Below are 72,089 nucleotides of genomic sequence, written 5' to 3' on the forward strand. Positions count from 1 at the left end.
TGATCTACCGATTCGGTACTTTTGTATGGATATCCAGCTGACTAATTCCAATTATTAGGACCACCTTAATATTTGGAACTTGAAACTAACTAATTAAGAAAGTCTACTATTAACATGAAATATTTTTTTAAAACTGATTACGGTAAAATAAAATTACTGTAGCATTACAATGTTGTTGCTTAACGAAGACATTGAATTGATTTAAATGAAGGAACTCTTCCAAATAGATCAAATTTTTCTGACTACAAACTAGAGCATGACTTACATCATGGATTTTGTGTTGAAAATGTATTGTATTTCAATTAATATGTACATAATATAGACATAAGGCAGTCTAAGACACTTTGTATTTTTAAGAAAGCTGTCAAAAACCACTATAATTTGCATTGAAGACAACTTGTAATAGTATTTACTGTTGTTAATGTATTTATGATATGTTATAGTATATATTAGTTTATTATTAGTATGTCTTTTTTTTTAATATGCACAACCTGCAGTATGTTATCCTTTTGTTTTCCTTATCCTAAGGTTGCCTGGAAGAGATCGCTACAAAGCAATAAGGCCGCCTTTTGTATACTTCTTCTGTCTGTGTTTTCTTTTATTCTTTTTTTGTATTTTTATTTGTGTGCAAATAAAGAGTATAAATAAATAAATAAATGTACTCGTACGTTGAATTAGCATTTGTTTAATGAATGCATAGTGAGACAACTCGGCCGCCCGACAGGGCAACGGGTGGATGTGGGTGCCTACCTGAACGGCTACCATAAGACATTTTTCTTTGCGGGAAAAGAATACAATTTTATCTTCCTAAGTTAGCCTGTAAGTAGGGTATACAATGTATAAGTCACAATAATTATACAAGATTTAAGGCATTATTTACTGCACTGCCTTCTTATTAAATAAATAAAACAAATTAATCTTTTTCCACAGCTTTATCAACTCTTCTAGCATTGGCGCATAAGTGGAAATAATATCCAAATAAAATGCGCGTAATAATAAACGGGGTTAAACTTCACCAATTCAGTGTTTTCGTTCTTTGGCAGGACGTGTACACGTTTATTTTATCCCTTGTCAGATTCAGGGGATATAATGCGGGGATGTTATATTTGTTTCCAGCATGCAGCATGCATAGGCAGAAAAATTATACCCCCCGATCATTAGCCAATTATTAGCCGTACGAGAAGCCTGCAGTAGAACGGCACGGTTTTTCTTGCGCGCCAGTATTCTCAATGAGTATACAAACAAGATGACTCCGTATATTATACTCAGTACTCATATATTAACCGTGATGTAGCATTTTGGTATTCATCATTAGCCTGTTAACGTCCCTCAGTTGAGACTATTCTTCCTTTCGTAGGAGACTTACGACATAGACCCACTACAGAGTTCCAATGCGACTAGGTGGTTAAACATTTATTATCATATGTTGGCTAAAATAGCCAGCATCAATAGCTGTGCTAATGTGCTTTTCAAGACATAAGTGCTCACTCCAGGCTGTTCCTGAGATGTAATAAAAGAATAAAATCATTGCATTATAATTCTTGGCTGGACCCGCGTATCGAACCTCTTGGTGCCAACGAAAAATGAGGTAACGTGTTGTTGAATTAATCTTATTATTCAAATAAATAACGTAATTAATGTAAAATAAAATACCATATCGCTTAAAAATATCATTGTACAGAATCTTCAAAAAAATAAAAATAAATAAACTAATTAACTTATCTTTAATTTTTATGTTTATTAAAATTGGAGGTTATATAAATTATAGGGTTTCGTGCCTCAATAGTACAATAATGAAGAAGCCATATATTATGCGTGTACCTACTAGTATAACGTATTAAAACGGGCATAAATAATACGGAGATGTAAGCTTTTTACACTGGCTCCCAAGAAAGTGGATGCAAATATATTACCTCCAAAACTATAAAATTAATATTTTGCTAAATATTTCGTAGGAGAAGGCCTTACGACATAGACCCACTACAGAGTTCCAATGCGACTAGGTGGTTAAACATTTATTATCATATGTTGGCTAAAATAGCCAGCATCAATAGCTGTGCTAATGTGCTTTTCAAGACATAAGTGCTCAATACAAATATTGATAGTGAAATAGATAAATATAGATACAAATATTATACAATATTTATATATCTAATTGCTGTTTGCTAGTCTCTCTAAAACTCGAGAACGGCTAAACCAATTTGGCTAATTTAGGTCCTGAAATATTCGTGGAAGTATAAGGAAAGGTTTAAACGGTGAGAAAACCATCAAAATTAGGTGTTAGGTGACAAGCAAATGTACAGAAACGTTTGTTTGTCACCTAACTCCTCCCTAATAGCTGGATAGTTTTTACTGAAATTTTGTGTGTACTACAATGAGTTTCTGGTTGGTTTGAAGCACGACTAGACCCGCCGCTTTATCGGGCAGGACAATGTCAGCCGGATCCTTAATTGTTCCGATATTGTCTTAATTTAACTACAGCAAACTTATAACGAAATTCCTTGCATTTTAAATTCGTATCATCATCATTATCATCATCAAACTATTTCCGGCCCACTACAGGGCACGGGTCTCCTTTCAGAATGAGTAGGGTTTAGGCTGTTATCAACCACGCTGGCCCAGTGCGGATTGTTAGACTTCACACGCCGTTGAGAACATTATAGAGAACTCTCAGGCATGCAGGTTCTGAGGTTTCCTAACGATGTTTTTCTTCACCGTTTAAAGCAAGTTATATTTAAATTGCTTAAATTAAATTCCGATAGAAAGGCTAAACTTAATATACTAAGTAGCTACAGAACCATTTCTGAACCAAGTCAGTTGAGCGTTTGTTTTTAAATCTGTCGTCATCACGACTGTCGCTTAGTATGTTAAAAGATTCATATCAAAATTTCAGCAGGAGGGCTTCAAGTCAGTTAGGAAATTACAGCAACCGCAATAACCGGAGAGATAAAGGTTCAAAACCGACGATTTTGTAATTTTATAAAAATTTAAAAATATTTTGCAAGTTAAGATAGGTATAATTAAAATGTTATCAGCGTATGAATCAACAAATTAACCCTCCGATAGTATTTACCAAGAAATTTGTTATTTCTCGCTCGACAATATTATTTAAATACATAGCCTGGTATGGAAGGTTTGTTCTAACGTTCAAAAGGCTTCATCATATAAACCCATTACCATCTCACTACAGGGGCACTGGTCTATGACAAGGGTTTAGGCTGTAGTCCCTCACGCTGGCCATTGGATTCCACACGCCTTGGATTACATGGAGAACTTTCAGGCATGCAGGTTTACTAACGATGTTTTCCTTCACCGTTGAAGCAAGTAATATTGCTTAGAACGCAAACAACTTTGAAAAGTTGGAGGTGCGTTCTGGGATTCGGAATTGGCCTCCCGAAGGTGAAGGTCCTAACCATTAGGCTATCATCGTTTCGATCTAAAGGCTTAGCGGGGTTTTAATATTTTACTGAAATAATTTCCCGTCACAATGTTAAGTGAACGTCAATTAATTGGGGCTACCCATATATTTCTACTCACTTATATGAAAAGTGTAATAAAGTGTCACTTTAAATTATAATAATTTCTCCAAATGAAGTACTAATTATACTTTTTATTGTTCGTGTCATAGTACCACTAAAAGAAGAATATTGTATCTAAAAAAAATATAAAAAGAGGACTTTGCGAGAAGTTTACTAATTCATAAAACGGGAAACCGGAAACCGGAACTTCTGGCCGAAGTTACGAGTAACAGCCAATGATACTCAAAATGTCTGCCAGTTTTGGTGATCGAGTGATATGAGCTATTCCCTTATTATGAGTCACAATACAGTTAAATGTTACATCACGACGCAGCAGTGGTCGAGCACGAGCATCCCAGACAGCGCCCTACTTCCCACGGCACGTCACTTTCGTTTTTAATTGGATTAGAGTTTGTGAACTGACGCACAAAAGCCGGGCGCGTGCCACATCGTAACTGGTATACAAACAATACCAATGCAAATATTTGCAGACGTTGTGTCCTAAATGAGATAATTAAATGGCAATTATTTTTGGCCTTTTTTATAGTCATAATTACAGTACCAGGCGATTACCATCAGTAAGTCTAAAACCATTGCCTGTAAACAGAGCCACGATTCACAGGGCATGCAATGAACAGTGAACACGTCCTACGAAACGTACAACGGAAGGTTCCGGCCGACCAAGTACGGAGACAAGCCTAGAGGAAGAAGAAGATGTCCTACGAAATTTCGCCCTGTGTCTATGAACCTAAGGCGAGCGTAATAAGTCTCATACGCCTGCAATTACTTACACTGGCAACCACGCCCTTCAGACCGGAACACGGCAATACTACTTTTTTTTTTTTTTTTTTAATCAATTTTTTTTTAAGGGACTTTTATAGGTTACCTATACAATACTACTTGGCGGCAGAGATAAGCAATGCAGCTATAACAATAGCTATCTTACTAATATGTTATATACTACTATAGTTTATTACCTAACGTGGTGTTCAAATGCCGCGCGCCTGAGAAATTGTAATTGCTATACGCACTACAAATGCGAATCAGTATTTGCGGCAGTGTGTTTCCGACGTCATTTACCATTTACTTTTTTTTTGCGTGGGTAAATCCTCTTGGATACCTTCGGGTCACGGGGAGGCACGGAGGTTACGTCAGACTCTTACTGATTAAAACCCCACACTGTTGCTTCTAAACGCCTGAAAGCAGAACCACGGTAACGCTTTAGCATATTCGCGATTCCGCCAGCGGATGTCCGCTTACTTACTACAAGTACCTACTTACTCTTAATTAAAATGTAAGTAATAAGGTCTTTATTCTTAAAGGTCTAATGTTTTCTTCCAAATTTAAATTAAAAACTATCGGTTGCCGGTTACCATTATCTATTATACCATGCTTTTGGGCGCTAGGTAGTGGTAAATATACTTATGTTTCGTGTCGATTTTCTCTGTCTTTTTAATCAATATGCAAATGAAAATTAAGGAACTCAGTGTTGTTGTCTTGCTTATTTATTGTCAATCATGAAAACCTAAAAAATTAAAAATCCTAAGTTGTTAGTTAAATTGTTGTCTAGTTTTTTCTCACAGAAACAGAAGTTTTACTACTCAAAACTATTTATATATATAAATATTTTTAGTAACATATAACGCAATTATTATTCAATTATTCTGTGTAAATATTTAGTCAACTACTACAACGTTTCCGTAGTGTAGCGGTTATCACGTGTGCTTCACACGCACAAGGTCCCCGGTTCGATCCCGGGCGGAAACATGGCTTTTTATTTTTCCTTTTTTTTGAATGCAACACGTAATAGCATTAGTATAAGGACGAAAAACGGTGAGTGATAAAATATTGTTCTGATCCATTTTGATTTAGCATCATCATCATCATCATCATGTCAACGAATCGACGTCCACTGCTGGACATAGGTCTTTTGTAGCGAGTTCCATACACGGTCCTGGGCCGCTTGCCTCCAGCGGCTCCCAGAGACTCGCCTGATGTCATCTGTCCACCTCGTTGGGGACCAACCTACGCTGAGCTTACCGGTGCGTGGTCGCCATTCCAGCACCTTAAGACCCCAACGTCCATCGGTTCTCCGAGCGATGTACCCTGCCCATTGCCACTTCAGCTTCGCGAGTCGCTGAGCTATGTCGGTAACTCTAGTTCTTCTACGGATTTCCTCATTTCTGAGTTGATCACGTATCGATACTCCTAGCATTTTGATTTATAGCTCCGATAAATACATCGCATGCGGTCGTGCTGTTATGTTAATGGTATGCTTGTTCTTAGCAGAGATTAATGTTTTTTTTTGTAGTTATAATTGACGGACCAACCATATGGCCCATAAAATAGAGCAACACTTCACATGGCATGCAAGGAGCACGTCCGATAGCATGCCGCCCTGTGTTTACCAATTGCCCGTAATTACATCGGCAACCACGCCCCTCGGACAGGTACACATCATTGCAAAAATGCTGTTTCGCGGCAAAAATAAGCATGGCAATAGTACTTCCCCAGAGAGCTCTGTCACAAAAAGCTTTACTACTACTTGTTCTAAATAAATAAGTTCTTGTTAATAATCCGTACGCCTTTCTTAATACAAATGTACATCAATGCTAGGTGATTTTGCAACTACTTTTTTGCAGGCGCTTAGAAACTCTGCGAAGACATTCGCTGTATGACGTAAAACAGATAATGTTCCGAGCGTTTAATTGATTTTAACTCTAAGACCGCGGTTTATCAACTTATAATGGGAGGACTGACTGTGAAAGATATTGCTATTATTTTATCGCTATACGATGAATGTTAGCTTAGTTTTCGTTTACGCTATATGATGATCGTTTTCGTTTTCATTTGATGATGACCACGCCATCCGTGGTCATCATCAAAGCACGTTTAAAAAAGTTCAAATTTATAAATTGTTATGTCAAGTGGGTAAGTACGCTGAACATTTTTCCTTCTATATACAGTTATGAACCTTCTTAGCACTTAGGTAATTTTTATTAATAAAATAACGGGGCCAAGAATGCCGTCTGTAAAAAAATGTTTCGTTGGAATTGATTGACTATTAATGCATGGGAGATCCTTTATTATGAGGAACTTCATACCATCCGTGACCGTGACCAGACCGTGGGGTGGGTATGTCCACTGCTGGACATAAAATTTTTACTGATGATTTATACGTAAAATGAATGAGTCTAATTAAGATTTTTAGTAAGCAGAAAAGAAGAATATTTTGCAGCCAAATCGCCGATCATCTTAATCTTCATGGCAGTAACTTCACTCTTTTTTTCTAATTTATACCCGTGCGATGCTAGGGGGGGACTCTAGTCTTTTAATATATTTCGAAAATAAACTTATTGTCCTTATTTTTCTACTTAGATAAAAGAGATCTTTTAGAATAATCAATGTCACCATAAACAATTATTTAACCTTGAATGTATGTAGTTATTCATTTATTATTATAATTTCAATAACCTAGCCTAGCTATAGGTATTAATGGCGGCAATTATTTTGTTTCAACCGAGATATTTTTTTTAATTTAGTCACGCAATTCTGTTGCTGTAGCAGTACGGCTAGCATATTATGCAGGTGGCAAACATTTTATTCTCAAATTATATCCACTGACAAGGGTTAAAATTTAACTTTTTGACGGCCTTCCCGTTGACGCAGCGGTAAGCGCTGTGGTCTTAAGTTGGAGGTCCTTGGTTTGATTCTCGAGAGGGACAATTTAAGAATAAATGAAATTTCGAATTATTCGCTGAAAAGCGATTTAACGTACGATGTCGCTTGGAAACCGATTAGAGGTATGGGTTAAATATAACTGCCTTATACCTTAACAGTTTAGCCCGCTGCTAACTTGAACTGGATCATCACTTACCACCAAAAGAGACAGAGCCAAGGGCTGAATTGTAGTGAGATAAAAAAATCTTTTCCATCTGGTAAATTTCAAATTAAGGTAACAGGGAAAATGAAAAAAATACCCCGTTTAATATCACACGTAAATATATTTTTAGATATTTTTTCCACCCTTGTGCTAACGGTTAAAGGTTAACATTTGTATCATAATATTATAAGCCAAGCGACTAGTCGTAATGCGAGTAAAAATATCAGTTGTGACATACGTATCAATTATGCAATTCTGAGAATGTAAACTCCAAAGAAACCCTGTCTTTAATTAATAAGTCTGTTCCGAACATTCGTGCCGATTATCAGTTCTATGCAAATTATTGTAACCTTGAATATCTTTTTAATCATATGGAGAACTTCGTCGCCGTTAAAGCAAAAAAAACGCACATAACAGCTATAACTTACAGAAGTCGAGGGATTTAACTTAGTTCCCCAGCAGGTCTAGGCAGGGGACAAAAATTATATCCCCCGATTATATCCCCTGACAGGGGGTATAGTTAACGTGTCCACCTGCTAAATCACGGAAACATGGAATAGAAGGAGTTTTCTTCCGTTTATTATTACACATATATTATTTGGATATTATTACCACTTTTGCGCCAGTGCTCTAAGAGTTGATAAAGCTGGGGGAGATGATATATTTTTATCCTTTCCCTATTTTTTTAAATCCTTCAAAAGTTTATCGTACCCCAACCTAATCGGTTATTTCAACCTTAACCTAACAGCGATAAAGATGTGCATAGACCTCTTTCGGTGTTATACAAAATGAAAACCGAAATAATACTACACAGGCTTTATAAGAACATTTTTTACCTACTGTCTCTGAGACTTATCTGTGTAACCGAAAACCGGATGGTTTTTGAGTAAACCACTGCCAGAGTTTTGACTGAAAGAAATCTGATAGATGCAGCCCTGACATCATATGCAAAATTAAAATCATGTGACTATAACTGTCACTTTTTAGTACGGGTCACGTAGCGTAGGTACTATGCGTCGGTCTTTTATCTTCAATAGGGTTGCTATAAGTAAACACTTACAATGTTTTGAATTTGTTTGTATGGAAAAATAAATATTCTTTGGATTCAATATTTTGCCAAGTTTATTCCTTATGAAATAAACTTATGCATCCTTGAACATTATTTTGTAATTCGGTTACACGAACGCACTACGAACTATTAATATTAAAAGTATATTAACAAAATTAAAAACCAGTCAAACGTAATTTTGATTCACGCTCCGAGAGTTGATTTTGAAAAAATAGCTAGGAAAAAAGGATTCTACTTAATTATTATAAAATTATTCAACCGCCTCAAATACATTGAAGCACCGGATTTTATTAAATGTACTTTTGCTAAATAAAAAGCAGTCTAACGAACGGATGGAATACATAATATACCTACCTACTTTATACTTACCTTCGGTTTTTTTCGGAACCCTTTAAATCTGAGTTTACGACGCAATTTACGAATAATTCACTCAATTTAAGTACTTTTTATAAATTAACTAAATTTATAAAATACCAGTTTTACTACGGAACTGCTACATTACATTATGAGCAAAAAATTCATTTAAAAAGATCCATATCTCGAGCAAATGCGATTTAATTCTAACGAGGTGTGACAAGTAAGTTCTTCAACGCGTGGGTAATTAATATATTTTAAAAGATTCATTTGATCAGATAATTATTATAGCGTACGTATTCACTAAGTTTGTTTGTAAAGGATTGTTGCTGATTTCTAACATATTGGGCTCGTTATTGAAAATTAAATTTAAATAAACCTTGATACATAAAACTCATTTATAAATTTCATTTATAAATTTTAATACTTTTTTTATAATGGAAATGTATATCATCGTCATCATCACTTCAACCGAAAGAATCAATAATGCTTATGTAGGGCGTTCCAAATTCCACGATTCTGGGCCGCTTGTTTCCAGCGGCTAAAGATTACAATTTGAGGATATTTGATTAGGTTAGGTTTTATCAGTTCTCTTTACGTCGTGTTCCTCATTGCTGAGGGCCGTGACCTCTTCCACTTTCAACCTTTCGGACGATTTTGTGCCATTTGACTCGGCTTTAAGCAACTTGTAAAGCAACATTGCACTTTGGTGTCGAGAGCAGTGCGGATGTTATAAGACCAACGAATCGGGCTACGTCCACGAGGTCTCTTTCCTTCCACTTTTCCAGTGACTACTATCTTTTCAAGATTGTCTCCATCTCTTCTGGCAATGTGACCGAAGTACTCGAGAATCCTCTGAAGACAAGTGGTTGATAGCCTTCTTGTAATTTTAAGTTGTCTCAATATCGATGCATTAGTCCTGTGTGACGTCCACGGGATTTGCAGCACTCTCCTCCAGCACCACATCTCAAAAGCGTCTCTATCAGCTGCTTTAATGGTCCATGTCTCAGCTGCATACGTAAATATAGGAAAATAAGACGCACTTTTGTCCTGGCTAAGATATTCCTGTCTTTCCAAGTACTATGAAGCTGTGACATAGCGCTTTTGGCCATTCCGATTCTCCTCGAATTTCAGTTTCACAAGAACCAGTGGCACTAATATTGGAACAGAGGTAAATAAAGTTCTCCACGTTTTCGAGATTTAGAGAGCCTGTGAGCTCCAACCATCCTGCACGATCTACCATCAGAACTTTAGTTTTGAATCTATTTATGAAAAGACCCATGGCATTGCTTATTTGCTCCATCCTGTCCAGTAGAGACGTCATCTCATCCTCAGATGCTGCTAGGAGAGTTGTGGCATCAGCGTAGTTTTATCAGTTACACCCTCGCAAATGACTATTCGGTTGTATTAAAATTATGGACCAAATTTTGGATATTTTATATTTATGGGTACATAATACTTATTATAAAAAAAAATATATCTACGAAGACAAGTAAGAAAAGATTGAGCGTTTTTTGCGCTACGCTTAACAGCTTAGATGGAAAACTGGCACTATCCTTGTAAGAATTGAAATAATTTGTACTAAACCAAAATGGAAAACAGTTGTCAGTGACACCGCGACTTTTTATCTAACCGCACGTATTTTTCGTAGAAATAAAATATATATATATATAATTTATATCAAATTAGGGCACTAGGAAATTAGGTTCAGGTTACAATTAAAAGTAAATTATAACTCCATTTTTCTATACCGTTTAAAACTTAATTATACAAAACAGATCGTTTAATTAACAACTGCAAGGGTTAACCTTTTGAAAAATATCTTTGTTTTCTTTTTTTCCGTTTGGTGTTTTGAAGTTCGCTTTCGTCGTTAGGGAGATTCTTGGATATCTTTTGATTGTGAGCGCTCATAAATCAAAGGTTGGTAAAAATTACGTAAATAACACCTTTTTAATTTACTGTTCATTAGGAAGAGGTCCCACCTTCGATTCCCGGTGCGTGACAATTTAGGACATTCATTTTTTATTTCGTTGGGTATAGTTAATGGGTCAGATTAGGTATGTGGGTTTAATAACCAGTGCCATTTATTTAGGGGTAGGGCTTACCCCTATCTATACGTTTCTGAAAGGCGGATGCTTTTGGAGACATAATTAGCGGATTGATGAATAAAGTGCAAATTCATCTAATAAGACGTCATATAAATTTGTGTGTAATTATCATGGACATGGACATGTCATATCAGCATTGCATGTCTGGTATAAATATGTAATTTTGTTAGCTGAGTACATGTTGTGATTGGTAAATTAACCTGAACGCGGTTATTAAATACTAGCGACTTCGTCCGCGTATAAGTGAACCTTAAAGGATAGACATACATTTGCTTTCGAGACCTTTTTTTAAGAACTTTTAAACGGAAAAAACATTTTCACATATGATTTATTAAAAAGTGCACGAAATGGAAACTCTCAAAAGGAATAAAAAGCCCGATTTTGAAACATTATTTTTGGTGTTATGCTGCTATTAATCTTAGCGTGATATTATAGCCTTCCTCGAAAAATAGGCTATCCAACATCCTCAGATCACCGCGTTCAAGTACCTAAACAAACAAACAAACAAATTCTTCAGCTTTTTATATTAGTATAACATAGGTAGCGGATAAAAGGATAGTCATCGTAACACGTTGGTTTAGTGGCCGTTAGAAAAGTATTTTTTGTTTACCACCGTGCTTCGAAGAGTACGTTAATATGCCCGTCCCTGTATCATGAATATCATCTGATATAAGACCCACTAACTGAAGTAGACTAGACTGGGTACAGGCCTTCTCTTTCACTGGGAGAGAGGTAGGCCACCTCTGCCGTAAGAGAGATAGAAAGAGATTCGATGAGTGGGTGACAGACTATGCCACAACAAGACATCCATTACATCGATGATGGTATTTTCATTTTTATTTCTTCAATATTTTCAGGTTAAACATGCATACAGGTGTTGTTCAACCTTTTCCAGTGGAGAAGGAGTACGAGAAAAATCCGGAAATATTGCGCGGAGACATCCAGAAGTTGAGAGAATGGGTGAAGATACAACCACATCTGCCTACAAAATATTTAACAGGTAGATCTTTTTTCTTATTTCATAGGACTACTAAACCGACAATAACATATAAAATCTATGTACTAGACACCAAACTGTAGGCCACCAAACTTACGAGTATGTTTTTAAATGGCGCGGAAACTGTTTCCGATTGCTTAAATATTAGCTTAGTGATGCAAGCTAAATATTATGTGCTAATTTTCATCATGATCGGTACGGTATAGTGATTAAGCTGAATATAGGGAACAAACAAACAAACACAATATTGAATTTATATTAGTAGCTGTGGATGCACGGATCCTGCAATATCATGTGGTTATCGTATAGTTTTTTTTAAATATGTATCTTCACATATTTAAATCCCAAGTTTATTAAAATGTCGGTAGTTAAGTACGCGAGTTAACCTCACATTATAAAATGCTACTTAATTAAAACAATGTTTAATAAGGAAAAAAATACAAACCATTTTTTGTCGTGTTTTGCCATTAGTACGGACAATGGAAAATGAGTTAAGTATACTTAGTTATATTCAGTGGCAAGCACTTCATACTTGCGCAAAAGCACTGCATATCTTACATTTTTTGTATAACTCATAAAGGGGAAGGATTTTTCAATGTTATGCTATCTTCCTTCTTTATGCATACCCTGGTCAAAAACCCTGTGCACGCAACTGGTTATATTGAACAAGCAGATGCCCTAGAACTTCGTCTGTGGTGAATTTCTGATATCCAGTGACACTAAGAATTTTTTCCGCGGGGTCTAGCGCTTATGCCCATCTCCAGAAAGCAGGCTAATTTTTAACGAAGCCTTAATGCAAAGTTTCATAAATATTACTTGAAAATGACAGATCACACTTTTATCCTTAGTTATTTAGTAAAAAAAACCTTTCATAATACATCTCAAAGAATATTCCGTCGAAATTTCAAATTTACACGTAGCTGTGTGTGTCCGTCAGTCAAGACTTGTCCTGACTTTGGCCTTTTATAGTTACAGATTTACAGAAAAAAATTGTTCTAGATAGGGTATCTCTTATTTTTACTGGTTCCTTGGTCTTGTATGTTCGACATCAGAACACGTGGTTCTGGGATACGAGACTGTCTAGCAGTGGGACACGAATAGGTTAATGGCGAGATGATGAGCGCTGGGATTTCATTTAATACACGAGAACCGAAATATATCTATTCGGAGAACAATTCCATCCAAACCAGGACAACCAAGTGCAACAACCCTATTTAAATGTCAATTAAGTCAAGCAAAAAAGATCCTCAAAAATACAGTTAAATTTTGAATGTAGAGATCGTAAAGGTCCAAAGACCAAGAGTGATACAATGTACCAAACTATATGGAAGACATAATATATTTTTGATCACACTTGCTTACGTAACTTGGATCTTATTGCATCGGTATAGGGCTCATAATCCAAGACATTTAAAATGCCTGTTTTATTTCACTTCTGCGGTGTTTTATATTTCGTGCCTCACTGCAAGTTATGTTTATGAAGACAAAGTATTCTTCGTTTATTCGGGTAATAATTTGTTTTCATTACCTGAACTGAGTTTTTATTATCTAATTGTAGTACATATTATTCTCATGAATAAATAATTAATTATTGTACCTTCTCAGTCCGCTATATTATCATATTTTTTAATGCAGGTTTTATGTTTATTTTGGTTGGTGCCTTGCTTACTTTTGGATAACAAAAAAAAAGGAATATTTAAGAAAATATTTATTTAGATTTTCACCTTGCTGTTAAACATTAAAAAAATAGATACGAAAAAACTCTTGCTCTTCGAAGCATGGAGGTGGGTCACTTCCATTTCCTAAATTATGAATTGCTTGATAGAAAAACCTGACGCGGAGATCGAATACAGGACCTCGAGATTCAAAATTCAAAATTCATTAATTTCAAGTAGGGCCAATGTAAGCACTTTTGAAACGTCAAGTCTGTCCGTTTGTATTGACTCTACTACCGGTTCGGAAGGCAGATTCTACCGAGAAGAAGCCGGCAAGACACTCAGCAGTTGCTCTTTTCCAACATCAACAATTTACATTTTACATTTTAACATTCATTTTTCTATCTTGTGAGAGCTGAAAGCGGAGCCGGAAGCTTCCAAGCAACCTTGTCATTAGGAAATTCATCAATTTTATAGTAACCTCGCTGTAATAAATGTGTTTTAACAGATTCCTTAAACTTATGCATTGGTAGGTCCAATCCCACAAATGACTTCTGTACCTTTCGCAGAGGATATGCAGATGACACTAATTTATGACCATTTCTTGTAAGTCGACGGTTTATGTCCACTTTTTGCTTATAAAGACTAATATGTTGTCTTACAAATACTATATTGTTATAAATATATTGTGAAGCTACAGTAAGTATGCCTATTTCTTTAAACTTCTCACGGAGGGATTCGCGTGATTTAAGTTTATATATTGACCGTACAGCTCTTTTCTGCAATATAAATATAGTTTCGATATCAGCTGCTTTACCCCATAACAAGATTCCATAGGACATAACACTATAAAAGTACCTACGCAAAATAAACAGGCCTAGCTATTTCAACGTCAGTAATCTGTCTAATTTTTCTGACTGCGTCGAACATGACCAAGTGGCAGTACGAGAGAGTTGTTAGGAGAGGTGTTAGAGTTTCGCCTTGTCATTATTCCGAACAATGAAAATTAGTCACATAATGATAGGTTAGTTTGCTAGCCGTATAGTGACTGCTAGATTAGATAGGGTCGTAGTGAAATGGCCTAATTCATTTGATTTTTGTCTCTGCCTGAGAAAAACGGCATCAAGTTGTGGCAAAACCTTCAAACCTATATACATCCGAAGACCATAGATACCTACCCATAGAGTTTTCCACTGACCTTCATGTTACGTAACAGAGGTCAGAGCAATTTTCTACCGTTGAAAAATATAGGGCATGTGGCTAGCATATATTATGTTGACATCATCGCATTTATTTTATTGCCTGTGTTATCTCGTAGATTTCATCATACCACGTTTATTTAACGTATAATTATACACATAACAAGCACTAAGGCATTCATTTTATTATTTTCCTACTGCTGTCGAGGAAGCGACTAGCTTTTTTTTCTATCAATAGACGTTTAATTGATTCATTATTCTTTGTCAATAAAATATAGTTTATCACTAGCAGTGCACACAGTGGATGAAAACTCTCTCTGCTCTGGTTTGAGACAGTGAAAAGTGACTATCAAAGAAAAAACTCGCTTAACGCAGTTCTTTTGGCAGTCAGATGGTTTGCTGAGAGACTCTTATTTCCAATTTGCAGTTGTAGTAACCACATAAGGTTTGGAGTGGGGACAGGCGTGAAGCACCAGGACTTGAGCCATAGGGCTCGACGACATCGGCAGGGTGATTATATATCTCACGACGGGCGTAAATTTTGTGATCTTTGCTGTCCAAAGGCACTTTTGTATTGTATGCAAAAGTTACATTTGTCAGCAAAGATCGCGAGATTTACGCCTGTCGCAAGCCGGTTGTGAGATACGTTATCATTCTGCGGGGGAGCAGGGAAGATGTCAACCTCAGGCCGCTGTGATCGAGGCTCAGACCTCATCTTATAGGGTGACGTTTAGACAGTTTGGTTTTTTCGGACTAGGGTTTAGTCCGTACGAATTGCGCATCCTTCCATATGTCCGTATGGCATTAAAAATCGGGGACCCGGTCTTTATTTATCGTTTAGTTAGTCAAGGATGTTTTTTAGGATCGGGAATGTAATCTGATACATTCTCGTTTAGAACATACGCTAACGTAGTGAGTAGTGCTACAGGTTTTTGGGACATGACTCGTCGGAAGAAGTACTATTGCCATACATGCTTGTTTTTGCCGCTAAGCGACATGTTGCTATGCTGTGTTCCATTCTAAAGGACGTGGTTGCCGGTGTTATTAAAGATACACGAGGCTCAAGTTGATAGACACAGGGCGGCACGTTGCAGGTCGTGGTCCTTGCATATTCTGTATCCATCAGAATGGCCACCTGCTTCTCCGTTGTCCGTCATTTAAATATTTTTATTAAATCATTTTCGTAATATAAATACATTATTATTATAAAATAATGAATCTGAATGCCTCGGATAATAGAAAATTTTGCTATGTACATAGAACAACCGCAGAGTTACGCCTGATTCTATCCAAGTCGATAACATTAGTCACTAATTTTGCTACTGTTAAACGATGTTCTTCTGCCCCGTCGGTATCGACGACCGTCACTACATTTTATAGTTTCGCTATCGATTTTCGATCAAGTGCGCTATCACAACTTTGTATCTCGTGACATGTATGATAAAATGTTTCCTGACCAGCTGCCTATATTAATAAACTCACATAGCGCTAAGAATACTTTCTCAAGGGTCGAAGAATCGATGCTTAAGACCAAACTTGATAATCTGTTTTAAGTAAGATATTATCGGTTCATTATAAAATCTCCTTTCACAATTTTCAGATTTAGACCTCATCATAACTTACCATTGTTGTGACAATAGTGCGGAGGTTACCAAGCAAGTACTTGATCTGCACTATACCCTCCGTACTCTGTTTACCGAGTTATTTAAGGACCGAAGTCCTGATCAGCGGATTATTAATACTATGAACACCACGTAAGTAATATGGCAGAAAAAAACTTTTTTAGGTGTCCATACAAAAATGGTAAGATTGAAACCTTATAGTGCAACGATGTCCGGCCGCCCGCACACACACTAAATAAATAAATAAATATACTGCGACAATACACATATCGCCATCTAGCCCCAAAGTAAGCGTAGCTTGTGTTAAGGGTACTGAGATAGCTGATGAATATTTTTTTATGAATATAATACACAAACATTCATGTTCATCACACAAACACTCTCTAGTAGTGGGAATCGAACCCACGGCCTTGAACTCGGAAAGCAGGGTCGCTGCCCACTGCGCCACTCGGCCGTCAAAATTATTTCACTAACTACTAATTCTATCGATATAAAATTGAAAATAGTATAAAACTGTGACCCAATAGTACTCGAATTAAAAACACAACGGAAATTATTTTTATTTAATTTAAAACATCCAACGGATAATTTTAGGATGACAAATGACGCAGTTTGGAGTAGATATTATTTGCTTCACAAGCTTTTGCCACTTCTACTTACATTCATGCAACCCCTTGCAAACAGTGGAGACATTTCTAAGTTCTTATTGCGATATAAAAAAAGCTTATTTATCAACAGGCTGTAAAATGTGCATTAAAAAGTCACAAGTAAAATTACATTACAATTTAACAGTTGATGTTTAGAAAATAATTCTATTTTTTTGTAAATTACTTATTATTTTTAAACAACAAGTTGAGAAAACAGAAAAAGAAAACAAAAACAGAAGCAGAATAAAAAAGGCGGCCTTATCGCTTAGGGCCGCCCATTTCGGATTTCACTTCAACCTTTCCATGCACGGCTGTCGGTTAGCATAGTCAGGACACATTTTTCTCGCCTGGGAAAGGATTAAAATATATCTTCAGGTGGACACGTAATTTTGATCCCTTCTATAATCGGGGATACCATTTTTGTCTCCTACCAACGCTAGCCTTGCTTGTACAACAAAGCACTCTTTTAAGTAGTTTTATCATAAGTTACAACACATTTTATACAAGCTTGTTTAGCTTATGAAGTAAGGGTCTCCTCTGAGAATAAGAAGGGTTTAGGTCGTAGTCTACAACGCTGGCCAAGTGCGGATTGGTAGATTCGGATTGGTTTGAAGGTTTCTTCACGATTCTTTCCTTCACCGTTTAGAGCAAGTGATATTTTATAATACCTATGGTTTTTCGATTAGCTTACATTTCATCAAAACGACTTTGTTTTTGTTATGTTACAGCCTTTTCGCGCCTCTGCCAACACCCACTGTAAATGGTTATCGAGCAATATACTGTTGCCTCCTGAAAGCTGATGCTCGATTATTCAACTTCAGCGACATCATTAGAACTATTATGATGGTGATAGACTTATGGCAACTTGCTGAAGGGACATGGCCCGGGTAACTTATTTCTCTACATTAATATTATAAAGAGATGAAATTTGTATGTTTAGATGTAGGAACAGTAGGATGTAATTTGAAACTATTTATCTAAAATTAATTCGTTCTTTGGAAAAAAAACAATTTTGCAAAGTAAGTTAAAACCCAAAACAATTGCCGAGCAATTGTTTTAAGAACGTTGTGCAAAAATAATTTATACTATCCATACTATTGTTATAAATACGAAAGTGTGTTTGTTTGTCCTTCAATCACACAGCAAATCATTTATTTATGAATAAATAAATAAAAGCTAGTAAATCTGTAAAAAGCTGTATTTAGATCTTATAAGGGCATGTAAAAATTTCCACGTGTAGGTTTATTCGCAAATTGATAAAATAAAACTTAACTTACTAAACTTCTTGTAATTGAGTCAGTCGACTTAATCTGGAGTACTGGTGAGCACTGTGGTCTTATCAGGATTGAACCCGGGATTCGATCGCCGCCAGGGGAACTTTCTCTGGTCTGGTCAGATAGGAGGCTTCGACCAGCTGCTGCTAGTTACCATTTCTATAAAATGTCTTTTTATATTACTAGTAAAAAATTAAGCGTGAATTCTTCAAAATTCATGCTTAGCACAAATTATGTTGGTGTCGTTACTAAGGTCTAGTAAGATGTAATTTTGATTTGAGGATATAATTAAAAATAAGTACTTCTTTTACCATTAAAATAATCTATACCTATGCCTATATGACTGATGAAATCGATGGAGTGAGTGCCCGTTTTTGCAATATTCGCGAAAATCTATGGACTAAAAAAAACATAAGAAAAAGATTAACATTATTAATATTAATAAGTTATTCGAATCTATAATTAAATTATTAAAACTTATTAGTTACATTATTAGTTAAGTGTTTGTATATTTCCGAGAGTTTAGTTTTTGTAAGTTTACCGTACTTCACCTTCATTGCTTTCAAGTTTTAACAGTATTGCGGTGTTATGTTTCAGGTTTGTAATTATAATCGATATGCATCTAGCAACCCTAGCACACATTTCTAAGTTGGACTTAATGACCCTGCGACACACACTATACTTTCTCCAGGTATGATATATTTTATCAGGCGATATTTTTTATCTGTTCGTTGATTGCGATTTTAGAAAAAAGTTAGTAAAATTAAAAACGAAATACTGTTTAAAATTTTAAAATTTTTTGCTGTTAAAAAAAACTGTCCTAAAATATTATAGATCATAGAATAGAAATCAACAAATTTGTGCATTTTTTGTATTTAATTTTTAAGAGGAAATATATAAAGTGCCAAAAACAAATAGCCTCCAGGGTTTGCGTGACTTACCACTTCAGCCCTTTAGGAGAGATCTCTGGCTGTGGTTATTGAATAGGAAATATTTAGTAAATTAAATGTTGGCTATAAATTAATAATACAAAGTAAAGCATTTTAAATAAAAATAAAAATAAATTACCGTATACATATACATTAATATGATTTTTTTAATATTTAACTATTTGTAAGCTCACTGCTCGATTAAAATTGCACGCCACAAATGTCAAACATTAAGCTCTTTTTTTAAAAGACCAGTATATGGACACTTTATGCAATAAATGAATTATCAATTATGAATTAAATACAATTTCAGGAATGTATGTTAGTGAAACTGAAAGAGGTACATTTTATCAACGCGCCATCTTTCATGGATAAATTAATGATGTTACTGAAGCCATTTATGAAAAAGGCTTTAATGGACATCATTCGCATACATGAGACGGACTCGCAAGCGCTATACAAATATATACCAAAGAAAGCTTTTCCCAAGGATTTAGGAGGAGAATATAAAACTAGGACGGAATTAAGAGGTAATCGATTTGTGAATATTTCTGATTGAAATTTTTGAAGATATAACTACTGGAGGCTAAACCTTATCTAGATTTCGCTGATGAATGTATGAAGTACTACCACCCTGCTTATTTCTACCGCAAAGCACCGTGTTTGCAAAGCTTTTTCGGTCTGAAGGGCGCGGTTGATACAGGTATATGAGGCTTAACGCCTACGCCTTAGGTTGATGTGCGGCGTTGTTGACACAGTGCGGCACGTTGCAGACTTGTTCCTTGCACACGCTGCGACGTTTTGCTCTGTTCAAAAAAATCAAGATCATGCGTTCGGGTCTTGGGTCAGACCCGAACGCATCGGGTCTGGAGTTTTGTGAAAAGTCTGTTTGAATGTAGATCATCAATTATTATTCTTGTTTAATTTTTTACTTTAACAACAAGGTTATTTCTTTTAAAAAATATATCTATTTAATATTTAATAAATGTAATGTTTTTTTTTTATGACGCGGCTAGTATTTTGGAAGCTGGGATTGGGTGTGGGGGAGTTTTCGAGTTTTTTTTTCCGTAGAGTTTGATGCCGTTATTTGTTCAACTCAGTTCTATCTTATATAATAAATACTTGCAACAATCTTTCCCGAGAAAATCAATTGATACCCTTAAAAATACACACGTTATTTTTAGCTTGATTTGTATTTAAAAGGACGGAAGTACCGGCTAATTAGTTACATTTGGACGGGGCTTCTTCCACGGAAGACAAAAAAATCATTTGCAATAGATTTAACTATAATAAATGGAAGTCAGTTTTATTTTGAACCATTTTATATTGTTCCGTTTTTCAAAAGTTACTCAACGGCACATATATTGCATTTATAGTAGAGGGTTTAACTAATCATTCTAATAAAATTTAAATTTGTAATTTATTTTCAGATGAATTGATTCGTTGGGTGGGAGAAAATAAACAGTACTACATCGAAGAAAACAAGCGTCGAGTGGACGAATCTTTACGACCAGGTGGCAAAAAATCTGTTGAAGACTTATTCGGTATACAGGGCAGCTTCAAGAAATTAGACATAGATTAAATTGTCAGGCGATAATCACAAATGTCGCAGTTTTCATAACACACCAAATAAAGTTATGTTTTAGGTATTGATGTAATATGACAAGCCTAAATTACAAAGTAAGTTTCGTAATGAAAAGGTGGTTATGAGCCCCGTGGAAAAAAAAACAAAACTTTATTTCCTGAAATATACATATTAAAATCCTCATTAAATAATATGAGAAATAGATTATACAATAACGATAAACATTATTTCGCGTTTGAAAAATCGGTCCTAAATTATTTATAATTTTTTTAATATTGTAAAAAAAATGATTAAATCAGTTCAGCTCGTTTAAAGGCTTCGGCCTACAAAACTTGAATAGTGGAAAAACAGCAAAAATGGTCCGTTATTTTCTGAGACGTACGTATTTAAAAGTTTAGCCTGTTTTTTCTCGCATGTGCGATGAAAATTTTCGTAAACAACGGGTATTATATATGCATTGCTTATTACAGTGTTGGCTTTTTCATGGCACTCGCTTCCAGCTTACGCGCTTAATGCTATATCCCGTACTTGTTGCGTATTGTACTATTATAAACCTTAAAGCAAAAAGTGAGGTACTACTGCTAAGGACTAACTACTATTAATTTACCGGTATGTTGGTATATGTTTGCAGTTTGTCTGTGACAAAGTAATAACTTCGTTAACTGAAGAATTTGTCAATAAAAAAAAATGAGTTCTTAGTTATAGTCTGTGAATAGACAGGACAGCTTTTTAAGGTGGCGTAAATAGTTCAATCTAAGATCATTTCAAGTACATATTTAAATTTCGTGTAGATAGGTTTTATTTAATTCAAGGATTGGTCAATCAAAAAAGGGTTCTTAGTTATAGTCTGGTAATAGACAGGATAGCTTTTTAGGTTATTTCAAGTACATATAGTACATATTTGTTTTTTTTATAAAAAAGGATCGTGTAGAACAATCCGGTGATCTTTAGAATATTTTTTGGGTTAGTAGAATAAAATTTATGTTAGAGTATTCGAGCATGATATGTCAATGAAAACTGACAGAGAGCTCAATATAATTGTAAATAATATAATATAAAATATTGCTCATTAGTTTTTCATTTATCCAAAAATACTTACGTAGATATCCTCAGAGACGTTGGGAGGGATGAAAATATCCAGTGCAGATTGTGGACTCCGCACGCCTTTGAAAATCGAGAACTTACAGGCATGCAGGTTTCCTAACGATGTATTCCTTCTCCGTTAAAGCAAGTTGTCTACTGTACAACAGAGCTAACAAATTATTAAACATAATCCCCCTCACAACTCACATTTGTAAAGAAAAAGTTCCAAATGGCTTCAGTCACTCTCTTACGAAGAGACTGAAAAACTGCTATTAGTAGTTAAATAATGTTATATTTTCATAAACTCTTTCGCCTTATACACATGCACACGCTCGCATTATCACTCCAACTCAAAACAATCATAAACACTCACACACACACATATACACATGCACACACACGCACACATACACACAACAATTATAATGTTTCTTGCATGCTGAACTAACTGTATACTTTATTTATACAACAACTTGGTTTAGAACATAATATAATCATAGCTTTAGTTTCGGAGGTGGGCGCGGCGGCTGGAACGCAGTTTTAAACTTTTCCTGACGCCATCGTCTCTATTGTTATTGATCCAATGTAATCTGATCATAAATAAATGAATTTTGAATTTTATTAATTTTAATTAAGTGATATTTTAATTGCTTAAATCGCACATAACTTAGAAAAGTTAGGTGTGCGGGCTGCGATTCGAACTCGGCCCCCCGAAAATGACCCTGAAGCCTTAACCACTGGCTTAAACCTTTCCAAGTCTTAGTTTTGCTCCCTTATCCTTCAGTGCCAGTAGACAGTTGATGATGATGAGATTATATTTTTTAAGAGAGACATTATTTAGAAAATTTAGTATCAAAAAATCAATATGCAATTAAATATCAATTTATCGATTTTCGGTAAATTTTCTCACAAATCTACCTATATAGTATATACCCATGAAGTGTTGGCGACAGATTGCACGCAAATAAATGGTGACATCAATATGATATTAGCGCGAATTCTATTGCACACAAGTAACCTAACTGAACTAAACGTCATCCCTTTCATTGTGTTTATGAGTAAGATGACTTCGGCGGCGCAGTGGTGAGCGCTGTGGTCTCATAAGTGGGAGGTCCCAGGTTTGCTGCCCAAAAACCAACAGAAGAAATCAATTTAAGGAATTGAATTAAAAGAGAGGAATTTTTGGTTTCTGCAGGTGCAGCACGCTACTTTTTAGTCTGCATCAACACAAACCATCAAGTGAGATTGCGTGCAGGGTTAACTTGTAGTAAAATAAAAAATGAATAGCTCGATTTCCTATTGTTTAGTTTAGTTCAGAGATTGTTCTTCAAGTGAATTGGCACCATTATACAAAATGTGGAAGTTTGTTGTGGGCTCTTCTTAGACCTGGGCGCGTTTCGAACCCTCGTAGGCCGTAGCTTGAGGTTTAATTTGGCGATCGAAGTTATCCCATTATAATTATGTAAACATATATGTATGAACGCTTCATTAGTGCCTGCGATAGGCCTACAATAATAAAGAATTTTTGAATTTGAATTTAAATTTGCCCGCCCCGGCATCTATGTTTCCTGCTAAGATTCGAATCCTGTTATACATATCAGGTACCGTTCATCTGATCGTCAGGGTCTCCGACTTCATAAACTAAATCACAGGTCTCCTCTCAAAACGAGAAGGGCTTGCCCTGGTCAACTAAGATGAATATGGAGAAATCTCAGTGCAAGTTTGTTCACGATGATTTCCTTCATAGTTCAAGCAAGAGATATTGAATTACTTAAAACGCACGAAACTTCGAAAGTTAGGGGTGTGAGGCGGTACCGGTGATCGAACTTGGAATCAATAGCCTAATAGGTACTTGGCTATCCCATCTAAATATGCACAGGTAGCTTGTAAACTAAATCAGAAGTCATAATTTTATTTTTATTCCTCTATAAATTAAAAGCATTCTCAGATGTTGGTAAGAGATGGTGCAGTCTTAGATGCAGGTAGCGGGCTAACCTGTAAGGGGATACTATTATATATATCTATGGCAGTTATATTAAATTAAGATCCCTTACCGCTTTCTACGCGTCAACGTGCCGGAAAGCTAAATCGCTTGGCAGCAAGTTTTTGTCGTTGATCGAACCCAGCAGCTTCAGTTACAAGACGGCATTCACTACTGCGCCAGGAATATCGCCAAGTACTTGGATAGTGAAAAATAATATGTGGTTTTCGCAAATCATTAAGTTTAGGAATAATAAACATAGCATTTATAAACGCTCTGTCGCCTTTAAAAAAGATTGCTCTGAATATTATAATGGATAAAAAAAAATCATTAAATTTTCCATTGTAGCGATGTGATATACAGACGATCAAAATAATTGTTATTTTTCATAAAATAGTGTACATTATTTTAGCGCTTGCTACATAGTTAATAGGGTTCAGAACTGTATGATAGATTTTACAGTATTTTGATAACGTACTCGTACATGTTGTAAACACCATTTTCCATCCGATCTATATAAGCGCGCAACGTTTGCTGGAGACGGCATGTAGGTTTTGGTGACATACACTCGTATATAGAAAATGAAGTTTTTCGCAATGATGCTAGCCATCATGGCTGTTGCACTCGCAGTTGTGGTAAGTGTAGAATATTATATATTCTTGCGCACCAGTAGGTCCATTCATATTAAGACCACATAATAATTATTCCTTAGATATTATATATTATTGAATACCTTTGTTTATAAAAATAATAAAAACATTGCTCATTTCCCCTTTGTATCGTCATAATAAGACCCCATAATCACCAAGCTGGGCTAACGGATTCGTGATCACAGTAGGTGTTGCTTGTAGCACAGAGGATGCTGATATCTGTTCTCCATTATATTCCCTAAGTCGCCTCGTACGACATCCGCGGTAAGAGTAGGGGTTGTGACAACTGTATATACCTTCACAACTATTCCTTTTAATAAACTTCAACTAATTTGATACCTTGTCCGGCAAATGTCTTTAATTAATATTATATGTTCCCCATTGCTATTGTTGTAATTGATATCATCATCATATATATCTGTATATTATAAGTATTATGTGTATTATATTTTTGAACTGTCAAACTTTCAAATACAGATTTATTTGCTATGATGATATTCTATTGTTGGGTGTACGTACGTACGTATATAATGATCTTCACCCGCTCGAGAAGAGAATAGAAGAGAATGAATACGGCGAGAAATAAATGATTTAATAATATATTAAATTTTCTTAAAAATCATTTATTTCTCGCTATGAGACTTAAATTAAAAAATTAATGATGTAAATTTATTGTTTAAATAAAATAAAGCAAAATCTAGCCCGGCGAAGCGGGCTGGGTACACTAGTAGTCGATAATGTAAATAAATAAATAAATATACTACGACAATACACACTTCGCCACCTAGCCCCAAAGTAAGCGTAGCTTGTGTTATGGGTACCAAGATGACTGATGAATATCTTTATGAATAATATATTACATAAATAATTAGAATATACATGTAAACACCCAGACACTGGCAAACATTCATGCTCATCACACAAACATTTTCCAGTTATGGGAATCGAACCCACGGCCTTCGGCTCAGAAAGCAAGGTCGCTGCAAACTGCGCCAGACGGCCGTCAATGTGCTGATGATGATAATGTTATCCACATTAAAATTAAGTGTAGTAATTTCTTTTCTAGTTTTTCTAACATATGTAAATTGAACGTTTACCTTGAATCCATAGGGAGCCATGGGTATCCCAAAAGCTGGTATAAGGGATCACGACCATGATCATGCTGGCTGCAACTGGTCCGGCGGTCCGCCACCGCCGCCACCGGCACCGACCAGTAAGTACCTTTACTTTAACGCTTTCAATAATAAACTATATTAGCTTTACAGTTTGCCCTTTCTGTGCGCGCTTTCAAAGTAACCAATGGACTTGATTTTTGGCATAGAGTAAGTTGAAAGGATGAACAGTGGCATAGGTCACCTTTTTCCATGGAAAAAACAAAAGGTTTATAAACGTGGACGAAGACCGAGGGCAATACAAAGAAGAATTTTATTTTAAGATTACATTTAACACGATTTTCGTGATAATTTCAGGTTTCCGAAATATACCTTTAAAATTTGTGCTCTATACTAAAATATCATTAAATCTCTTTGTATATACCTAGCCTACATCTGAACTAGCAAGACAGGTCGATTTTTATGTACACAAATGTATAAACCAAACTAAACTAACTGGGCTAAAAGTAGTGTTGTCCTTTTCACATCGGTTCCCCTAGTACAGGATAGCGGTATGTTGAGACTGTCAATTATTTCGCTTAATTTTTTTATGTTTGTTGAACAGACTTTGCAATAGTGGTGAAAGTAGGAAATAATTTTTGTCGTTTTTTATTTTGCAGATAGCACCGGCTAGTTGTCTTCAACAGCTATTCGGCAACAGTGGATTAACATGAAATCGGCTTGTCAAATGTAGTAATAAACTTGTGCATATTGAATTACTTCTATTATTCTATCTTGCCAGTTACTATGACTGATACATTAATTATCTATCAACTTATTAAAAATCCTCAACAACATTACAGTTCTACCTACTGCTGATCACAGGCGCGATGGGTTAAGAGCTTGAACTCAGCACACTGATCTAGGTTAGGGTTCATATACGTTTTTTCCATAAAACTCAAAAATTCAAATAAAAAACTTATTTTATATTTAAATTAAAATGTGTATTTAAATTTATTTAAATATGGCAACTGTAAAAAAGTATAAAATTACAAAATTCATTCGTTGCTTCTCGGTTAAAGTTATAGTTTACAATTATGTTATACAACGATAAACTTATTTCCTGGTGAGTTATTTAACTAACCTAGGTGGTCATAGAACGTTAGGATAAAGTATAATTTACAAAAGGTGATGTATTTTATAATACTTACAAGTCTTTATATATATGATATATAAATCAATTCTGTAGGTGTACTTATATAATCTATCAATCGTAAATACATATAATTAGGTTTGTACACAAGAAGTCGTTAGTAAAAAGTTGAGAATTATATGCAACATATTTACAAAGATATAAACAATTTATAAACATACATAATAATTATTTTTTAAAAGAATATTCTAAAAAGACCATTAGAAGTCTGTAGTGAAATAAATCTTTTAAACACTGGTTACTTCAATTAATATCTCGATATCACATTTACTGCATAAATGGTAAATTCCATGTTTTTATAATCTAAGTGGTACTTTTATAGTAAATTTCCGCAATATAACTCAGCGGCTGAAGATAACAAAACAAAAAATAAAATTATAAAGACTGGTCAAACGTTCTAAATGATTCTAAATGTTAATAACAAAATCTTTTTAAAAATTAAGACTTATAGCATTGATGGTAAATGATTCTAGACAAACACGTATTAACGGTCATAAATTATGTACATTGTACAAAGTATAGATTTACTATTTCACAATATTTTCGTGGGTCACTGTCGCAAAAGTTAAAGGTCTAAAATCATTGTTCTTGCCCAAGTTCTTGAAGATGCAGTTTTTCTTCTTCCTCCTGTTGCAACAACTCTCGTTCAGCGGCGATTCTTGCATGTTGTTCAGCTATCACCCTAAAGAGTTGTGCGTGTTTCGCCGCTGCCGCTTTCACTGCTTCTGATTGCCGAGGTACTAAAGTTTCTGTTAATTAAAAGTTCGTTTTTAATAAAATATAAATTTACCAAGTGACCCACTCGATGACCTTGCATAATTTAAAGAACGGCGTCTTTCGAAATTATTGTGAAGTAAGAAATCCTAAGCAAATGATTGTTTTGAGGTTCCATAAAGTTTTTCATTTTAAACCAGCGAACCATATTACACTACCTTATCAAATAAAAATAATTCAATTCGATCTAGTCAATTTTTACATTTCGCTAGACACACAATTTTTGAAAAGTCAAGTCGGTCTTTTTTATGTGACCACCGGTTTGGAGGGCCGCGAAGAAACCAGCAAGACACTCAGCAGCTCCCCTTTTGAAGATCATAAAATAAATAACCAATTTGTGGGTCAGAACTATTATATTTTCACCCTTTTACTACACTCTGATATCTAGCATATCGACTCATAACGTTTTATAACTGACACAGGAAATAAGCCAGGAACAATGTTAAAAGAGGGACAAATCCGACAAAACAAAACCAAACAAAAAAAAAACAGCACAAAACAAATTACAAATTTATTGAGAAGGATCTACTTAAAGAAAAGCGGAAGAATATAGAATAGGAGAAGCTAAGGATAAGTTAAACATGCAAAAACTGAACGAACGAAAGGATAACGAAAGGAAAAATAAATTCTTTTCATGATAATTTAAATGATAAGGTTGCTAAGAAGCAGTCGGTTCTCAGTTCTTGTCTCGCATAAGTTAGAATAATGATTGTTAAATTTTAAACCGTTGATTTTGGAAAAGAGCGACTGCAGAGTTTCGTTCTCGGTAGAATCTCCGTTCCGAAATGAGTGTAGAGCTCCAACAGGAAAAAATTTCAGTCAAATTTTGATAATATCTTGAGTTCTTCTAATGTTTTTTTAACCTCAACTAGTTAATTTTTGAACAATGGAACCAACACGTTGCTGTTGGTATGAGGAAATTTCGACCTCATCAGTGTAGTTATAAGATCCTTTGAAAATCTCACCGTCTGGGAAAGGGTGTTGGGCGTGTTCTTCAGCGATCTTGGCGTATAGTTGGAAGTGTCTGTCCTTGGCTGCAGCTACTGATTCAGAGTCTGCCGGATGTTCAGGGGGCACGTCACTCAGTACTGGGTGGAATCCCTCCTTGTCGGCCACGTAGTCAACCGTACGGACCTTATGGCGAGGGTCTACATAGGAGAAGGTTCCTGAAATTGATTATTTAAGGAGTTGTTAAGGATATTTTGATATTAGAGGCTTTCGAAAGGGTTGTGATATTTTATTATACCAGGTTAAGGTGGAGTTCATAAGTGGTTGAGACTTCAGTTTTTTCTATCCGGAAATACGCTAACTCTTTGGAGATATGTATTAGTGATATAAACCATAGATAAAACACACATACAGTAAAATGGTTCCATATGTACTCACATTACTTAGATAGACCATTTTACTCTAGCTTTAAAGCAAAACGCCGTCAGAAATAAAACCATGAAGAGGCATTAAGAGAATTTCGTTTATGATGTATTCCACGGTAACCGTGCATTTTGCTTATATAAACAGTAATTAATCTCGGACCTAAATACTACTTAATTTATAAAAATTACACAATTACCTATACTATTAAATATAGCGACCCGTTGGGAATTCTTAGAGCTATGCTTGGAGTCTCTGAAGTTCTAGAGTTACCCATAAAGTACGGCATGTAGCACGGATAGTGAACAAGTCTGAGGAACTGGAGTGGCAACTCCACATTGGAAAGTAAAGTGTTGGTAGAGGGTCTATCAGCCCTGGGTGAACAGATGACAATTGCAGGGAGTCACTGTACACATGTGAAAGGACCGTGGAGTGTGAAAGTCCTTACTAAACCAGCCATGTACAGCAGTGAGCACCTTTCGGTTGATAATTATGATGGCGATGTTGATAATTTTATTCTTTTTTATTATAACACTCACACAGTCATTGAACCGTCGTAGTGTGAAGCAAGGTCTACCCTGCCGAATCCAGACTGCGGCCTTAGTGACGTCCAAGCGCCCAGCGACCGACTAATCACAATGCTTTTGATCGAACGCGCGCTTATGATTGGTTGGACTCCACATGGTTGGAGGTTTCGACCGTGGCTAGATACTACCCGTAACCCGACCAACAAAAACGTCCCGCTAACCATTCCAACACGATGTCGCTTATAAACCGATTAGCGGGATGGGTTTAATATAACTGTCATACTCCTTAACAGATTGGCCCGCTAGCATCTTAGACTGCATCATCATTTTCCCCCAGGTAAGATTACAGTCAAGGGCCAAGTTGTAGTGGAATAACAAAAAAATACATTTTGACCTGGCCTTAACGCTATTGGATATGACTCGTTTGTACGTACCTCTGACAACTCCGCTGCCATCGCTAACCTCCGCATGCTGTCTATCAGTGTGCCCTGGGTATCTTCCAGCAGTGTACGAGAAGGCGTAGGGTTTCGGCGGCGGAGGCTCCGTACTTATCTCTTCGAGGTGGGAGACATCGCAGCTGGAGAGCGCCACGCTCGATATGATGAGCAGCACTTTGACCAGCATCTGGAAATGGGAAATGAAAATTATAGCATTTTTCATGTGAAGCATTGTCACCATTTGGCAGTAAAATTAACCTGGATGCCGTTACGGCAAACGTCATGTGCCGTATTCAAGTGCAAAACCACTGACCTCTATTATAGTATACTAGCGTACTCAGCCCGCTTCGCCAGGCTAGATTTTGCTTTATTTTATTTAAACAATAAACTTACATCATTAAATTTTTAATTTAAGTCTCATAATATATTAAATTATTTATTTCTCGCCGTATTCATTCTCTTCTCGAGCGGGTGAAGATCATTATGTACACCCATGTACACCCAACAATAGAATATCATCATAGCAAATAAAAGCTGTATTGGACAGTTTCACAGTTCAAAAATAGGAGTGCTCCGATCGTCACCAAACTCGCCAGGTCAATCCGGAGATTCCCTGAAAGTTTCATTGAAATCGGTCCAGCCGTTTCGGAGCCTATACGGAACATACCCACTCACTTTCTCTTTTATACATATAGAAGATACGAGTAGATAGATAGTATAATAGAGGTCCTTGTGCAAAACGTAGAGGTACCTACGTATTTTATACTGGAACTAGTGTATTTGTTCGCTGAGGTATATTTTCACATTTATTTCGATGGACTATTTAAAAAAAAATAGTCTTTGGAGCAAACAGTCAATGTTAAAAAACGATTACATAAATCGAACCAAGCATGCAAAACAAAATGTTTAACTAAGAACTAAGGCCAACAATGGTTTTAAGTTTTAAGTTTAATTCTCTACCTTCTCGATTTCATAAACATCTCGTATTATGTGAATGGCTCATTCTTGTTCATAGTCGAACAATCTACTAGTGCATTTCTTGAAGAAGGTTATCTTCCTTTATAAAGAGTCTTATTAATGCAGTGTAATTAATCGTACATTTTGAAATCGGACTGTTATTTCCTGATTTTCACATAATCAACGTATAAACTCTTCGGTTTTACTTAGTTACTGTATAAGTTACTCTATATGTAACGAGTTTGAGCGCTGTACAGTACCTTTATCAAAACCGCGCCCAAAGAAGGCGATAATGGAATAGTTATCATCATCCTCTAGTCTGCTGAGCTCAACTCTCCTCTGTAGAAAAGAGTCCACCACAGCTTGTCCGCATTTGCTGATCGAATGTGGATTGGCGAAGATGAGATCTCTGGGGTTATAACCAGTACCATCCGAAGTCCGAAACACGGGAATGGATCACGTAATTTTATGTCTCCAGCCATTAGGCTGAAGTCATAAAATTACGTTAACCTAGTAACTAGTAAATTTCTTTGACAGAAAAACACCTTAATTTATAATCCCGTCCGGGAAATCGAAGTAGAACACGGTTACTAGACCTACAAGGCAGTTTTGAGAGTGAACAGCTTTAAGTACAAATCATAGATTGTTAATTACATTGCTCTTTATGCTCTCTCTCAGTGAGCAAGTAAAAATGCAACAATGTACAATTTGGTGTTGATTAGGTTTTTACTTAGTGGCTATTTGTATAGTAAAATGTTTAGCTATTTAGATATCTTTAACGTTGTGTCATAAAACAAGAGTCAGAAGATAAAAGCCTAATTTAATAATAAAAGATGTTACAAGTTGCCTCGTTAAGTGAGATCAAAGGAATGTAGATGGTGCTTCAAACTTGTTCGCACGACCTTTACGGTCGGTTGCGTCACACGCACTACCTACGTGCATGCGTTTTGACAACATAGGACAGTAATAATACTATTCTTTAGAAATGTCACAGTTGTAGAGAATTGTATATTTTAATATACTCTACTGCTATAATCTGCGAAAGCCAGACATATTGAGTTATATTTAATTTCTTTATTATTTATACGCAACTGAAGCTACTAAGAAGAGCAGACAGGTTTAGTTTTTCAACTTTGCCTTGGTCATGATCTTACCTCACATAAAATATTAGCATTGAAACTGATTTCTACTAGTCAACTGTGTTGATATTTTCCTTGAGTGGTTGTAAAAAATAGAGGTTCAATATTTTGAATACTTCATTTATCCTTAATAAAATTATCTAAGAACTATAAAATTAGAGCCTTAAGCTATATTAATCTTTAAATTTGAGTACCGATTTGGAAAATAATTTTTCGATTTTATATCATCTGTTGTACCCAAATCTCAAACTAAACAAGATTGACAGACCTAGAAGTAATGATGACCTTTTCACAATATTTCTTAAGAAAAAGTATGGAATTACTTTTAGAGCTGTAAGTGTATAAGCTTTATGTGCAACACATTTATTCTGTAACCACTGTCCGTTGCGAATCTATAATGTTTTTTAAATTACTTTTCATGTTAGCACTATGCTTAATCAGCTTCGGCTGTTTAGATTTAAGTTTTACATACAAATTTCAAACCCCAAATTTCTCTCCTTAGGAGATGAATTTTCAAAATCCTTAGTGGCCGCCTTCATTTTAATATCTATATGAAAAAATTTCAGCACAAGCAATCCAGAGATTTGAGTTGTGAGTTGATAGATCAGTCAGACATATACGAGACTTGTTTATTATCTGTATATATATACAGATAATAAACAAGTCACATCATAAAGTCATCGCTGAGCTAGATCGATTGCATACTTTTAGTCACTGCCCACAAGAGTCTTACTACCATGTCAGCCTAATAAAATAAAATCGATTTGTTTTTGAAGTAAGGACATTAAAAGCAGCAAACTTTGAAAAAAAGTACTCTATGAACGTTTTTAAAAGAATTATCTCAATAATTTAGAATAGGGTATAAAAGTTTGAAAGAAAAAATGCGTATTGCTGGACAAATACGTAACCGCGAGTTAAAAATAAATCTACATGTTTTGCTTAACAATGTACTATCTAATAAAGTATGCGTTTTATCCATATTTTTAAAACATTCTTTATATATATGTATCTATAATTTAATGCTAATTTGTTCAACAGTCGTGAGTCGAGTCGGGATCTCCGTTCTTCGTTATTCATGGTCACACTTGATATATAGTAATCAATAGGTTCAAACGGATAAGTTCACGACTATAAAGTAATTACTAATTTATCTCCGGATCTGAAGTAAGAAACGTACTTGTAATATGTTAGTGCAATAAAATTTAACGGACACAAACGTTTATGTAAATACGTATGTGCAGGAAACTAAAACAGAATGCTTAGATTTTATTTGAATTTGTTTGGCCTCACAGACTTTTGTAATAAACTTTAATATAAACCTATCCGATATCAGGTCTTTTGAGTTCTTCATTGTGTTATTGGACCGTTTGTAACCAGGTTGCTCTTCTAATAATTTAAAATGACATTGTGAAATGGTGATGACAAAAAAAAAACCCGGCTAAGTTTGTTGTGGGCTTCTTCTTAGACCAGGACGCGTTTGGAACCCTCGTAGCTTTAGTTTTAAGTTTACGAATGTGGTAATCGCCATCATCTCACTACCGTGTAATTCTTATGTACGCATCAAAAGTGCCACCTAAGGGCCTACTTGAATAAAGATATTTTTGACTTTGACTTTGACTTTGACTTTGACTTTGTAGGTGATTTACTATATGTTTTTGGAAATGGAATGTTATGTCATATTATGAATATTAGAAATTAAACCTACTTATTGCGCCCAGGGAGGATGAGTCAACAACTAAAAATAGAATACCAATTTAACACAATCGTACCTACCAAAACTATCATATAACCTACAGACTAACTTACAGAGAGATGTGTAGAGGTAACTGGTAACTATTATGTGTGTTTCTGTTGTACGCAAACAAAAAAAAGCAAAATCTAAATTTTCTTACTTGCCTCTTAAATGAGTTCTACTAAATTTATTTGTATAGGTTTAAATTCCTTATTATTTACATATAAAATTGCGCATCCGTGTGTTTATCGGTGTTATTAATTGCCCGGTTTTGCCTCGCTCTGACATCATATCATTACCTATTCAGTTTCTTTGCGACGCAACATAAGAATCACGATTAAAATATTTTTTTGCATAATTATTTATTTACGTTAATCTGTTTGTTTGTGATATCAATTATTTTGTTGGGGTAATTAAGCGCCAGCTTTTGTCTAAAGACATCTAGATTTATAATTTACAAAACCCCCGACTTTTAATATCGTGTACATTATTGTACTAGTCTAGCCCTTTCATTCTATACCAATGTTGAAAAAAAATTAAAAATGTAATTTGTCATTTTGTGGTGGCAGCCATCGTGGATTTGAACATTGTCATACTTTATAGTATTTTATTAGTCAAGCCCTAGATTTGATACCCATATTGAGGGAGTTGTAAAAAATATGTAAACCGGCATTTCGTAGCGGCGGCCATCTTGGACCGATTTTCACCAAACATAGCTAAAAACACTCCCGACTAATTCACCTTACAATCAACACAAAACAACAACTAAATCAAAATCGGTTCATCCATGCCTCAGCTACGATGCCACAGATATACACACACACGCACACACTCACAGCCATGTACAACTTATAGCACCCCGTTATTTTGCGTGGGGGGGTTAATAATATGTACCCACTAAGATATACATATTTTCTTGCTTTTCATAGAACGCGAGTTGCCGGGCTAAGAATGTATGTGGAATGACGTCAAAACTATTCAATGGAGCAATATTAGCGCAGCGCTAATGTCTACCATTTTAATTTCCAAAGTGCGAAAGTATGCAATTTGACATAACAGAGCTCGTTGTGCTCACCTTGACCGGCCACTGTCACTTTCCTCGGCTACTCTTGACCGACATCGAGCTTGGATTCGGTTACGAATTGCTCCACTTTTTATGGAATATGGCGCCAAGTAGGAAGGGCAGTCTAGTCCACAATGTGTCTGTAAGCATTGTTTCGGTTACACCCGCGTTAACTTTGGGTCGTAATTCGAAAACAGGGCCCCAAGTCTGTCTATAGTCTCAAACTTATTTTTTAATAGCACCACTTAATATTTTAATATCTAAGAATACAGAACAATTAACATGAACAATCTTTATTTAATATAAACTAGCTGACCCGTGCAACTTCGTTGCACCAAATAGGTTATTACCGGAACACACAAATAAAATGACATTTTCTAAAAATGAATCCTAGCTAGATCGATTTATCGCCCCCGAAACCCCCTGTATACTAAATTTCATGAAAATCGTTGGAGCCGATTCCGAGATTCCATTTATATATATACAAGAATTGCTCGTTTAAAGATATAAGATAATGAAATTTCTTTCATACGCTCCTTCTACTATACGCTCTAAATAATGAACTAATCGACTCGATTTTTGGCATAGACTTAGTTGAAAGGACGGAGGACACATGCTACTTTTCATCCCAGGGAAACAAACGTCTCCAACGGGATTAGTAAAAATACGTTATAAACGCGGAAGAACACGGGCGGGACAGTTTTTTATTATTTATATATATATTACTATATATATGTATATACATCTAAATATTTATTTTATTATTTTAATGTATTTTGTATATAATATAATATCTTCAAATTTTATTCTGTATTAGTATGCAGAATCTTGTTGATATTATTATTTATATATATATTACTATATATATGTATATACATCTAAATATTTATTTTATTATTTTAATGTATTTTGTATATAACATAATATCTTCAAATTTTATTCTGTATTAGTATGCAGAATCTTGTTGATATTTATATATTATATTGCATATTTTTGGTAGTAATAAAATCATCTTACTCACAGCTGGAAGAAGATATATTATACTTTTCTATGTTTTTTCCTTTTACGCTATTGGTTGCCTGGAAGAAATCTCTATGTAGCGATAAGGCCAGCAAATTGTACTCTCTTTATATGTATTTATATCTTTGTAACTACTTTTTTTTCTTTGGTGTACAATAAAAGTGTATTCATTCATTCATTCATTCATTATGGAGATAAGCTTTCCTTTTTACACTTTATGTACCTATCATATATTCACATATATTTTTAAATCGATTCACCAAGAAATTGATGAAAAACAATCACGCTGGGATTTTACAGTAAAAAATATTTTATGTAGGTACTATTTTAAACAAGTTGTTAAAGCCTTTTTACGTTGAAATCCAGTGAGCTATCTATCTTTTTATCCGGCTATACTAGAAATTATACGTAAGCAGCAAGTAACAAGATAAATAATTATTTGCAAGGAAACTGTTTGTTTAAGACACAATTAAAATGAATGGTTGAAAAATGTGTATTGTACTCGTAACATGGCAATGTAGAGCACTGCTTCACAATTACTACCTATTAGGCATTGAGTAACAAAACTAACATAGATTAAAACTAAAGACTTTATTGATGATGAAATATCTGAATAGAACAATCTTGTATGATCTCGAGCATTTACCTATCGTTTGAGTTAGGTGAGTACAGAGTGGATTATGATCTGCAATCAATGCCGATATTTACTGTAACAAGTAGGAATGTTGAAGTTACGTAAAAATGTAGTTATAATTTATTTAGAAATATTGCCTCGGGATTTCCAGTTACTGCTTAGGTATCTACTATGTAATGAAACTGTCTTGAAGATATATAATTTGTATCATTTAGGAGTTTCTTAAAAGTTGCTGAAACATTATTGATATGTAAAACAATGTTAGGTAATCAAATCGGATACAATGATACAACTGAGTAAAATGCGATTAATATATTTATATGAGAAAAACGATTTTATTATTTTCATCATATCAACCTATGCTGGATGTATGCTTTTGAAGCTGAGCTGAGCGATGAGCGGTGTGGTGTTTTGTGGTAGGTCCCAGGTTCGATTCCGGGCAGGGGCATTTGGGAATATTTAATTTCTGAATGTCCTCTGGTCTGGACTGGTGGAAGGCTTCGGCCGTGGCTAGTTACCACCCTATCGACAAAAACGTGCCACTAAGCGATTTAGCGTTCCGGTATGATGTATGATTACTGCCATAACTCTAACAGGTTAGCGCGTTACCATCTTAGACTGCATCATCACTTATAAGGTGGGATTGCAGTGAAGGGTTGATAATAAGGAATATAAAAAACTTAGATTTTAGCTCTAATATTAAGGAAGAAGCTCCACCCGCTTATTTTTTTCATCTAATGCCTATAAAATTTTAATTTGTACAGACTAGGTGCTAAAAAACTTTTAATTATTTCTTAAAAAGAACAGAATCTTCGAAATTGGTTGATTCATAATTACCAAAAGTACCTATGTACGCACGTAAGAAGGCAAGGACATCCTCTCGCATAAAGGAAGACATTTTAGCGATAACAACCGGGAGGAACGTACCAACGTACCTAATCTTTGAGGTAACACTACCATCCATCTGAAAGAGCAACTTTTGTTTTGTTCGGAAAAATTCACTCTCATCTAATTATACTTAACGCACTTAAAAAAAAGCGTCCATTCTTCTCCTTTTTTGGAATTCGATTATGACCTTACGATGTCATATAAAAAAATATACAAAATCTACCAATGTAATCATAAGTTTGAATAAAGAATTCGAAGTCTATTATTCCACCCACAACGTCACATAGTATGGCAACATTATAAAGTCATCTATGCCATCTGGTATAACTTGGTGTTTGGGAGTTTAATTGCCGGTTAATTGCTTTGTAATTAAATCAATACTAATTATGATGAAAAAGTGTGTCTGTTGGTTTGTATATTTGACAAAGTCAAAGTCAAAGTCAAAAATATCTTTATTAAAGTATAGTGCCCATTGGTGGCACTTTTGATGCGTACATAATAATTACACGGTAGTGAGATGATGGCGATAACCACATTCGTAAACTTAAAACGAAAGCTACGAGGGTTCCAAACGCGTCCTGGTCTAAGAAGAAGCCCACAACAATCTTAGCCGGGTGTTTTTTTTTTTTATCACTATCTCACAATATCATTTAAAAATTATTAGATGAGCAACCTGGTTAGAGCAATAATTCACACCCAAGCTTTTTTATCGATTACGTGGTCCTTTATACTATAATAGGATGATCCTTTATACTAAAATTTGTTTATTTTATATTATACCCGGCTCAACAGCTGAGCTGATCTTGATGAAATTCAACAGAAATATATAAAGACGTGAGCTCTTTATTTAGGATTCGGCCGTGGCTAGTCACCACCTTCTCGACATGCACATGTAAGTGAACGATTTAGCCAAGGAAAAGACCTTAGGGGTATGGGTTGAATTTATATGTCATATCTATGACAGGTTAGCCATCGCTTACTTAGTAGTTCACGTTACTTCCAGAACTCCTAGGCTACAGAGATTTCTATAAAACGTGCAATGGTAGGTTGTGTATACAGTGGCGTGCACTGGATTTCCTACCAGGGTATGCGTACAGGAGTAAATTGCATGAAACGGCTTAAATTCTCCTCTTATACGAGTTATATATAAATTTCAGGGTATGCAGTGCTTTTGTGCATGTATGAAGTGCACGCCACTGTGTGTATATATAATATATAAATTTTAATTGCTACAGGATCCTATCTTTTATGTAGAAACTCAATATTTACAATATAGATTATAAAATTAATAAAGAAATATTTATTTATACTACAACAATACATCGCCATCTAGTCCCAAAGTAAACGTGGCCTGTGTTATGGGTACCAAGATGACGAACAATTAATGAGTTCCCAATGGAATTTTTAAAACACTGGTTTATGTTTTCGAGTACTCGATAAAATTAACCAGTAGCCATACATCATAAAGGAGTAGATCGCTTAAAGCGATAAGATCGCCTTTGCGCATCTTATAAATATATTTTTATTGTTTTGTTATTTCTTGTTTTCGCTTTTAATTTGTGCAATAAAGACTATGTATCCATCTATCTATCATTAGTAGTAGTCATCGAAAGATCTATATCAATATACAAGACTGTAAAGTGACCATCGCTTTCTGATAGCGAAACTATGTAGACCGACACAAAAACTATACAAGACTGATCAATAAACAATTGATTTCAAAGATTAATACTTACATAATATTGCAACTATCAATAACAGTAGGTAGGTATTACGTGTAATGAGATTCAGGTAAAAGATTGGGCTTTCGGAAATCAGCGGTAAAGAATTCTGCACATTCATGACAGTTACTGAATGCTTTTTGTTTTAATCTTGATAACTAATATTATATCGATAAAGAATTAATGTATTGTTAGTCGAGACTGTACCTAACTGACTTATATTATATGATACACTCTCAATTTAATACGCCTTCTTGTTAATAAAACTAACGTAAGTATGTAAGTGATATATCAAAAGTAATTGGTGTAATTTATAATTTCTTCAATCTTTACACTCCACCCCAAACAGATCTTCGGCAATGTACCCTCCTGCTTTTCGCGGAGTATAGAAAATTAAGCTTAATTTTCATAATACGAGTATATCATGGAATTCAGCAAAGTAACGCATGCTTCTATCCAATATTTACTAGTAAGTTGATACAAATGTATGCAAATAATTTATAAAACTTTAGTTATGCTGTCTTTAAAAAAATGTTTGAAAAATTTCGCGTTTGATTTAATTATGTCCCAGTGCGACTCACGCTTGACCGGTTGTTATTCGGTAGTAGCATTTAGTTCCTACATATGGAGGTAGTATTGTTGACAGAGCGCAGCTCGAGCTGTTACTCTACTAGCTGGATCTTTTTGGAAATACTAAAAATCCATTGTTCGTCTCGAGGATGCAAGCTTATAGATATCTCAATGCAAATTTCAACAAGATCAATGTTTTGGTTGTGCTGAACACAGGTAATATACAAACAAACAGATAAATGTAAGCTTTTATAATATTATGTATGGATAGAGCTTGTTCAATCTGTTTACAAAGTACAAATACCGCCGTAAGGCAGTTTATTTACGGAAGATTACTGCGCCACCTACAAGCAGTAGGTATTAGGTGTTGTGATGAATCATTTGCTTGCTTAGTAATGCGGCGCTTAAATTTTGATAGCCAAACTATTTGTCCTTCACAAACAAAAGACGGCCAAGCCGTATATAAATCCCACGAACTGCCATGTGGTGACGGCAGTTAAAACACAGTTCTCACCACCCCTGCTTTTCTCAGGTGTCATACAAGCGTTCTCTAAGCTACAACTAACATCTACTAACGATCACCAAACTGTCTGCCCAGAATGGTCACTATGGGAAAAACCTCCCGTAAAGAGAGGACTGTTAGAGGCTATTCATGAAAACAAAATAAGTAACATAGCAAATCCCATCAGGATTGCGACCATGCGGTCTTTAGTCGTAAGAAATATCTTTTGTTTTATTCGTCTACAATTTAGCCCTTTGCTGATATCTCACCTGGTGGTAAGTATTGATGCAGTCTAAGATCGTAGCGGGCTAACCTGCAGGGTGTATGGAATTTTGTCTACCTTCCTCGCGCTGTGCTGAATGAACGCTGTAGTCTTACGAGTGGGAAGATCCGGGTTTGACCCACAGTAGGGCAATTTGAGTATTTATAATTTCTGATTTTTCTTTGGTGTAGTCTGGTGGGACCCTTTTAGGGCCGCTAGTCACCACCCTACAAAGCCATTCCTCTAACAGGTTAGCCGAAACCTAACTTTAAATGGAAAAAAAACCCCTAATCGTTTTCTACAAAGACATTCTTTTTGAAATGAACATAATGCAATATCAATTCCGCTGAAAATATAGATCAATCAAATGAAAGTGTACATCACAATGTGTATGAGTAGTGTTGCGCCACGCACGTTGCCCAACGCGTTACTCAACCCAACGTCACGGCTCACAACACATTTTCACATCACTACTTACTTGCACTATGAAAGATTGTTTTTATTGACGGCCTTGTATTTGAACTAATGGTGTGTATGCATCACATAAGTACAATATGTGTACCTGCAATACAATACTGGTATTATAAGACTGCGTTTTCATTAAAGACGTGCAATTCGGTAAAGAGTGAACGATTTCAAAGCTAGGCTATGCAACTATGTAAGACAACTAAGACTGTGGGTCGGACACCCCACTACAGGACACGGGTGTCCTCCCAGATTAAGGTTTATCGAATTAGGATCGGATATATTCGGAACTAATAAGATAGCACATCATCGTTCAATTTTTCACCTGTGATGATCACCGGTGATGATGATGAAACTATGTAACCATGTTAGATGTGTCCACATACTAAGCTCCCATCTTTATCTCAAAGGTTGATACAAGAGGGTACATTTTGGTATTATATGTAAATCTAACAATTGAATTGGAGCCTGTCCTAAATAGAACTCGACTACTTATATTATAATTTGACTTATAATCTCTGAAAAATTAGCTTCATCGAACACGTTACCTGCTTACCTGAGCTAAGCTATGGAAATTATTGGTTGATATTATATACAGCTTTACCCTTAGATACCCAGCAAACAAAAAGTAAAGTAAGCAGATCGCAAAGCCAAAGTTATTTTACGAAACTATAGCTATGTCGATGTTTACTACACAAGTGATAAAAAAAGTAAAAAAAAGTCACCGTGCTATACTATCATCAACGTCATTATCAAGTGATATTTTAATCACAATAAGATTTGTAATATCGTTATTGTTGAATCGTTTAAAAGTGTCAAAACACTAACACAATAGCTTGCAGCGTCTTCCATGCTTCCTAGCCCGGAAAATCAAGCAATTGCCAAAACCCGAAATAAACGCGGTAAAGGATAAAAGTCAAAGTAAAATATTACTTTATTAAAATAGGCCCGGCCCTTAGGTGGCACTTTTCATACGTAAATTACATAAAAAATGTGTACATGGTAATGAAACGATGGCTTTCTTTACAACATTTGTAAACTTGAAACTAAAGCTAAGGGGGTTCCAAGTGCTCCCTGCACGACTAGCATGGGCAGGAGACAATTATATCCCCGGGGAAAGGATAAAAACTTCTACTGCCACAGCTTTATCAACTCTGAGAGCACTGGCGCACAAGCGGAAATAATATCTAAATAAAATATGTGTAATAAAAAACAGGGATAAAGTTCTCGTATTAGCAGGTGGACACGGGGGATATAATCTAGCCCTGCTGGTGTAAGAAGAGCAATAATTATTACAAGCCTAGCCTTTACATACAGTGTATCAAATATCAGTTTAGATATTTTGACACAATTTTGCGTGACCTCCGCCAGAGGTATCTAATGTCTTGGTCAGATCATTACAATAACCCCCAAGCGGCAGTCATTCTAATTACTTCATAGCGTCTCAATGTCAAGTTCTCCTATTACTGTAACATTACGATTTTATGATCGAATCATTAAAATTGCAAGAGGAAAGGAATTGGAGAAGACTTTATGATTAATGAATTCTATGCGCACAAAACTGTGACTGAACTTTTTTTTACCTTTTTATACAGTTCAGTTCATCCTAAAGTAACTATAAATTTCCACTAAGCAAGCCTACGAACCATGGAATTTTTTAGACACATTGCCCACAGAAACTCAGACTAAACTATACTTAATTATACTGCACATAATATTTACTGGATTTTTAAACAATCACGCCAGAACAACTGAAAACATCTGGATGAAATTTCGAACACAGATAGTAAATTATAATATTAAAGTGAAAAATAGCACATAAACTATTTACATTTTATCCCGGAAATCCTGTTGATTATTTGAACGACAGCATAACCAAAGGGCCTTTTTAAAAGTTTTTAAGGGTCTTCTTGACTAAGCTTTCAGAGGCAGGTAATGAATGATTCATACCGTACCTCTTCTTAGCTTAACGATAAACTCAGAGAATTTAGCAATGTTAAATACCGTGGGAAACCGGAAACCCGAAATTTTGAGCTGACGAAATTGCTTTAAGTACTATTATTTAACGTCTTCAAGAACATTTGCAATATACTCGTAAAGTATAACTTGAAAAATAGAACTTGAAAAATTAAGGATGTTCACACAAACTTCCAGACTCCAAGTCGTCCGTCCGCTTTTTGTGTCTTATTATGTAAAAAATTCCAAGTTTCTTAAAACAAATTATTGTCGAACCAACCTGGTTTCTTCGTATTTCTTCTCACAATACACCAATTTTCTGGAAGAGATCGCTGAAGCAATGTTGCAAATGCAAGTAAGTATCAGTATTTGCAATACTTAATATTGTTTAGTCTGATTTATTTTAATGTATCTTACATTTGGTGTGTGCAAGGAAGAGTTGAATTAATCAATCAATTTTCATTGATATAAATTTAAAAAGCCAGACTTTCATATTTGCTTTCTTCGCTTGTTTACAGGTAAAACTAAGAAAAAAATCATTTCTTAGTAGGGTTCCTACACCTCAACCTCAAGGGTAGATATGTTTTCTAAAAAGTTCTTATTCCTATACATTAAGCCGATACTGTTAGTTTTGCTATTATCCTACATTAAGTCATAACTTATATTCTTCTTCCAATCATTTCTATCAATCTTCAACTCTATCTTCATATACGTTTATCCCCTTTCACACAATTATTCGCCCTTCTTTTCCTTATTTTTCCTTCCATTTGTCTATTTAACATTGTACATGACTATACCATGCCAGTCTATACTATCTCATATTTTCTTTCACTGGTAGTTACATCAAGTTCAATATAAGTAGTGCATCCATCGGATAATTCAGGAAATTCTATTTGCGTACTTATTAAAATTCTGTTCACGTTTGACTCCATTAGACTTGGCTGAGAGACAAATCGAAGTTTTGAAATGTTACGTAATAGTTTATCTACTTCGATATCAAAATGTTCTAATTATGAATTTGACAGCCATATTGAAATCGGGGCCATTTCGATACAGATAACAACTGAGATCTTGTCTTATTCTCACCTTATTTTAGGAAAAAATCACCTTTAAGCACCCGTTTGATCTATTATTATAAAATGTTGGTAGGATATGTGGATGTCAAGTGGCATTTGTATGGACAAACTAATCGTCTACCAAATAAAGATGACACAGCTGTTGGCTCAGACGTATTCAAAGTTCAAGCCGCAAGAAATAACGCTTTCATAACTAAATAATGATAAATTGTTTGCTTAAGCATCTGTCTCGGTGTAATACACTCAATTTGCGGTGTAATTTTTAACTGACTTCTGAAATCTGCAGAGGTTCTCAATTATTTATTACAAGTTGCTGCCCGCGACTTGGTATGCATGAAAATTTTGATGCGTATGTCTACGTTATTGTATGATCCCTGACCCTGAACTATATATTTTTTTTAATATTTCCATGTCTTGCACTGTAAATAACAAAAAATAAACATAGGCAGTAATTTCTATAGCACAACCAATTTCAATTTAATTGTTTAAATATATTAATATATGATTGTAATAGTATCGAAAGGTCAAGTGTACAACTAAATACTGCTACATCATGTGATACCTAAATAGTAGATTGTACAACAAGTGCAAAAGCAAGCAATTTTAACCTCAACTTTAATGGCTATTGTCGAGGTACAGGATAAAACGTTTTTATGACTGAGGGTCCACTCGGACACTAGGCTATCAACGCTTATAACATAGCGTACGTATCTACCTGCATATAATAATTACTTATATTAGTACCTTCACAAGACGAGCATCCGTCGTGTTTTGTGGAATCGAATTGTGGTCTCTATTATTAAGGTCATTATGATACCGCTAACCTTCGAAGCGACCTTCAAAATATAATTGAAAATAGTTTGGCAGTAAGTAGGTATTTTAGTATTACCAATAACACCTACTACTTAAATCTATATCTCAGCAACTTTCATCTGGGCCAAATAGGCGCGAGTCGGTTTATTAACCTGCGCCTATTAGCTAAGATCTAGAAAATTTTGTTACAGAATGATATTATACCGAAGTTATATTTTTTTCCACTACTCTGTCATGATTTGCAATTAACAAAGAGAAAATGGAAATGCAATGTATGTTCTGAAGTTTAGTTAGTGGTTTAGGATTATTAAAAATATAAATAATTTGAAAAAACGTATTCTCCTATATCATGTCTGACGAAGTTATTTTCGCGGAGGAACCAGAGGTACCGACAAAGCTCAACGAGTCGCGAAGCTGAAGTGGCAATGAACGGGGCGGCACATAGTTTGGAGAACCGATGGACGTCGGGGTTCCATGGTGCTGAAATGGCAACCTCGCACCTGTAAACGCAGAGTTGATAGACCCCGACGACGTCGACAGATGATATCCAACGAATCGCAGAAAGCCCCGCTAGACCAGGGATTTCCAAGTAAAAAGGTAAAAGGCCGAGTTAATTCCCTACAAAGGACCTATGTCCAGCAGTGGACTCCATTGCATGACATGACAATGATGATATAATAATTCCGTAATACTGAAGGTAGGAAGTTAAATAACTTGTTAAATGATAGAAGTCACTAACATTTTATAAATAGCTACCTAAATTTCAATATACTTATACGAATAAGTATGTTTAGGTATCGTGCTTTTGGTTTATCAATAATAACAAGAAAATGACGTTAGGATTTAGATGGAAGAAATAAAATCATCGTTCAGCAAATATGACCTTGCCGAAGAACCGGAATAAAATGCTAAGTAGGGTCGAAAATCGTTTATATCACATCATTTAGGTTCTATTTAAAGATGAAGTGAATAAAAATCGATACTAAGAAATATGTATGTAATATTATCTGAAAACATAAAATTACTCACAAGCATTGATATTCAATTTATAATAGAACACAATTTAATTTTAAGTTAATACCTAGTTGCAAAAAATATCTTTGCATTGGTTTCCTGAGACCCGGCTTGATTCTTAATAAACTGCCACAGTTTCCCTGATTGAAAATATAATTCTCTCCTACTAAGTATTATCATTTGTTAAACGTTTTAAGGTTTTATAAAAAAATCAGTGAAACCGATTGTTTTATTTATATTTCTAAAAAGTTTCTTCCTTGAGTAACTACTTACGTCGTTATTAAGGGGATTGATGTTATATAGTTAAGTATGTTTCAAATGTCTACAACATCGATTTACTTAACAAATTGTTCCCAACTAATACAAACAGACAAAACTTTTCACGTTTATAATATTGGTATGGTAGATATTGAGAAACACTGTTACGGATTTTTATTGCAAGTTCGTGCTATTTGACAAGATTTTATAATACATATTTTGTATAATATGCTTCGCATTTTACATACCTTATAGTAAAATATCTAATCTATATAACCTGTTTATGTAAAATTATCCTTATAAAATTTAGAAATGAGAAAGTGAATCAGTTTGTTAAATGGTCACCTACATTCGGACCAACCACTGCAAGTACCTTGGTGGAATTTGGCAATAACAATCCAATATTTGGTATTTGGTACCTGGGGGAATGAATAAAAAGTGCATAGATAAAAATTTATTTTTATCTATGCACGATTGCACATCAGAAAATTTTATCACATCAAAATTAATCACAGAGATAACTTGCATCTTGGAGACCGACATGGGATACTTTTGATCAAAGGAAAAATTTTAGATTCCAATGAAGTTAAAAAAAGTCATACAAGGACCAGGAAATAGCTATTATTTAATATGATAAATAATGGGGAGCTGTTATTTAATATAATAATTTAGTTACGTCTTGTCTTTAACTGCCAATACATTTAAAGACAAGACGTAACTAAATTTAACTTTAAATTTCTTCCCTCTGAAAATTGTTAAACTACCCTTTATGCGACAGCATATAGCTTCTAGCTAAAGGAAAAATAATACTACACACTTTTATGGCATTTGGCCGTAGTAGCTTACTTTGGACAAGCGTGAAATGAGACAAACTTTACCAGCAAATGTAAATTAAAATCTTATCGCAATAATTTTTATCATAAACGACAAAATAATGCTTGAAATATATCCTATCCCCAATTCAGACACCAGCATTCTGAAATTTTGAATTTTAAGGTATACGAAGTGGGAATGCTTCATAACTTAACTTGAATTTAGAAGTCTGCTTAGATTTGGCAAGGGATCTTGGCTACGACAGCTAGAAAGCTGTTGATTCCATAAGACCGTTTCCGCAATTTTAATAGAAACAACTCTATTTTTGCACAATTAATAACCTTGCCTAAAATCTATATACTTTATTTGACCTACTCAAACACACTGGCTTTTTACTTGTATAACAATACGTAACGCAGTAAAATTACAAAGAAACTTATAAAAATCGAATTAATTTACGAACAAAATAATACTTAGGTAGAGTCAATGAAGTAAAAAACTCACCTTAAATCCGAAGGCAGTAACCGCTAGCGAGCGTCACTTCTAACTGAAGGTAAACCGGTCATGAACGAGTGAACGCCTGTTGAAAATATTAAGAACGAAAGAGTGAATGTATTGACCTATTCGACTGATTATTAACTTATTTATGATATCTTCTCGTTTATCGGGTTATATCTTATTGTAAGATTTCTGCTGTTCTATTACAGGTATTATACGACCAATTAGATAAATGAGTTTCTCTATCCTACTACTACATCTTGTTGAAACTTTGGAAATAATTTGAATATTATTTATATTCTAGCGAAAGCGTTATCTAAGTATTTGGTTTGTAAATAATATTCCTTAAAAGTTCGTTAGAATGTTTTTGATTTCGTTAAGTTTATGACCCGTTTCGATTTGAAGGGTTCTGCTGTCTCGTTTTCTTAAATTTATGTAATGTATAAAATCTTTGAAAGTAGGCAAATTGGGTTAGCCCAAGCTTAATAAGCGTAACGAGAGGAGAGGAACGTTAGCGTTAGTTTGTTAGCGTTAGTTTGTAGCTTATGCTTAGACCAGGGCGCGTTTGGAACCCTCGTAGCTGCAGTCTTTAGTTAATGGATGCAGTTGTTGCTATGATTTCTCATTTTTTTCTATTTTGAGTCTTTTAAGTCAACTAAGTTGTAGTTTTAAATCTACTGACTCACAGCACAATGTATCTCCTGTTTCCAACTCTGCATTAAAGTCAATTTGTTTTATCATATTTTTTTCATTTAGATATATAATATTCATTAAATTGACACATAAATAAAAACAAGCCCAATGTTGCTACTTTATTACTTTATTTATCATTTTCAAGCTCTGTAGGAAGAACATTTACACAAATATTAATAACTTGTAATTAATTAAAGCAGCGGAATCTCTGCCGGAGATCATTAACACCCATTGCCCGTTTGCCCTTGCCGTTACTTATGGTATCGCTACCTGAGCCAGGAATAGCAAGATCCCCGGGAACTAGGGGCTGTGGTTTATTTCTCCTTTCTATTAGAGTTATGCCCGATAGTGACTACGCTGGGCAGGCGGGTTGTTCATCGCAGGGCTGATCGCACCGGCGTCGCTGCTGCCCGACATCGGTCTGTGCCATTTGTTCAGCTAAGCACATGTCTAGCAGTGGACGTCTATCGGTTGATATGATGATGGTGATGATAAATAAACTCCTGTTGAAAATGTTACATATAAACCAAGAGAAGTTAACTTTGCTATTATTTTCAAAATAGTAAAATTAGTTTTTAATAAAAGATATATTTCGAAAAATATTTAACAATCTTCATTCTAGGTAATTATTGCATAAATATTTTTTTGTTGTGCCTAAGAAATAATAAAAAAAGCCGGATTTCGTTTACTTGGATGGCATATTATTTCCAGATACAGTTTTATCAAACTACTCAAAAATCTAAATATTATGATTAAAAAATATATTATGATTCCAAATCTTTTTATAAATGATGGTATGAGGCAACCCAACCTTATAAAGCCAGCTGTTTCTAGTTAAGAAATTTATCACGGCGTCCGCACCCTAACATATCTAGTTAAAATAGTAGTAGTACTTGTCAGTTCGGCAGATAGGCGCAAAAATTAAAACATCTTCATTATGAAACTAATAAGACCATAACAAATAATAAATTTTAACAAAGAATTAAGGAAAATAATACTACCCCAACAACGGGATGGCTTAGCTTGGTGATCTCCGAATATTTTTTAAAAAGTGTGCAGGGACAGGCTGTGACACCGCTGCAAAAAGATTATGAAAAATATATTTTTTTCTTTTTTTGAACTACGGAAGGAGTGTCTTGCGCTGTACTTTCTACGGCGCCCCAGATTGTGAAACTGTGGTATGAGAGAAGAAACAAAAAAAAACACAAACGAATTGTTTGTGTTTTTTTTTGCAGCACCTCCACCGTTAAAAAAAGCACTTATCCTACTATTAGTACAGATTTTTGTGACAGAGCTTTCGGCGTTCACTTCATACATCAATTACCAATGCCTACCCATTTTTTTTATAAAACATAAACAACTGCAGCACAAAAATATCCAACTGGCGACTGATGATGTCACCATGATGACCACAGCGCTCACCAGAGAGCCAGGTTGTCATAAAAGAAAGCTAGATTGAAGTATATCCACGTTATCAAAATATGAAAGGAGTATACCCGTATAAAAACCATAGGTCAACAAGTCACGAATCTCATTTGACATACTCGTATAACAGGGACCGTTTGACATAAAATGCACAAAATCCTACAAAAGACCGATATCCCAGCCAAAAAGACAGAAAGACAGATTATACCGCGAAGAAGCCGGCAAGAAACTCAGCTGTTGCTGAGTTCATTTACATTGCTTGGAACATTTTACATTTAAACATAAATTTATTCATTTAATTCGAGATGAAAGCCGAGCCGGATGCTTCCAAGCAACTTGGTCATAAGGAATTCATCAATTGTACAGTAACCTCGTTGTAATAAATGTGTGTAAACTATGCATTGGTCTCAAATTACCTTAGGAATATTATAAAATTATAGGGATATGATGTATTTGTATTAAGAGATCAGATGAAATAGATCACCGTGATAGAACTGTTCGAAAGTGCGTTTGGTAGGACGGCAAGTTTTACCCTTAATTTTGGTATAATTTGAGTTCCGGTTTAGTGGGCCGCCAGAAGTTGCTCACGACTCGACCGCTCGAATTTCCCATTTTTGTTTGGTTTGCGAATGTTGTCGGACGTTAACATAGTGACTGATAGTGTAAACAAATACTTCGGGGCTATATATTGTGAGTAAGAACCTATAGTTATTATTTAAATTTTAACATAATTTGCATCTAGGTACTATTTCTATTTTTTGTTTTTAAGAATCTTGAGCAATAAAGAGTTTGTTAGCGAGAAAACAACTGTTATATCAAAAAAGAGATGAAAATTTAAAGTTTCATGTAACCGTTCTGTGTTTCTTAAATTATGTCTATTGACAAAAAAAGAGCAAAATACGTTCGCATACCTAACTATACTGTTAGTTTATTTTTTAACATGGTACACTTATATTAGATGTTTCTTCGTTGCGAATTTAATATTACTCTTCTAGATCTAACGTCTAAGTCAACAGATTTACAATAATTTTTTGATAAAAAAAGGTTTAATTTTTCCTACCTTTTACCTTTATAAATAATTGTCTGAAACGCAAAATAGTAATACCTATTGTTGTCATGTAAACATAAAACAAAATCATTGACGACCAAGCAAGGTTTAGGAGAGTTTTTAGTTCCATTCTCGTATTTGTAGACGAATTACGATGGTAACTTTAAAATTACTTACACAGTATCGAAAAAATTAAAAGCTATTTTTGTAAAAAAGGGAATTTGACAACTCATAACATCTAGGTATATCTAGATTTAATTAATAAATAGTAAACAGTAAGTAGAACAGAACTTGGCCACGCTTTAGTATGGCTCAGTCTTACATCATTTCCTGTTCCCTTAGGAACTTAGGTATAATAAGTAACTACACTCTAATAGAAATTCAACACGTTATAAAAAATTTAAAACAATACAGGATTTTAAGTTTTGTGAACAGTTACATACGGAAGCTGAAGTTTATATATATATCTACATATATGATATATTTATAAAAGCGAAAGGTAACTGACTGACTGACCGACTCATTAATTAAACACGAGAACAGAAGACATTAAATTAGATATTTTCTTGGTTAATCAACTAACAATGGGATTTCGTTTCTCCGTTTAATGATTACTATAAATAAATAAATATAATACAACAATACACACATCGCCATCTAGCCGTAAAGTAAGCGTAGCTTGTGTTATGGGTACTAAGATGACTGATGAATATTTTTATGAATAACATACATAAATAAATAATTACAGATAAACACCCAAAGACTGAAAAACATTCATGTTCATCACACAAACATGTTCCAGTGGGAATCGAACCAACGGCCATGGACTCAGAAAGCAGGGTCGCTGCCTACTGCGCCAGTCGGCCGTCAAAGACTGGCGCAGACTATTCTTTGAGACTGATCGATACCAAATTATCTTTCAAGCTTTCAAAGACGGGCCCAAATCTATTTACTGACATGGGTCAACGTTACGTACCTAGCGTTATCGACTTATGTATAGGTACCTAGTTCTGCTGTGAATGCAGTCATCTGTTAAAGGGAATTCAAAGATATTGAAATACTATATGTACCTACTTAATATCAAAAGTATGTGTATTTTGAACTTCCAGTACGATTGAAAAACCTTATCGTTTGGTATTTGATTTTTTGAGGTAGATGAAGACTATGTAGCATTACGCTGCGTTCCGAAATTTAAAAATAAAAACTTCAAGCAAAAGTCATTTTGAAAACCACTTCTAGGAATGTTAATGGGTCCAATAATTGCTTGCGACTTTTTCTATCCCAGACTAAGAATTAGAAAAGTAGAAATGTTTTTTTTTTGGCATAATCTAGTTTATATATGCTAGCGGTTTTCTGCGTCTTCGCCTGTGTGTAAGTTCTGTTAGATTACCCGCATAAACACTCGCAGTGTTGCCTTCCTGCGCTATTACATTGTTTGCTTGGCCTCTAACCTTTTCCAAACGCGCGTGCAAACATAAAAAAACAATTTTTTTATGAGCAGGTATAGATGGATATAACAAGATTTTTGCGTATTTAATTATGTATATTGCCGAATAAGTTCGAATTTATAAGTAGTTTGATGGTCAATTAAGGCTTTTTTGTGGAGCCTTCGAGAAGAAATGTTACCTGTTATCTTTAAGTACCTACTTGCCAGCGGCTTTCACTACACAAGCAAGACAATTATTAATCTTTCTTGATTTTATCGATAACTGGTTTGTGTATCTTTAGAGGATTTAACTATGACCTCAACAATTTGGTGATTACCTGGTTACTCTCACTCTGATAAAGCCGTAAGCCTGTCTCATTACCAATAAGATGTTTACCCGTTTTCACAAAACTTAGGAATCGCCTCAATCGGATAGGATGCCTAATGATTTGGATGATTCCTAGAGAGAAAAACTCTTGTCTTTTAAATTTAGTATCAGCTGAGGTTATGGTCAATCGCTAGCTTTTTTTAATCCAGTACAAGTTAGCACCTAACTGCAAGCTCACCTGCTGATAAGTGATAATGCAGTCTAAAACGTCCTGGTCCCTGGTCCCTGTGATGAACATGAAGGTTTTTCAGTGTCGGGTTGTTCATATGTATATTATAAGTTTTTTTCCATTTGCAAATGGAAAAATATGGAGGAGCTTTTACCGCCGCTGGCGGTCCTTACAAAAATGTTATAAATTAGATAGTATAAGTACAATAAGGGCAATATATTACTTGGTTAAGAAAAAATTATAAATAGAAAATAAGACATTAGGATTAAGAAAAATTGTATTTAACTCTATTATATTTAGCCAGTAAGGTACTTAATTGTAAGGAATGTAAATAAAGCTTTATTATTATTATATATATTATAAGTATTTCTGTATATTATTCATAAAAATATTCATCAGTCATCTTAGTACTCAGAATATAACCAGACCAGACCAGACCAGGGGAAAATTCAGATACTATAATAAATTCCAAAAATGCGCATGCCGGGGATCGATCCCGGGACAACAAAAACAACAGCGCTCACTGCTTCGCCAGGGAGATCATCAAAATCAATCAATAGCGTAAGAGTATGTTGGATAAACAAAGATTCTCAGCTTCCCCTTTAATTTTACTCAGGTGGCTTACGTCCAATTTTAAAATCAACTTAATCCTCAGGTTGCAAATTGAATGAAGTACTGCTATCCTTTACAAGAGTAGGAAAAGGATAGTTCTATCTCCTAATTCAATGTGCCATCTGAAGAAATCATAATAGATTGATTCTAATTACGGGCAATACTGGAATGACTACATGATATGTAGATGAATTATAGTTGTTATAGCAACCTTGTTACTTGACAAAAAAGCCGCACATTTTTTTTATAAAAAGGCAGATTATTACAAACAGGTTAAATTTTTATAACAGACGGTAGATATAAGCGGTAATCTGTAATATAAGTACTTTATGGTGTATAAAGGGTAGGTATTGTAATTTTTAACATTGAATTTCCTTAAATTTCATACGGTATCAAAAATGCTTGACATTTAATTTTTTTAAAGTATTTAACATTTGGACCAAATATGTAACGGAAATTATGTATATCAGGATGTATGCAATATGCATACCGTATAACTTTACATCTCTAGATCATCTCTCGAAGTAAGTATAATTGAAGAAGTTATCTTTTTGGCTTAAAACGTAGCCTTCGGTTTTTTACAATGTAGTATTACGTTAATTTAAATTTTTCAATATTAAATAGTTTTTTCCAGAAATGCCAAGGTCGAATCTACTAGTAAGATTTCTGGTATGAAATTAAAAATACTTTATTTACAGGAAATAAATACCTACAATAAGAGATTTGTTTTATTTATTAAATTCAAAATGCCAACTACGTAGGTACGTAATGGCATGGCTGGCATTTTATTTTTCCTTAACGATTTGCGTTTTTCTTTTTTCATTCGACAAAAGAAAGGACTAGAATAAGTTCCGTTTCCATTGAACATGTATTGCTACAACTTTACCGTCTACACTTAAAATAACATTTTAACAGGTTGAATTATGTAAAAATATGTGAACCGATTTTAATAATTATTGTTTTATTTTGATAACTTAATCTATGGTTTCCATATTCCAGATAAATACCAGGATGATATCAATGGAAGAAGAGTGTAAAAAAACTGGCGTTACGCCCTCTGACATAGCCGCCCTACGAGGGTGGCTCAAGACTCAGCCGCATCTACCTGAAAAGTATATTACAGGCACGTAGTCTTTTCTTTTGTAATATATTACATATTTATTAATGAGATAAGGTCTACGAGTAGCAGTTAAACCGTACTGCCAAGTGATTTATCATTTTTCGTCCTTTTTCAAGCTTATTACCAAATGCGGGTAACGTAAATATTTTTTTAATATATTTGTAGTTCGATTCGGAAGACTTACTTAATCAAAACTTTTAACCAATCATCAAAACATCAAAAACGATGATAATAATTCGATTTCAAGGAGTTTCGAGTGTATGTATACGCGTTTTAAGGAAATATAGACTATTCATATTACAATACGTATGGTCCTTAAAAAAACGCGATGACATAGTAATTTAATTCTAAGATACCCTTCGTGAATTAACAAACAACTTTTACACTTTATACAAATGGTGTAAAATTTATGTGTGCGTGTATATAGCTACAATGAATCTTATTTTTGTCTTAATTTTAATTTCAGATTTCGATTTGCTCCTAGCGTATTATTGCTGCTTCAAAAGCTCGGCGGTGGCAAAGAAAGTGTTAGACATAAATTTCACACTTCGTACGTTGTTCACCAATTTGTTTCAAAACCGAGTGGTTGATAAATCCATCATCAAGACTTTAGACGTTGTGTAAGTATTTACTTAGCACTGATTTTAACTGTAAATAGTTATTTACAAAGCGGATCATCGCTTCATTAAATATCTTTAAACGTTATTATTTTGCTTGAATAGTAGCACAAGTGAAATAATGCTAAATTTTGAAAGAATAAAGAAAACACATAATATATCTGTTCTGTAACATATACCAATACTAAAATAAAAGAAATGAAAGATAAAAAGGCATTGTGTTAAACGCTGTGCAGTTAAACTTGCTAGAAATCCATCCACTGCACCCATCCATAAGTCGACGCAATGTACGTGTAGGATTAATATCGATTTATATTCTAGGGGATATTTAGATGAAGTGAATGTGTCATAGAATTAAAATGTCCATGAATAGTTTATTTTGAGTACAAATGATCACTTTTTCTAGTGTAAAAATTAAACACACCCCGATACTCAATATGCACACTCGATTTATTATACTAAATGGTTGCGTCCTATTCGAAGTCACAGCCAAAAGTGCCCTCTCGTGTCATCCCACCCTCAGGCCAGAGCCGCCATATTTTTCCCCCTCTTGGTGACCGGATACTGACGTCACATCGACCGACAAGCTGCCGAGGTGGAGCTTGCGTCGATCTTTGTACATTGTCGCACACAAAACGCGCGGTGTTGCCAACACGGCCATGCTGCACCGTGCCCGCCCCGGGTACCCCACGAGCCGGGATCAAAACACTGCGAAATTTAAGAACTGTTAACACATGAAGCATTCTATATAAACACATAATTCACACCACCTCATTATTCTTTATATTTGTAAGGCCCATCGGAATATTGCCCATGCCTTGTCCATTGTGCGACCCCGTAGCTCAATCAACAAGACCATCCCACCCAAAGGGACAAGCCACACTTAGGAGACAGATGTGTCATTGTTGAAAACCACTTGCACTTAAAGAACATTTCGCTCACTTAAGCGTACCAAGTTGGTGAAGACCACTTGCTCTTAAAGAACATTTCGCTCACTTAAGAGTACCAAGTTCGTCTTCAAGCTCAGGCATTCCAATGTGACGTTCTTTATTCATAATGCAATATTCCCATCATACGTCACAGTATTTTATCACGGCTCGCTGAAGTATTGTTTATATCTACAAAGCCTACATAATGTATGAAAATACTGATTAGAGATTCATTTTAATAATAATTTTGAACTATAGCAAAATGTAACATAGCACTGAAAGTTAAGTAAGTCAACTCTCTATTTAAATTATGGTTAATCTAGTGAAAATCAATGGCGTAAAGACAATTTAAATAATATTCGTAATATTTATAGTTTAAGATAATATTTATAGTTTAAGATATACCTTGCCAACACGGTTTTTGGTTTACGGATTTAATAAATAAAATAATATATTTCTAATCTAGGCTCCAATCACCGATATTGATCCATGATTTCATATTTTCGGCCACAGCTACGCCATTATACATTTTAGAACATCTTTGACTACCTCTCAAATCCACAACCTCATATCTCTCGTTGTTCAAAATTTTCTTGACTTGAAATGGACCTTTAAACGTCGGCATTAATTTTCTACTTTGACCGTCGTTACTTTGACTTTGTATTCTTATCAATACTAAATCTCCTTCTTTGTAAGTTTTAGCTTTCACCCGAGATTTATCGAACCTTTCTTTCTGATATTGAGCACTAGCCTTAACACTACTATCAACTCTCTCGCGCAACTGAGACATATCGACTAATTTTTCGTCTTCCAACTCTGGGGCTAAACTATCACTATCCATGCGTAATCTATAACCGAAATAACTTCACTAGGGACAGCTCGTGTAGTTTTGTGTATCGTGCTATTTAAGCCTTGCTGTAGAGCCTTTATGCATTGATCCCACCTTTCATCGGTAGTATCAGCACCCATAGATTTTAATGATTCTAAAATAGTTTTATTAAATCTTTCGACTTGTCCATTAGCGCGAGGAACACCTGTTGCCACTATATGTAATCTAATATTTCTATTTGCACAATATTGAGCAAATTTACCCGATGTAAAACAAGAACCGGCTTCAGTGATTATGCGTCTGGCGTTTCCGAAGGTCTTTGATATATTTTCTAACTATTTAATGACACCCGCTGTATTAGTTTTACGAACCGCGGAAATAAAGACAAATTTTGTAAACGCGTCTACCACTACCAACAAATACTTATTTTTATTTTTAGTAGTCACAAATGGACCAATATGATCCAGATGCAAAGTATGAAACGGTTGTGCGTATTTTGGCAAAGGGTATAATTCCCCTTCCTTTGGTCCCTTCCTTTGGTCCCCCTTTATTTTTGTGATAAATGCAATTCAAACAGTTTTTGATATACTTTTTTACTATTTTCCGTAATCGTGGAAACCAGTAAAGTGTAATAAGTGAATACGCTCAACCGTTTTATCTAATGAGAAATGGCCTACGTCATCATGGTTACATTTTATTATTTGCCAGATGCAGTTCTTTGGGACCACCCAACGACGGCCATTACTAGTTCGCTTATACACCTTCGCGCCTAATAACTCGTAACTATTAAAAATCTCTTTATTATCTTCGGCCTGTCCTGATGCTAAGACCTCTCTTATTTTCATTAATTCTGGGTCTTGGACTTGTACCGCAAGTAACCAATCCCCTTCCGTGATTGACATAATAATCTATATAATATCACTACAATCCGTAATAATTTTACCTAACAAGTAAAGTCTAAACTTTTGAAGACAACAAACTACAGCCAGTAGTTCCAACTCGAAAGAATGAAATTTCTTTTCGTCGTTTGTAGTCTGTCTGCTGTAATAATGGACTACCCTTTCGCCTTCATCCCCTACTTCATATCCTACTTGCGTAAGGATGCCAGCTAAACCTTCTCTACTGGCATCAGTATACAAAACGGTGTCTTTTTTTGGATCGAAGATAGCTAATACGCTTTCAGAGGTTAATTTATCTTTCAAAATGCAAAATGCTTGATTTTGTAGCTCACCCCATTCCCAGACAGCATCCTTCTTCAACAACTTAGTAAGTGGAGTGGACAAAATAGCACAGTTTCGTATAAATTTCCTAAAATAACTAATAAGCCCCAAATACTGTCGAAGTTGGTGCACTGTTTTCGGTACCGGAAAATTCTTTACTGCTTCCAGTTTGGCTTCGTTTGGCATAACACACCCTGGTCAAATTTTGTATCCCAAGAATTCAATTTCATTTTTAAAGAAATGACACTTTTTTAAATTCAATGTTAAACCATTTTTCTTAAATATTTGCAAAACTTCTTCAAGCAAGTTCATATTTTCCTCTACAGTTTCCGAAATTAAGTATAAATCATCTAAATAAACAATCACTTTCCCAAACCTTAAATTACCAAGAGTTTTGTTCATCATTTGTTGAAAACAAGAAGGTGCATTAGCCAACCCAAATGGAAGCCGCAAGAATTCGAAATGTCCGTCCTCGGTTATAAATGCAGTTTTTTCAATCGAATCCCTATGCATCGCAATCTGATAATACCCACTTTTTAAATCTAAGCTGGTGAATACCTTATAGCTTTGTTGTCTATCCACTAAATCTTCAATTCTGGGCATGGGGTATTTATCTTTAACCGTTATCTTACTTAAGGCCCTATAATCTATGCATAGCCTTTTCTCCCCGTTCTTTTTATTAACTAAAAGGGCTGGACTAGCATACGGCGAGTTACTCTCGCGTACGATATTATTTACTAGTAATTCGTCGACCATTTTGCGAATCGTTTGCCTGTCGGAATGTGATGCTCTAAAGGGTCTGCATTGAATGGGCTGCGAACTAGATAACTTAATTTCCATTTCATAATTATTTACCTTACCCTATTCTTTTATATTACTGGCTATGCAATCACTATATTTATTTAGTAAAGCAACTAATTCAGTTTGATGTACCTGTGCGTCTATTTCAGATACCGCAATACGATGACAGTACTCTTTTAAATCGCTTGCATATTGAAATTTCAAAATATCACCTACTCGAGAATAAACTAAATCGCGCCGCTCTGTAACATTCCGCCCAATCAGTATATCAAAACCCACCAAGTCATCGATAACGTAAAAATCAATATCACATAGTGTGATCGAATCAAAAGAAAGATTAACACAAATCTTCTTATTGACACTTTTACAAATATGCTTAGAAAACCCTTGCAAAACTACAGGAGAAGGTAGTTCAATAATTTTTAACGAAAGTTTCTTTACCAATGATTCGGAAATGAGTGAACAACTACTTCCGGTATCTATGAATGCTTCGTGGCAGGTATCGAATATACACACGTTTTTAACAAACTTATTTTTCGCATCTGAGGGAACAAATTTTGTCTCTTGTTGCTCTGGTTTAACTAATGATTTCCCTGGATTCTTCTTACTATAGCGAAGGGATTCCACATGTCCCCGCTTCCCGCAATATTCGCATTTGTTAGCCTCACACTGATGTTTTTTGTGATTACCCCCACATACGAAACATTTAATAACCTTGCGAATTTGAGTATTATTAATATCCGTGCTACTATTTGAAGGACCGCAAATGCTGGAGTTAGTAAAGTTCGTATTCATTTGTGAACTTTGATTACCCGACAGTGTACCATGACTACTTTTAACTGACGCATCACGTGAACTACCCACTTGTTTAACATTTTTCTTGTAAATACGCCCATGTAAATAACTCGATAAATCGTCACATGTTTTAAAGTAACTGGATTCTAAAGAAACATAATCACTGATGTTACCTACTATGATCGAAACAATATCTTGTTCGCAGAAATTTAAACACAATCTGTCAATTTTGCACTTCTGTTCAAAATAGAATTCATATAAAGATTGATTATCAATCGGTTTTCGATCAATAATTTCTTTTAAAAGTTCGAACATATTTCTTTGAATTTGAAAACTACCTGACAACTTCGTCTTCCAATCAATCCACTTCCATAAGGGCCACTTATCATCTGTACGTAATAACGAATCGTACCAGATTTTAGCCGAACCCTTCAATTTATTAAGAGCTTGATAACGAATTGTTTCATCAGACCATCTAAAAGTTTGCGCGTAAGATTGAATAATGTTAAGCCATGCATTAATATCGTCTTTCAAAGGGTCAAAGTCTGGTATAATATTGTTCAATGTACTCACAGTCTCAGTATCTTTACGAGATACCTTATTACGTTTCCTTGGAGGTGATGGCGTCCTGGGCTCTGAAGAACTCGAGGTGGACCGAGCGCGTTTGCGTTTCGATCTTTTTTTCCCATAGCGTAAGTTACAACACACTTCTGATGTAAAAATTAACCACACCCCGATACTCAATATGCACACTCGATTTATTATACTAAATGGTTGCGTCCTATTCGAAGTCACAGCCAAAAGTGCCCTCTCGTGTCATCCCACCCTCAGGCCAGAGCCGCCATATTTTTCCCCCTCTTGGTGACCGGATACTGACGTCACAACGACCGACAAGCTGCCGAGGTGGAGCTTGCGTCGATCTTTGTACATTGTCGCACACAAAACGCGCGGTGTTGCCAACACTAGTTGTGTTACTATCAAACTTATAATATAGTGATATTGATAATAATCATTTAATCCTAAAAACCCGCAGTGATTCTAAGCTTTGAATCCTCGTTCTCCGATTGGGTGAGGATAATTTCTTGACGTGACGTGTTACGGGACGTGATAGGGTTTACAAATCTGACGCTTGCTGTTTCTTGATACAAACTCGAATTGCCTTCTATCATTTAACTTGATTGGACACTGAACGAATTTTTGTTATTCAGGATTTTTGGGCATATACGTAAATTCTTAATACATTTAAATCCTCTATTGACATGGACTTCTGACACATTAAAATTTAAATCTTACCTCTTAACGTTTCGGATAGATGCCCGTTCTCAAACTCATCCTGTATATAAAAATAATGACGGCCTATTGGCGGAGTGGGCAGCGACCCTTCTATCTGAGTCCAAGGTCGTGGGTTCGATTCCCACAACTGAAAAATGTTTGTGTCGTGAACATGAATGTTATTCAATGTCTGGGTGTTTACCTGTATATTATAAGTATTTATGTATATTATTATTGTACCCATAACAAAAGCTAAGCTTACTTTAGGGCTAGCTAGATGGTGATGTACTGTCGTAGCAATAAATAAAAAATTTATAACTCTTGAAGTTATTAATTACCCTTGATAATTAGTTAGGTACTCATTATACACTGATTTATTTTTTTATTATAATATTTCATTGCAGATGTGCATTACCGCTTAAAGCATCATCGATCGATAAGCATTATAGAGTGATTTATCATTCACTAATCGACCACGATGCGAAAAACTTTATTTTCACCGACGTTATCAGGTAAGCTTGCCAATTTCTTCATTATGATTTACAGATAATATAAATACCCATCTCCGATAAAATATCTAGTACATAGGTATGTATACTCAGAACAGCGGTGCCAATTATGTTGTATCCTCTAAACTAAATGAGCAGGTCTAAAAGTAGTGTCATCATTCTTTTCAACAGACTTGTAAAATGTTATGAGCAGTTTGACATTTGGCTATTAATACAAAGATTTTATGATTTAAATTTACTAAAAAATAAAATCTGGAAAAAATAAATAAAATCAACATTGCCAAGTAAAACACAGAAAATTGCAGTATTTTTTTATCCCTATTATATGAAAGGGAATGTGAAGTATAATACGATTTACATCTAGTCATTTTCAACAAATGTTGTAGGAGATATTTATTTCTTGTTTTTAATCGTGTGACAGTCGGTCTTTTATGTCATTTTTTTTTATATTTCGGTGTCGAGACATTTCAAATTTTTAGATATGCCAGTTTAGTTTAGTGTAGAATTTTTGTGTGCTACAGAATTTATACCATCGTACACTGTACTATATTTATTCAGTACTAGCTGACCCGCTCAACTTCGTCTGCACCAAATCGTTTTAATATCTTAAAAAAATCTAGAAACTAATTGCAGCTCTACCTACCAGGTCTAGTTTTATTTTCAAACTATGTTATTCGCGGCCCGTCGTCGCCTTACGTGTTATTCTATACCCGTCGTAACTTCTACGCGATAGGTTAAATAAGAATAATTTAAAAACGTATTTGCAGTTATATAATCAAACTTAATATATATTTTATTTCTTTCGCATTTATAATATTAGTAGGATAGTACGCATGCATTCGATCGTTGTCCCATATGTTTGTCCTTTATCTCCGAGGATATTTATCAGATCTCCATTAAAATTACACAATATGAGCATAGTACCTAATAGTACCTAAGTAGAGCACTTTCAAATAAAAAAAAGAATGATTAAAATCGGTTCAAATTTAACGGAGCTATGAAGTAAAATTCATAAAAATATTCATCCCGTTTCCCGGAGGAAACTTATTGTTTATCGGTATAAAAAGTATCCTTTATGTTTACACGGAATACCAGGTGTGGTACCTGGTATTCCGTGTAAACATAAAGGATACTTTTATGCCAAATTTTATTTAAATCCATTCAGTAGTTTTCACGTGATGCCCGGACAGACAGACAGAAAGGCAAAAATTAAATAAAAATCTGTTTTGGACTCAGTATCGATTATAAAGCATACCCCGGTCAAAATTTTCAAAATAAATTTAATGTACATAAATCTTCTAGTTACTGTTTAATTATAAGTATATATATAGATTATTTATCTATGTGTACTTGATCATTATATCTTATTAGCTTCGCCCGCAAACCCCCCTTCTCTTTCGCGTGGAATTTTGATGTGTGTACCTACCTACGTAATTCCCTAAACCCTGTTATGCCAGAATTAAAACAAGATGTAATTCTTCATAACTAAATTATTTTTATTATTACTCGACGTATGACTACTTCGGAAGTGTAACTGGGGTCGGGTTTACCAGATTTAGTTTTGAGGCACATTGGAATACCTAACTTAGTTCATTTACCGTAGCGAATTCATTTGCGTGCTAAGATTTGGTGATCATTGAGTACAGACATTACTAAACCAGTTAGTACCGTTGTAATTTTAGACTATCTAGTTTTGATATATGTTTCCTTTTTTTGGTGTTTAAATAAAGCTCTTAGGGAGACTGGAACTTGACAGATCTCAAGTTTTTTTTGGTGGTAATTTAGTATTATAAAATCGAACAAAACATACCAAGTACAGTGCCGTGTGGTGACAGCAGATATATGCCATATGCAACTGCGATCAACAATCTTTTTGTCCATCGTGTTGATTATGGGTAAGCCCTCCCAATTAATTCAAGAAATCCCTACTCCCTACTTCTACTTCTATCTACTTAATATTATAAATGTCATGTAAGTTTGTTTGTTACGCTTTCACGCAAAAAGTACTAAACCGATCCTCAAGAAACTTTGTACACATATTCTTGGAAGTGTTAGAAGTAATATAGGATACTTTTTATCCCGACATTAAGCTCGGTTTCTTTGGGAGAGGAACACCAGACCAGAACTCCGACAAATTATAACCGATTTATAATGATAATGATAATTATTTTTGTACTATATTTTTGTACTATAGAGGTAATAATATGTGTTTAATTTTGCCCAAACTTTGGATGGAGATAAAGGACAGAACTCTTCAGCGGACAGCAGCAAACCCCTCATATAAGACTTAGCGATACTGAATACTTTAATTTTTTTTAGAAATAAGTACAACTAAATTTAATGCCACATCAAAAAACAAAATCAAACGCAGACGAAGTCGCGGGCAACACCTAGTACTATTATAAACTTATCATGTTTTGTATTGCTTAGGTAATATTTTTGGTTGATGTTTTACTTATGGTATTTTTTTTTTTTTTTTGATATAGGTTTCTTTTCAACTGTTTCAGAACTGTTTTAATGCTCGTTGATGTCACGCAGTATAGAGATGGGACAGCTCCAGGGTATTTAATACTGATCGACCTGAATGGCGTCTCTCTGAGCCACATTACTAAGCTCGACTTACAGACTGTGCAACAGATATTATACTTTCTGCAGGTAGTACACATATCTATCACACATTAATACACACTCTTAACAGGTCAGCATGCAGTAAAAGTTTACTTGTTTTCCGTGCATCTGTATGTTATAAGTATTTATCAAATTATTCAAAAATATTTATTAATTATCTCAGTACCCATAATACAAGGTACTACTTTGAAGCTAGATGGCGATGTATTTATGGTCGCACTTAATACACTTATTAAGTGCGACCATAAATACATCGCCATCTCACTCTTTTATTTACTATATCTTACCCGCAATTTCGTCCTCGTTTGTTTTTTTTTTTAACCACAGAAACAGTTTATTGTGACAGTAGCAGCAGCAAAAATAATCGATTGCGCTGGATCATAAATGTTAATCGGAGTATGTAAATGAATAGGACCCACTTTGGAGGTTTGAAGGAGAATTTCGTGTGCGTCGGTCTAAGCTTTTTTTTATAGTAGTAATGCACGGACCAGACGGCCTCATCATCATCATCATCATCACATCAACCGATAGACGTCCACTGCTGGACATAGGTCTTTTGTAGGGAGTTCCAAGTTCCACGATTCTGAGCCGCTTGGATCCAGCGGCTACCTGCGACGCGCTTAATGTCGTCTGTCCACCTCGTTGGGGGTCGACCAACGCTGCGCTTACCAGTACGAGGCTGCCATTCCAGCACCTTGGGACCCCAACGTCCATCCTTTCTCCGAACTATGTGCCCGGCTCATTGCCACTTTAGCGTCGCGACTCGCCAGACGGCCTACCTGATGGTAATTAAAAAAACGGGTATCGTTTTTAAAAATAACTTGTAAAATTCGGTGTAGCGTGTTTTATCTAGGTACAGTCCTCAAGTTTTTTAAACTCGCGATTAGTTCTAAATTAAATTTCCGATTAGAATGAATTAAAAAGTCATTTATTCCTATATATGCAATCGATGATAAAATTTATTTATTTGAATAAGTACTGCGATACAAATGTAACCCACTTTTGTTTCTGCCGTCGATGTACTTATCGCCAGTAGTTTTCTCAGTGCACGCCAAGTAATGAATTTTATCGGCAAATTTATCTATTCTAAGTGATAATGTATTATTGCAATTGCATCTCAATTATTAAAAAAAAAAAGATTATAGCAAATAAAAGGTGAAAAATTAGTTCTGTACTTTCGGAATCAATTCGTCACAAACAAATAAACAAAAAAATATTTTCTGTTCATAATATTAGTATAGATTAAAGTAAATAGTAAACATTTTATAAATATAAAAAAGCAATGTGTAATCTCTTGTTTCAAACGTGTCTCATTGTAATATGGACCTTTGAAAAAGTAGATCGAAACTGCAACGTTTCCTACTAGATGACGCTACAGTCGCTATAAGACTGATGTAAAAGGCATATACTAATTTTGGCATCGACGGTAGGAGATCCGTAGCTTAATTGGTGAAAGCGCTCGGGCCGCGATTGCCCGAGAGTCGCAGGTTCAAATCCTGTCAGTTCCGAAAATTTTTATATGCATTTATAAAATTGATAATTCCTCCAAGTGTAGGTAAAAACACTAATAAAATTATAAAAATATAAAAAAGCAATGTGTCATCTCTTGTTTCAAACGTGTCTCATTGTAATTTGGACCTTTGAAAAAGTAGATCGAAACTGCAACGTTTCCTACTAGATGACGCTACAGTCGCTATAAGACTGATGTGAAAGGTATATACTAATTTCGGCATCGACGGTAGGAGTAGGTAAATTTAATCCTAGTATCTCCAACAATATTCAAAAAATGTTAGCATAATTTAATTATAACCTTCCCAGTGAAAGAAAAATTCCTGCAATCTACCAAATATTAGACAAACAGAATCAACTGCAACGTTTCATGTCATTGGCATTGAGTTTGGCTTCTATATTTATTTTTTATATTTATTCTCCTTCACCGTGTCGGATTCAATTACCGGCGGGGGCTATTTTGGAATTTTTAATGGTCTGATGGGCGAGGCTTCCGCAGTGGCTTGTTAGCCTACCTACAAAGACAAAAACGTACAGCCAAGCGATTTGGCTTATGGGTACGATGCCGCGGAGAATCGATTAGGTTGCCATAACCCAAACAGGTTAGCTCGCTACCATCCTAGACTGCATCATCACTTACCACCAGGTAAGATTGCAGTCTTGAGCTAAGTTGTAGTTGTTTTTTTTAAAAGTAAATTATTCTTTTATTCACCATTTGGGTCAGCGTTGAAGGAGTTCCGTGCTCTTGGGCCGTTAATGTTGATATGAAGATAATTCTTTTTTTTTGTTTCAGGAAGCAATTTTGATAAGATTAAGAGGTGTACACTTCTTGAATGCACCATCGTACATAGACAGACTAATGATGATATTGCGGCCATTTATAAAGAAGGAGTTGATGAACATGGTCTGCATTCACAGTGCCGGAAGCAATTCTATTGAAAAGCTTATCCCTGTTGAAGCATTGCCAATAGAGGCTGGTGGAAAGTTTAAGTCTTACGCGGAAGCCAAGAGTTAGTGAATAATTTTAGTCCCCTATAAAAGCAGTAGTACCTATTATTTCTTATGTACATGAAATTTCTCGAAGATTTAAATTAAAGCAAAATGACGATACAGATTGTGACTGCACGTTTTGAAATGTCTTTATCATTATTCATTGTACAAATTAAACAAAAAAATCCTGCACCTTAATAAAAGTTGTAAAGCCGTCATTATTTTGAGGGGGATATAATCAAAACTGAAATTTTGTGGGAAGCTGCCCTGCTTACCCGTTTTAATATTATAAATAGGAAAGTGTGCTTGTCTGTTTTGTTCTGTAGTTGGCAACTGCAGAATCGATCTTGAGAACGCTCACACGTATTTATTATATCTCAAAAAAGATTAATAAATAGGCAAAATTACGTCGGTGCTGTAGACTAAAAGTAGTTTTAGTGTGCCGGCGGTGTGTATCTTTGACACTCGATGCTTACTTACTATCACCGCTTAAAGCAGTCTCCATTTATAAATTCGGTTTTATACGACATAGTTTGACAATAAATTCTTCATCATTGAATACTAAAAATGTGTAGTAGAGTCATAAATACCTGAAAAACTAAAATTATAACGGACATCTTCAGCGGTATAGTAGGCACTTTATAAAAACTTATATGGACTAATATTCTAACGTATTAATACAGGAATTAATGATATTCTTTGACATCTCTACAATTATTAGTGATCATTCTGAGACAAGATAGTCTACATTATTGAAATAATAGTACTTAAGCAATGCCGCAATGTTTATATTTTACATATGACTTTTATTTATTTTAGGTGAGGCGACCGAACTGTTATTATCAAACAAGGAGTTCTTCATCAATGAAAACAAGAAACGTGTGGTAGAGTCATTAAGACCTGGAAAGCCAAAAACTATCACGGACATATTCGGCGGCATAGAAGGCTCTTTTAAAAAATTGGATATAGACTAATATTCTACTTTGTGATCTTTACCTTTATATAAACCTTAGTAACACGTGTATTAAATGTGAAAGTGTATTAGATAATTTGTCATTCGCAACGGATAGATGTGATATCTTGCAAAGAGATAGTTTAGGAACCGGAAAATGAAAAAGGCTTCTAGCTACATGTATCGTCGGTAATTAAGAAAGAAAGTTGGTATTACGGTAGGCATAATTGGAATACTGAATACATAGAATATTATGTATAATTCTAAATTTAATTGATTTCTTTATATTGGTTCTAAGCTGGGAATTATAGGAATATAGTAACGACAGATCTATTTATGAAATAAATCACGAAGGCACTTCTGATTAAATTGCTAGTAGCTTCAATAACTAAACGGCCTTAGGGTTATCTATAAAATTACAAAAAGTCAAATTCAGTGATCAGAGTCAGTTCAGCATGCCAGTGAATGTTCAAATCCTTTTCACTGATTATATCAGCGAAAAATATTATGATAGATAAACTGACTCAACAGGGCTGGCCTGGAGATTAAGTGGATATATTTCACACACATCAAGCTATGGTCAACAAACGAGCATTTTTAAAAATCTACTTTAATTGCAAAAATATGAATAAAGCTAAAACAGCACAAGGAGTGCCCCTTGCCACTCTGGCGCATAGAGCGATTGCACGAGGTAGAGCGAGATTTATCCCAGCCTGAGGTAGGATTCGGCGGCGCTTCACATATAAGTAAATAACGACATATATTGTAACATATTACTGATACTTTAAGCGCAGCGAGAACATAAAATGAATTAATCTATGCATTAATAGATATTACGTAGTATAACACAAAGTCGTTTTCCTCGTATGTCTGGTTATCCGCTAACACCTCCTTTTTATGCAGCTTCACTATCGTTTAGAAAAATTTTCACATATACTTTATGTATTGTATAATAAAGCCTAATGCAGTTTCTTTGTAAGTAGAAAATAAGAATACTCTGTAACTAAGACGGCGAAAATTAAATTTACATGGCAGTAACTTCACTCTTTTTTCATTGGAGACCATTCTCTTTGGATACTTCATGCGGTGTAACATCTGCGCACGCAACTCTTGTTTCATGCGGAAATTTACTCTTATTTCTTATTAAAAATATAATTCAATTAACTTCCTCCGAACAAATATTACATAAACCTATGATAGCTTATTTAATCTTTCCTGTCTTAAAAATTTCATTCACATATACTTTTTAGTTTATAAATTATATTTTAAGTATTGGAAAAAATAGGGTTTAAATAAATGTCAACTAATAAAATAGCAGGCCATGCTTCTTATTCTTTTTTTTATTATTTAGAAGCACAATTAGGACAGCAAAAAATAATTTAAAAAAAGCCCAAATCTGCAGTTTTTTTACGCGGAAATCCAAACCAACTTTTTATAATGATCAAAAACATATAGGTATGGACAGTTATTCAAAGTTGTTACTATAAACTAAAAATTAGCATTTACACCTCCGTATAATTTTTGTTAATTAACTTGCATATTTATAGATATGTACTTATATTAATATTATAATATTATGCTAAAAAAAAAGTAGTAAATTGTAATCCACTTAACGATCGGATGCACAGATATTATGTTTTTAAAATATAGTTTACTTCAACTGCAATACCTCTAACTGATCAACCCGCTACCATCTAAGACTGCATAGTGCTGACTCACTCAGGTGAGATTGCCGTCAAGGGCTAACTTGTGGAAGAATAAAAAAGTGTGACCAAAAAATTTCACAATTAATAAAGCGAGGGAAACAATTCTAATTTTTTTTTCTTTAATTATAACATATTATTACACATCTATACTTATAACTTTACTCAGAAGCGGTGATAGCGCTTTGGGTACGAGCTCGACTTACCTTTCGGGACTTCGGGCTTCAAGGGTGAAGGAAATCTTCGTGAGGAAACCCGCATGCCTGTGTGCAGTCCACCTATTCGCACTGGGCCAGCGTGGTGGACTACGGCCTTACTCCTTTACATTGTGGGAGAAGACCCGTTCTCTGTAGTGGGCCTGTAATGGGTCGATGAGATGACGATGATGGAGATGGATGAGGGGATAAAAGTGTTTGACTATATAACACCATGTAAGGTCAAACTAAAGTTGGTCTTCCGGATATCCATTGACGATTCGCAATGTTTACCTGATTAAGGTTTCAAATAGTAGGCGATTGAGGCAGCTAGTGTAAGAATAGCTATATGTTCGAGCACACCTCAGACGGTCGTTGAAATATGTTGGAAGAAATTGCATCATATTTCAACGACCTACGATATTTACTATCTGTACTAAATGTCCTAACGCTGAACAGTTTATCTGTATATTTTTAACTGCCTATACGTTTGAAGAATCGCTTTACGTTAGGTAGCTGATTTACTGAAAGTTTTAGACAATTTAGCAGTTAGGTAGGTACTCTGCGGGGCCAGTTGTTTGTAAAATCTAAGACCGTTGCTGTGAAATAACAAATAAGTAGGTATCTAAAGTATACCTAAATTTATTTTTCCCTATAATTTGTTTGCCATTGTTATGCAATATTTTTAAAATTTAAATTACAAGCGTAATAACACTGGTAATAATACAACAGACATTTGCTAATTGAAGTTGATTGACATATTTTTGGTCACTACACTTGAGAACAAAAAATATCGCATGTAACTATGTTTTTAATGATTAATACATTCTGAAACTACCATTTAGGTTTGCTTTTCTGTTTGTATATGGTATTGTGTCTTTATTTCAATGCACTAATCTCACTTCCCCTATTGAGACTTAACGCCTGTTTTTGGTACTGCTACTACTAGGCCATACATCACACGATTATTAACAGTATCTAATCACTCGAGTATAATAGGTAAGTTGAAACCGTAGAAGGTCCCCGGAACGGTCATTTGCAAATGATAATTTTGATTGCATAAGAGTGCCCGTTTGTCTGTTCATTAGTTATGTCATCTTCATCACATCAACCCATTACCGTGCCACTACAAAGCACGGGTCTCCTCCCACAATGAGAGAGGGTTAAGGCCTAAGTCCACCACGCTGGCCCAGTGCGGATTGGTGGACTCCACATACCTTTGAGAACATTATGTAGAACTCTCAGACATGCAGGTTTCCTCACGATGTTTTCCTTCGCCGTTGAAGCAAGTGATATTTTAATTACTTAAAATGCACATAACTTAGAAAAGTTAGAAGTGTGTGCTGGGATTAGAACTCGACCCCCCGAAAGTAAAGTCAAGCTCTTACTAATGCGCTAATGTGTTATGTTATTCGTTATAAATCTAAGGTTCATTGGCTCAACCTTCACCGGTCTTGATGGGACATATGGCTCACAAGAAAACTCTCAGCATGCTATAGATAAAGCTATGCTTGGAGTATCTCTGCCTGATCAAATGAGGTATGAGGATATCCGTAGAAGAACCACAATTAACGACATAGCTCAACGAGTCGCGAAGCTGAAGTGGCAAATAGTTTGCAGAGTAGATGGACGTCAGGGTCCCAAGGTGCTGAAATGGCGACCTCGCCAGACCAGTAAAGGCAGCGTTGCGTTGGTAAACCCCGTCGCTGTGGTTAGATCTCATGGAGTCGCATGGAGCCGCTGGACCCTGACCAGCACAAGCCCATTGTTTTTGGAGCTCCGTTGCTTGCCTTGACGATGGAGTATTTTGTACTTAATTAATTGTACGTTAAGGTTGGGTTATTAAGGAATTTTCTATATCATATCTACTTTTTTATTGTTTATGATGGCAGTTAGCCTCAGAGGATTGATGTTCCATCATTTTTTTTATACCAAGACTGCCTTGACTGAAATCTCACCTGGTGGTAAGAGATGTTGCAGTCTAAAATGGTAGCAGGCTAACCTGTTTGGGGTATGGCAGTTATATGGCATACCCCTCATCAGTTTCTGCGAGACATCGTATCGGACTACTACATCGCTTCGCGACACGTCTTTGTTGGTAGCGTGGTAAATAGCCACTACACGGCTTCGCCTGCCACCAAATAAATGGGTTATAGGTGATTTTTTTCTTTAGGGCTCTCGACTGCTGTCAAATTCATTATTTGTACATTTCGATACCGAAATACTTAAATGTGTATAAAATATTTCTAGTGCGTTATGTATAATACAAATTAAGATAAATATGTAAAGTTAATAAATACTTAAATAAGATATATAATGAACATCGTGCAAAAAATACAACCTTATATGGCTTGGTAATGTACATAAACATTCGCGAACTAACAAGGTCGGTGCCATTAATAAATAAAAGAATACTATGCCGACAACCGTTGTTGATGACGGGTGTGTTCTGAATTCTAATTTCGCAAATTTATTATTTGATTATTGTGATCATACAGTGTGTATAAAAAAAATATTACATCTGAATATTGTCATCATACAGTGTGTATAACAAGGCACCGGTTTTAAAAAATGTGAGTCACCAAGTGCCAATTTTACTTAAAAAATAGATCGATTCTCCGTTTTGTTTCACATGCTCAATACGAACGCTTTTAAAAAAAATTAGGTTACACATCAAATTATTCCTTCAGTTTTAGAAACTTTTGAAGTTGGATTTGTTAAAAGAATGGGATTTTTATTGTTAGTTTGTTATTTCACGCTAGTGTTTATATTAAATGATGACTATTAAATGATAGAAAGAACCATTGTTTTCAAGCTGACAGATTATTCCTATGGGGTACAAATAACTTAAAAAGTTTAAAAAATAGTTGAGGTTGGTATTTATGAATTTAAAAAGCTACATCTACATAAGC

General features: G+C 35.0%; 4 protein-coding genes, 1 long non-coding RNA gene and 1 other non-coding gene across 7 annotated transcripts in view; 5 read left to right on the forward strand and 1 right to left on the reverse strand.

The window, feature by feature from the left end:
- Positions 1-5,212: 5,212 nt before the first annotated feature.
- On the forward strand, positions 5,213-5,285 carry Trnav-cac. The gene has a single exon. It is a non-coding gene; the product is annotated as a tRNA-Val (tRNA).
- Positions 5,286-10,526: 5,241 nt separating this feature from the next.
- LOC120628142 (clavesin-1-like) lies at positions 10,527-21,832 on the forward strand. Its single transcript, XM_039896371.1, has 7 exons — positions 10,527-10,744; positions 11,790-11,932; positions 16,384-16,537; positions 17,781-17,939; positions 18,924-19,017; positions 19,569-19,785; positions 20,686-21,832. Exons 2-7 carry the CDS (start codon positions 11,797-11,799, stop codon positions 20,835-20,837), a joined length of 912 nt encoding a protein of 303 aa, XP_039752305.1. The 5' UTR covers positions 10,527-10,744; positions 11,790-11,796; the 3' UTR covers positions 20,838-21,832.
- Positions 21,833-24,461: 2,629 nt separating this feature from the next.
- On the forward strand, positions 24,462-26,421 carry LOC120628344. The gene is made up of 3 exons (XR_005658958.1): positions 24,462-24,539; positions 25,665-25,767; positions 26,326-26,421. It is a non-coding gene; the product is annotated as an uncharacterized LOC120628344 (long non-coding RNA).
- A 237-nt stretch (positions 26,422-26,658) lies between these two features.
- LOC120628393 (cuticle protein 16.8-like) lies at positions 26,659-47,440 on the reverse strand. 2 transcript variants are annotated; one of them, XM_039896746.1, is made up of 4 exons: positions 47,355-47,440; positions 29,965-30,154; positions 28,598-28,798; positions 26,659-27,607 (listed from the first exon to the last, which is right to left on the reverse strand). In XM_039896746.1, the coding sequence occupies exons 2-4, from the start codon at positions 30,152-30,154 to the stop codon at positions 27,438-27,440; spliced, it is 561 nt and encodes a 186-aa protein (XP_039752680.1). In that variant the 5' UTR covers positions 47,355-47,440; the 3' UTR covers positions 26,659-27,437. The 2 variants fall into 2 exon arrangements, with proteins under 2 accessions (XP_039752680.1, XP_039752681.1); XM_039896747.1 differs by lacking the exon at positions 47,355-47,440 and adding an exon at positions 34,871-34,975.
- Positions 47,441-50,051: 2,611 nt separating this feature from the next.
- Positions 50,052-68,781, forward strand: LOC120628475 (clavesin-1-like). The gene is made up of 7 exons (XM_039896861.1): positions 50,052-50,156; positions 54,109-54,232; positions 54,696-54,849; positions 61,097-61,204; positions 63,709-63,856; positions 66,132-66,348; positions 67,148-68,781. Exons 2-7 carry the CDS (start codon positions 54,121-54,123, stop codon positions 67,300-67,302), a joined length of 894 nt encoding a protein of 297 aa, XP_039752795.1. The 5' UTR covers positions 50,052-50,156; positions 54,109-54,120; the 3' UTR covers positions 67,303-68,781.
- A 2,903-nt stretch (positions 68,782-71,684) lies between these two features.
- Positions 71,685-72,089, forward strand: part of LOC120628195 (clavesin-1-like) — a 14,652-nt gene continuing 14,247 nt past the window's right edge. Inside the window, exon 1 of the mRNA XM_039896445.1 lies at positions 71,685-71,750. The gene's annotated coding sequence lies outside the window, so the exon portion shown is untranslated. The remainder of the gene's footprint in view (positions 71,751-72,089) is intronic.

This window comes from Pararge aegeria, chromosome 12 (genome assembly GCF_905163445.1).
Source record: "Pararge aegeria chromosome 12, ilParAegt1.1, whole genome shotgun sequence".
In the NCBI taxonomy this organism is placed as follows: Eukaryota; Metazoa; Arthropoda; class Insecta; order Lepidoptera; family Nymphalidae; genus Pararge; species Pararge aegeria.

What these genes read in the sequence shown, in the direction of transcription:
- LOC120628142 (XM_039896371.1), top strand. Translation starts at nt 11,797, where the DNA reads ATGCATACAGGTGTTGTTCAACCTTTTCCAGTGGAGAAGGAGTACGAG. An exon ending in ATTAATACTATGAACACCAC is followed by an intron (nt 16,538 to 17,780) that starts GTAAGTAATATG and finishes GTTATGTTACAG; the next exon opens with CCTTTTCGCGCCTCTGCCAA. An exon ending in ACACACTATACTTTCTCCAG is followed by an intron (nt 19,018 to 19,568) that starts GTATGATATATT and finishes ATACAATTTCAG; the next exon opens with GAATGTATGTTAGTGAAACT.
- LOC120628393 (XM_039896746.1), bottom strand. Translation starts at nt 30,154, where the DNA reads ATGCTGGTCAAAGTGCTGCTCATCATATCGAGCGTGGCGCTCTCCAGC. An exon ending in TGGCAGCGGAGTTGTCAGAG is followed by an intron (nt 28,799 to 29,964) that starts GTACGTACAAAC and finishes AATCAATTTCAG; the next exon opens with GAACCTTCTCCTATGTAGAC. An exon ending in CCAACACCCTTTCCCAGACG is followed by an intron (nt 27,608 to 28,597) that starts GTGAGATTTTCA and finishes TTTAATTAACAG; the next exon opens with AAACTTTAGTACCTCGGCAA.
- LOC120628475 (XM_039896861.1), top strand. Translation starts at nt 54,121, where the DNA reads ATGATATCAATGGAAGAAGAGTGTAAAAAAACTGGCGTTACGCCCTCT. An exon ending in ACCTGAAAAGTATATTACAG is followed by an intron (nt 54,233 to 54,695) that starts GCACGTAGTCTT and finishes TTTTAATTTCAG; the next exon opens with ATTTCGATTTGCTCCTAGCG. An exon ending in ATTTTCACCGACGTTATCAG is followed by an intron (nt 61,205 to 63,708) that starts GTAAGCTTGCCA and finishes CAACTGTTTCAG; the next exon opens with AACTGTTTTAATGCTCGTTG.